General features: G+C 46.2%; 1 protein-coding gene across 4 annotated transcripts; it reads left to right on the forward strand.

The window, feature by feature from the left end:
* The first annotated feature begins 6,782 nt into the window (after nucleotides 1-6,782).
* On the forward strand, nucleotides 6,783-44,189 carry LHX3 (LIM homeobox 3). Of its 4 annotated transcripts, XM_039506705.1 has the most exons (7): nucleotides 6,783-7,164; nucleotides 18,965-19,136; nucleotides 20,950-21,152; nucleotides 24,128-24,279; nucleotides 25,244-25,415; nucleotides 42,112-42,192; nucleotides 43,906-44,189. In XM_039506705.1, the coding sequence occupies exons 1-7, from the start codon at nucleotides 7,095-7,097 to the stop codon at nucleotides 43,968-43,970; spliced, it is 915 nt and encodes a 304-aa protein (XP_039362639.1). In that variant the 5' UTR covers nucleotides 6,783-7,094; the 3' UTR covers nucleotides 43,971-44,189. The 4 variants fall into 4 exon arrangements, with proteins under 4 accessions (XP_039362639.1, XP_039362637.1, XP_039362636.1 ...); XM_039506703.1 differs by lacking the exons at nucleotides 42,112-42,192; nucleotides 43,906-44,189 and adding an exon at nucleotides 27,630-28,444 and having other exon boundaries at nucleotides 6,810-7,164; XM_039506702.1 differs by lacking the exons at nucleotides 6,783-7,164; nucleotides 42,112-42,192; nucleotides 43,906-44,189 and adding exons at nucleotides 12,326-12,419; nucleotides 27,630-28,444.
* Nucleotides 44,190-71,897: the final 27,708 nt, after the last annotated feature.

Genomic DNA, 71,897 nt, shown 5'->3' on the forward strand with positions numbered 1-71,897 from the left:
CAACCCCCTTGGGGCAAAGATTGCAATAGAGCATTGGGCAAGGAGGGAACTAAGCTGAAACGAAACAAGATTAAAGTTGGGGAAGTGCAGCAAAGAAGTTTGGAAACAGACAGAGAGTAACAAAGTGAAACTAAAGCTTAACTAGTTCAAGTATGTTGGTGACTGGGTCATGGAATAGGCACACTTGGGTGTGAGTTACTGCCCAGACTGGAGAGTATTGGAAGAGGATAGAATAACATCTCAGGTGTTGTGTATGAAAAGCATATGCCACTGAAGGCCCCACTGCATAGAACAAAGGTGCACCCCACAATGCAGTATGTTGAGAAGTATGAACCTACAGGCTATTGCCCAATGCTGAGAGGTGTTTGAGATAAGATGTCTTCACCCCATAAGAGAAATTTCACAAAGAGACAGATTTTGAAATGAAAATATTAGGGTGGAAGTCAAAATCCATGGGGTGGCTGACTACATCCAGGAAGTGCAACTTTGCTGCTTCACACCCACAGGGAGAATGAACGAAGGGGACCAGGTGAAGAGAGCAGGGCAGGTGAGGGTGGTAGGAAAAATACCCTTAGGAAAACCAAGGAAGAGATGGATGGATTGCACCCAAGAAGATGGTAAGCAGGTGGCCCTCAGTGCCGCCTCGGATAGATGAAGCTGGTGGGCGCTTACACAACAACCTGACCTCAATCAATGGGATAAGTGACAAGAAGAGAAAAACATGAGGGACTTCAGTGGAACCTTAAAAAACCTTGGTGGAGGGGGAGCCAGATGGGGGATGAAATCTAACTGTTCCTTCCAATATGCATTACCTGGCATCTGTCAGTTTGAAGTGTTCATAGACTGGGTTCTAAAAACAATGACTCACTCAAAGCCCGGGTTGTATTACAGCAGTGCCTAGAGGCCTCGAACAAGATCAGGGCCCTATTGTGCTAGGCACTATTCAAACATGGAATGAAAGAGTCCCTGCCCTGAAAAGCATCCACACTAAAGAGACAGACAAAGGGGAGTAGGGTAAGCAGCGGCGAAGCCCCTTGCCCAGGGTTAGTGGCAGAGATGAGGATAGAACTTATGTTGGCTGGTTCCCACTCCAAAGCCTTAGTCACTAGCCCATTGTGAAAAACGTAAAACTCTGCTTAGTGTGCAGTGGTAATCAAAGCAAGTAATGTTTAGGGTATAAGCAACCTCCATCAGCCCCACACCTGGCCTCTTGACAGACAGAGACCAGGCTGAAGGGAGGGGGAAAAGATGGACAAAATTCCAGTGCAAAGGAGCCCAGAGAGAGAAAGAGAGAGAGACTGAAGAAACTTCTGCCTCTGAGGCAGAAAATTGGAGAGCCACGTCTGTGCATTCCAGCAGGTGCACGTGCAGAGGGTGCTGACAGAACGACTGCCTGGAGCCCACGAGGAAAAAGGATCTCTTTTCTACAACCAAGACTTGAAAAGAAAACCAGCAGTTACCAAACCCAAAGCCAAAATTACTGGTAAAAGAAACAAACCTGGGACTCACTGCCCCAGGATATCACTGGGGGCAAGAAAGGATCAGACACTGATATGGGCAAGGAAAGCAGCCACAATTTCACTAAATAGCCTTGAGTGTGGCTCCTCACATGCAACTCCCCCTTCCCTCCACCCCTTCACTGTTTCTGCTCACACCTTGCGCCTTTTCTTACCCTGCACCTTGGGGACTTAAGGAGCAGGTATGCTGGGCCTTTACTCACAAACTCAGCTAAGAGCCCTGGATGGATGCCCGGTTGGTAGAAATCCACTTTTATTTGAGCAGGCAGCCTCCTTGTGTGCCTTGCAGGGTTAGCTGCACAAAGATGGGCAGGATGGAGGCCTTATCACCCAAATGTATGTCAAGGGCCATCCTTGGAGCCCTCCGATTTCTGCCCTGGCCACAAGAGAAGCACAGAACATGGATCATTTCAATCTTGTGAAGCTATTTCCCTGCTCTTGGAGCCAGGCAGTAATTTAATCAGCAAACATTTCCACCCACAAGAGTGACGGCTGGACTTGAAGCATCTTTTCTGCTCAGCTCCTCACCTGCCTCGTTACTAAGCATTAATTTACTTACCAGGCTTCTGATTTACTAAACAGCTAATGTACTTTAGCTGTCCAGGTTGTGTTCTGTAAACGGTGACATGCTGTACCACCACTGAGGATTGGGTTCCTTCCACCTGATAGCAGCAGCGCAGTCACCCACTCGGCTCTAAATCTTCTAGCCACGCTGAAAAGGCAGCGAGCCTCGCACCTGCCCAGCTGAGTGTGCTCTCTAATGACTGACAGCCCAGTACTCAAAGCCCTAATAAACATTTGAGACTGTTAGTGGAGGAGACAGCTGGAGTCAAAGTCAATGCAACCCTGACTGACTTTTGCAAGGGGGTGGGAAGGGGAGGAAAATTAATCTTCCTTAAGGTTGGGGGCTTCCCGGATTTGGTATTTACCTGTGATTGTCCCAGGCACAAAAGCAGCTTGTTACATTTTTTAAAAATAATCTGATGTTTTAGTATTTTTCTTGAAGAAAAAAACCAGCAAACAAATGCAATGGAGATGTTCAAATTAAATCCACCCGCGTGATTCCTGGCCTCAAGACAAAGGCAAACATACAAGTCAATTCGCTTTATGTTTCTGTTAGCTGTAATTTACCAGTGAATGATTACGCTAGGGTTGCCTTTACAGAGGTGCTGGAAGGAGAGGTGCTGCTGCAGCCTCAGGCTTCCTTGAAGTGGTTTTCATCATACCCAGGTTTACAGTTTGGTTCAATGGCTCTCAGCACCCCTGTGCCTTTATCTGACCAATGTCGTGCCAGCCTCCCCACTGGCTGGAGAAACACCTTCTCCTGGCTAGTCCTGGGGATCACCCTTGGAGCTTGCCGCTCTCCGATGCCCCCAACACACACAGGCGGTTACCCGCTGCATCTGTTCATGACTCATTCATGTGGCTGGAGCACTACTTGAGCCGAGCTCTCAACCAGGGAATATTAACTCTGGCTGCTGGGGAAAAACCCTGACCATGAGTTTTTCACCCAATTAGCCTCTTTTCACTGCAAATCTAAACGGACCTGTCTAGTCCATAACCTGTTTTCCGTAGGAAACATAGTCACTATTTATTAGTTTATATAGCCAGGTGGTGGTGGTGGGGGGGAGTTAATTGGAGAAATTTGAGTCCTGCAAAGAGGAAGGCTGGACGGGCTGTTTAAAATGGAAAGTTGCCTACAGAAAAGCAGGCTGCAAACAAAGCGGGTGTCTGGTTTCATAATTAATAATGAATGCGACAGGCCGGGGAAGGGTTTTATCCGCTGACATATACCCGGGGCGCTACGTCACTGGCGGAGCTTTACCTGGGGAAAAGTGGAAGCGCCTCCCTGCAAAACAAGCCCCCTCCTGCTTGAACCTGCAAAAAGCCACGTGCCTCAGGGACGGGGCTCGCCGGAAGCGCTTTGCATCGGCCAGTGCAGATCGGTCAAACCCCAAACTTGGCGGGAAAGGATCCGTTTAAATTAATATTTCGAAGTGGTCAGAACACCCCGGTGTGACCCTTCCAACCAACCAGGGTCAGTTCTTCAGGTCAGGGTGACTTGTCCTTCTTTACTAGCCATTGACAAATTCCGAAACCCGCCTTTGAACAGCTGGAAGAGAAGCTAAACGAGTTGCCATTTGAAGGCCCCGCTTTGACGCACCTGCTCTGCTCCGATTTCATTGCCCGCACGTGAACGGTTTCAAGATTTCGTTTTTTTTCTTTTCTTCACGATTTGGGAAAAAATAAACGGCCAAAAATGCTCCCAGCTGTTTTTAAACCAGCGGCCAGGCCCTTCCCGAGAGCTGGGGGATTCCTGGGGCATCAGGACAAATGCTGAGAAGTCCCTAACCAGCCTCTTTCTCTTTAAAAAAAACGTTCCCGTTTGGTTGGTTTGGTTGTTTGGTGAGGAAAAGCAACACCCGCCGGAAAATGCCCTCTGCCCATTAGCCCTTGGGGAAAAAACTAGTAATTGTCGCTAGATCTGAGCAGAGCAGGGGGAGCTTCCGCTGGAATCTACCCCGCCGCCTGGAACTAACCCCAGGGCCCAGCGCTGTGCCAGCCGCGCTCTCATTCTCTGGGGTGTGTCTGCACCGAGCAGACCTGGCTGGCTGGGGGGCTTTTCCCAGGGCAGCGCCCCCCCCTCACTCAGGGACTGGCGCCCCCTCCCCCAGGCGTTTGATCCCTGAGAACAAATGTACCCACCCCCTGGGCCTTGCTAACCGTGAGCAACTTGTGTGCGATGGAACCTGGCACCCAGCGGAGCCGCTCCCGTAGTCAAGGCGAATTCAGTTCGGTCCCTGTCTCGCTTCTATTTCATCCCCCCCCCAGCTAATTAAAGCGGAACACTGAGGGGGGGGGGGGTTGCTGTGGCTGACAGGGCTCAGTGGGCGGGTTACAGCAACAGGGAAACCGGCTGCTGTGTCCCAGAGGATGAACTCGGTGGCTTTTTATGGTGGATTTTCGCGACCCGTTGGATAGTCGGCACCTTCCCGCGACTATAGAGCGGGACACAGAATCTGTGACCAGCCCCGGTCATGGCGCAGCTGGGGAGCGGGCTGGGGTCTCCTGCAACGCTTCTTTCCTCCTTCCAGCTGCCCGGCAGGTCTCAAGCCCTCACCCAGCTCCCGACCTGATGTTTTCACCCCCCCCCCCTTCCCCGCCTAGGGGCATGAAGGAGAAACGAGATTCCTCACGCGGGGGCATCGCAGCGTGGGTCATCCTCGCGGACATACTTCGTGGGGGGAATCTCTGGTGTCGGCCCCTCTCTTGTCCCCGGGTGTGACTTTGGGGAAGCAACACGAACATCTGTGCTCGCAGGCTGCCTGCCGTAAGCCGCTGTTATTAATTTGTAAGCCTCTCAAAGAGGCGGTAAAGGGATTCATCCAGCTTAACTGGCTCACAGTAACAACCATAATTATCAGCCCCTGATGCGGGGGGAAAGACACACACACACACACACACACACACCCGTGCTTGTGCTTGAGTTAAACACGACGGCCCAAGCGGAGAGGTGTGAAACACACCACGCCAGGTGCCTGGGAACCCAGGGCCGATTCCCGAAGAGAAGAGCACAGGGCTGTGGGGGGACGAGGGGGGTGTCCATCGGTCCTGACCAGGCTCAGAGGACAGACGAGCCTGTGACCTATATCCGACCGCGGGGAGAACAGAGTGACCCAGCTCCAGGCAGATGCTGGAAAACCAAACAAAAAAACCCTGGAGTGAGCCCCGAGGGTCTCCTCGGCCAGAGCCAGCAAAGGGCGAGTCCCCGGGGCTAGGGAATCACCAGACCCGTTTGCCCTGGGGCAGGTTTGCCTCGGACTGTTCGCAAAGTCCCCCCCACCCCGATCTGTCCCCAGGTGCCTACGCCTCTGCCGGCCTTGCGGGACTCTGCGGCCACCCGTGGGCACTTTCCTTCCCGGGTCCCGCGGACGCCACAGAGTCGTGTCTGCACTTTTCTTTTCCAGGCCTCCGCTGGAAATTAAGCTAATTAAAGGCCCCCAGCTCGAAAGGCCGGAGGGGGACTCAGGCGGGCCGGGCGCGAATCTTCACACCGACCCTTGGCTAAATCAGCGTCTCAAAGCGCATTAGCGCCCCAAATTCATTAACTAATTAGAAAAACAAACCATCAACCTTTAACCAGCAAAGCTCCCGAGACGCGGGGCAAGGGGGGAGGGATTCCAGCTTCCGAAAGGGAAGGTTCTGCCAGGGAAATGGAAAAACCAACTTTCCTTGGGGGAGGGGCAGAGATTTTCGAATCCACCTTCGGGAAACTAACGATTCGTTTGTTTGTTTTGGAAATCGCAACTGGTCTGCGCTACCTAACGCGAAGCTGAATTTCCTCCCGGCTTATAGATTCCCCCCGGCAAAGCCAGGGAGGGTCAGAAATCGGGAAACGCCTGAAGAGTGGGAGAAAACATCTCGGATTTCTGGAGCCCCGTCAACAAACAACGAGCATTTGCACTCGTTCCCCGCGCTACTTTTTGGCCTCGATGGTTATTGATCGCTCTTTCCTGACTGAATGTGGCTATTACCTTTGTCAAGGGATTATTTAGCCTCTTAATTTACAAGAAATATTTGCTTTTAAGCAGTTTTCCTTTTTTAAAAAGCATCTTTGATGTGTAGCTCTGCCCTGGCCCTGCAGCTACCTCCTGGTGTAGTTAGTGAAACGGGAGGAAATTGCAGCCGCGCAGGTTTGAAGTTCCAAGGTGTATTTTTAAAATGCAGCAAACGAGGTTTTTTTTTAAAACAAACCAAACAACGCTTTGTAGTTATGTGGCCCAGCGTTTCTGTTCGGGGAATGATTTATTTCAGGCGCACATGGGTGAAAATACAATAGATTCCCTCGGGTCGCACAGGGTATTTCTCGGGTAGGAAACAGTTAGGAAAACCAGCCCCCAACCCCTTTAAAACAAATGCTCCGATGCTGACATCTGACAACCAGCCCCCACCACAAACCCAGAGGAAGGAATCGCTCCTGCACCGTGTGCGTATGAGCCGAGCAGGGGCGGAAACACCCGCAACTCGGCCCATTAATGGCCTGATGGACCGAGGGAGACTTTTGTGGCGGGACAAAGGAAACGCGTCTTAACGAAAAGGGAGCTCTGCATAAAGACAATGAGCCGGCGCTGGGGTCCGCCCAGCCCCATTGTGCGGGCTGAAAGCTGGACACGTGTATGGGTATGTCTGGGGGGCGGGGGGGAGACCACACGCCAGGCTGGCTGGGCGTCCTGTGTCAGCACCATGGAGAGCTCCCCCTCTTTGGCAGTCACTCCCTGGGCTTTGTTATGCTAAGCAGCACACCGGTGGCAACGGAGGGTCAACTGACGCCAGCCACTGCGCGGGTGGGAAGCCAGCGCTGCGCCGGGCCCCCTTCCCCGAAGCCACTAGATTAAAAGGTTGCAGCATCTCCTAAAGTGCGGGGAGGTGACCGCCCGGCGCAGCGCTCCCCGCAGGGCTCCCGCAGCTCGGTGCGGAGCGGTGAGAGGGAGTTGTTTTCTTTCTGCCCAGGCGATCCGAGTCCACCACGTTCTCCTGAAGTTCGCCCGGGTCGGTCCTTCCTCGCCCGGCCCCGAGATGCTGCTGGAAAGAGTCCGAGCTAGTTCCGAGAAGGCAGCTGAGATCTGCCCCTTCAGCCGGACCCCAGGTAAGAGTCTCTCTCTCTCTTTCTTCCCAATACTGGACAGCAGAAACTTCCCTCCCCCGGGCTGTTCAACTGTCCGTGACACTGGCGTGGAGGTCAGGAATTCCCACCCCACTCCGCAGTGAAATGGGTCGCCTGGACCAGCAATGTCACCTTGTTCTCAGGAGGTTCTAGTTAAGATAAATTGCAGGGGGGGGGTGTCTCCGTTTGAACTATCAGAGTGCTGGGGGGGGGGGGAGAAACCCCTTTATGTGTAACCAGGAAAGCAGGTGTTTGTAACGTGTGGCTCGCAGATCTCTAGAGTGGCTACACCAAACAGTCAGTGGCTTTCGGGGCTCGGGTCCCAGGCGCCTGGCTGCTTTAGGCTGGTAATATTTGGTATGGCTTTTACATCACCAAGTGGCAGGACCATTTGGCAGATTTCCCCTTGCCTAGAGCTGTGTTCCCACGTGTTGCAGTCCGAGGTGGGGAGGGAATAGATCCATTGCAGGCGGCATCTCCTGCTGGCTTTCTGCAAACAGCGTTTAAAAAGGAAACAAAACGAAAAGAAAAGAAAACGTGCGCTGGGGGGGGGGAGGGGGGAGCCTCGCTCGCCGTGTGGGGCTTTGCCTGCCACAGACGCCGGGAATGGCTAATGAGCGGTATTGTTAGTGGCTGGCTGGACAGCTGTAGAGCGCGTGTCTGAGCTGGGCTGTCCCAGCTCCTCCATCACTCACTGCTGTCAGCTGCCAGAGCCCCGCAGCCGCCCACCCGCTCCGAGCCCCAGGCTCTTCCATAGGGACGCGCAGGTGAGCTACCGGTGCCCGCTGCTCCGGCAGGTCAGCGCGGTCCCCAGAGCAACCCACCGGCCCTGCGTGCGGGGGCTATTTCCGGGGACACTTTCACCCCAAAGTACCGCGCTGCCGAGAAAGAGCCGCGTGTTAAGGAAAACTCGATTTCCGAGCACACCTCGCTTTGCTAACGCGGCTTTTCAGCCGCACGTGGTGACCCAGCCGATGCGGTTACTCAGGTGGCAGCTCCGCCCTGGGATGGCTCGAATCTCGATGAACTAGGAAGACAAAACCCCTTATTCTGCTGGAGTGAGAGAAATCAGCCACATTGGCCTTTCCATGAACTAGCCTGAACAAGCAGCGCGGGGTTCGAGGCAGCCGGATGCGGGGTGTTATTATCCATCTCTTAGCTGGGGGAGACGTTAATAGAATAAGGGAGCAGCTAAAATGGTAAAACACGCTGCTAAACTCTGTCCAGTCGGTCTCTCCTGTCCCCTCCGCACACCCGCAGCCGATTTGACATTCAATCTATTTCCCTTATTTATCTATTCGGTTAAACACCGTCTCACCCTTTCATAAATACCCAGCCCAGCTCTGCCGCGACTCGGCTCCAGCCGTGTCCCTTTCAATGGGTTATCGCTCGCCCGGGCGCCGAGACGGAAATCTAGCAGAACCCCGACCGCTTAGCCCGTTAACGTGCACATTGGAGCCGAGTTTTAACAAAGGGGTTTGGAGATTTGTTCTGGCCCGTTTCTGTCGGAAGAAGGTTCCTCAGTGGAAGTGGAATTCGAAGGGGAATCTTGTCAGGCCTAAGGGTTGAGGGGTTTTAAATGTAGACACTTCAATGCGGCCCTATCCCGCGCATGTTTAGACATATCAAGAGGAAAACCTGCCCGACTGGAGAGTAAATAATCCAGGGAAATCCACTTGATTTTTGCCGATTTCTCATCTGTTCATTTGGGTGATTAACTCTCCGACTCGGGGGAATCGCTCTAGTTTTGTAACCTTTTAAACTCCTTCTTCCACTGAGTCTAACGGGTATTTGACTGATGGCTGCAATGTCCTTCCGGAGCAGTCACTGTGCTGGGTGGGTAGGGGCTGAAAGGGGAGCGCGGCTGACATCCAGCAGGAATGTCCATGGTTCAAAGGAGCGGACTAAAATCTCGATATTACTTTCGTTTCTGCTTTCAGGTAATACACCCGCCACCCTGGACTCTTTAATCTGTTTCAATAAGGGGAAAAATAATCTGGAATTTTAATCCTAAAAAATGTACTTCCTATACGGTACTTTCTTAATTAGGGGTGGGAAAAATCCCAGCTGCCCCGGAGAATGGCGATGTTAAGAAGCCATCGCTGCAAACGCTCTTTGCTGGGGCTTTATTAACAGAGAAGCCCTGTTAGACAAGAAATAAAATGGGGGTTTCCTGTATAAACAGTGACAAATATTGTAGCGTTTCAGGAGTGCATCCAGACTAAACCGCTAGCGGGTTAAAACAGCATTTGCACCCCTGCCGCACAGCCTGCAGCCTGCAAAGCCACTCGATTGGGTTTGGTTATTTGGTGTAAATCGAGCGGGTATGGCTGAGCTACAGCATTCATCGGTGCCGTGTGAGTGTGCGGCCGGGAGCCCAGTTCCTCGCCGAGCGGCCAGTCTGTTACCCCCGGGGAAGAGCAATGGAATTCCCGGGCTGGGGCTTTGTCGGATGCTAGAGACCCCGGGCAAAAACCCCTGATCCTTCCCTTCCAGATTAACCCATAAACCAGGAGCACACGATGCCCCCCTCACGAGACAATTCCAGAGCCCTGCACTTGTGGGAGATGCTAGTGCAAGGCAAGATCCTAACAACAAAAAGTGCAGCCCTCATCCCGCCCAGGTAAACCCCACGCCTGGCAGCCAGAAAGCCCAGCGAATGCAGTTCCCGAGCCTGCAGTTACCGAAGGGGAAATGCTGCTAATGCAATACCAGATGCTCCAGACCTAACAGTCTGCCCCTTCCAGCACAGCTAAACCCACATGCCTTGGCTCCAGGGTGGTTAGTATCATTCCAGACCAGTCTCCCTAGTTTAGGCATGAAAGGAATAACAACACACTCCTTTGTGTGGGTGCGAATTGGGCTTTAAGAAGCTGGGTGGATGCAAAAGCAGATCACACCCACCCACCCCTTATACCCCTGCTCTTTGATAAAAAGCTAAGCCTACCTAGAGCCATAGATTGTACCACTCCTCGGGCATAAGTGTTTCTCATTTGATACCATTAGTGTCGCCCGGCTCCTTCAGAGAAGGCGATCAATAGGACATAAAATTATTATTAAAGCTTAAAAGTTGGAAATAACAGTGAGGCATCGCACACCTTTCACCAAAATGCGTTTCATATCCTCGGAAAATGCAGGCAAATGGGGCATTGATTTTGAATTCATCTGCAGGGTACGGCAGGAGCACTACGCTTGATTTCCCCAGACACCTTTTGCCTCTAAAGATCAGTGTCAATAAAATTTATCAGGGTGTTGCCGCACTTAACATTTTATTGAGCTGCCGAGTAAACAGTTGTCTTAAAAAAAAACAAGAGTGGGGGCACTGGCCACCCTTATGAGAACGGCTCCCTCTGTTCCCCAGGCCAGGGCAATGTGAGACGGGCTTGGCCGAGTCCTGGGGTCCCGTGACACGGTGGGAAGGGGGAGGAGAAAGACACAGGTTTCTCGAGCCATTCTGCCCACAGCTGCTCCCAACATTCCAAGCGTGGCAGCCGGCCACCCTGCAAGCTCCGAGTCAAGGGAGCTGGTCCATGCAACTCCCGAGGAGCTTGGTTTGCCGCGGAAGCCAATGGCAGCCTGTCCCAAAAGCGCAAGGAGCCCCCAGCATGAAAGGGCTCCGCTTTAAAGGGGGGAATAGGAGTTTTCGGGGAGTAAGGGGAAAGAGATGCATAGAAATAATTCTAAAAATCAGATTCCTATTGACTCATCCCCCCATCCCCACTTGTCTCTCAGAGACCAGCGTGGTCCAGAAGAAGAGGCGATTTCATTCTCCCAATAGATCTTTTGTCATTTTGCAGGTAGCTCCTACGAACTAATGATCTGGCCCATTTCCCTTCAACCTTGGGACTTGTCCGCCCCGCCTTGCCTGCCTGGGCAAAACCCTCTTCCTTAAAGAGAGAGGTGGGAAGGGCGGCGGGGTGCTCGCGGGTAAGCAGCTTGCTCAATATTTTGGCATTATTGGGGGCAGCCTCTTTACATCCCGACCCTGCCCTTGGTTCCAGGGCTGGTGCGCAGAGTCAAGCCCAGGTTGGAGCGCGTGTGGATCCGGTTTTCCTAACCAGCTGCATGGAAGCGAAGAGCGCGGGAGCCCACGTGCTCCCGCGTGGGCTCAGCAGCAGTGTCCATGCGCTGTGCTGGGGTATCCCTTCCTGGGGGAGATGTGAGCTTTCCGAGCGGCCAGGTAGGCACTGAGCTCTGCCCCCCACCCCATCAAACAATGCGCTTCCCTTTAGAAATATCTTCCACGTGTGGACACAATGGGACAGGAGAGGAACGCAGGGGGATGTCACTAGTGTATTTGCTAAATGAGCGGCGGGTAAATAAATAAAAAAGCAACGCATTTTCCTGGGGGGAGGTGAGTTAATTTGATACTTCCAGATTCGATGGGACCCCCCTCCCCAAATCCCAGCTTCGCCTGGAGAGTAGGCCCCCGGCTTTGCGCTCGCTATTTATTCGGTGAGGAAGGTGATGGCTGTTGCGCTAACAAGCTGCAGGAGGCTGTAAATTGCTTTCTGGGAAATAGACTCGACTAATCTCAGCGCTGCTCCCCCTTCTCCATTTGCTCCCCGCTTCCTGCTTACGCCTGGCCTCCTTCTGCCCGCAGCCCCCCTGAGACAACCACCTCAGGGCCCAGCAAAGCAGGCGTCAGCTAAAACAGTCCCTGGGGAGCCCCACTGAAGTATTTTCAGCGGCGATCAGGCCCTATTCATTATTTGCCCCCTGCACACATAAAAATGACGAATGGTTCCCTTTGCCTCCGCCGGCCCCTGGAGCCCGGTTGAGGCCTGCAGCCTCCCACTAGCTGGCGGTGATGATATTCCATCCTCCTTTGCATGGGGTGAACTTTAAGTCAGCAGGGTTACTCCTCAGCCCGGCTTGCTCCTGCGTGCAACTCCCTCTTCTGCACTGCGAGCGCACGACACCTCCAGCGGGGTGTGGGTGGGTGTTGTGTGGACCCTGGATGGACTTGGAGGGTTCCGTGCGGAACAGGCATATGGTCCGCGGCTTCAGGCTTGCTTGGGGAGGACAGGGAGCGCCGGAGAGGGGAGAGGGCGGGCAGACACGGGCCACGTTTGCCTCCGAGACCCCGGAGTGGGCGGCAGCGCCCCATTTGTGCAGAGTTTGTGGCGGAAGGCGATGCAAGATGGATGCTCTTAAGGAACTGAGCGCGGGCAAGGACTGCTCCAATACAGAGATGCTCCTCGCTTTGCTGGCACAGAACGAGGATGTGCGCAAAGGTACAGGGCGTTTCGGGGGCTGGGGGTGGGGGATCCGGCTTCTCAGTGGGTTTGCAGACAGGTGATGGTTCTAGGGGATCTTCGAACAGGTGCAGCTGGCAAGATCGCAGAGCACCGCGCAGTGTAGGAAGAGGGGTCAGTGCAAATGCGCACCCCTGGATCTGTACGATCAATGATTGCTAATTATTACCTCGTTTATTTGAATGCACTTTTTTTTTGGCGCCTCTGAACTCCTGACTCAACGGTAGGAGCAGGAGAAATGGAGAGCGGCCCCTCCGCCATTTATTTATTACACATCGAGTTAATTGTACGTCTGTCGTCATAAATCAGGGGAGACTTTTGCTGAAAAACGCAAACCAGCCTAAGGCGAATTAATGGTGGAAAGAACTGCATGAAAATATCATTTATCTGTAGTCCCGGGCGCCCATAAATAATATTTCCGCTGCCCTGGGCCAGCTCCTTGCAAAGGACTCCGGCGCCCTCGGTAGAAATATGTCCCTTGCCTCGACTGATCATCGCTCCGCCCGGCAGGGATCGGTCGGAAACTTCTCGGGGTGCTCTGCAGGGAGAGTTGCATTTAGAGCGGAGCTCTGCAAAATCCAACCCCGGGAGGCAAACGAAATCTTCCCCTGCGAGCTCGCCCCAAACGAGGCGCGACCGGCCCTGCTGTGATCAGTCAGGGGGCTGGGGAATCCGATTGTCCCCCTCCGAATGGGGAGTCCCTGCTCCCTGAAATGGTTTGCTCGGGTCTCTCGGGTGCCCTGTGGTTTCTTATCTCAGTAATGCCCGGGCTTATAGATCAGAGGGCGAGGGATCAGGCAGGGCAGGAGAAGGGACAGGGAGGGGTCCCTGACATATGCTTTAGCTGCTGCTTCTTTATAAAAGCAAGACCGCGTGAGGCCTTCCCTACCGCCCAGAGCCTGCTCTCTTTCCTTGTCTGTTTCACCAGCTATTCGGAGTCACCGCGGCCCCCTCTCCCAGAGCCCAGCGCATCTTTTATGTCTGAACAGGCCCGATCTTCCCTCCTGTCCTTATCTAGGCAAAAATTCCCAGGAAGCTTGACTGAGGGTTTTGCCTGAGAAAAGATTTCAGGATCGGGTCCAAAGTCTTGGGGATCTTGAAATGAACTAGCCCTGAGATGGTGAAGGGTGTTGCAGCTTTGACAGATTTTTCTGCTTGGTTGTTAAATAGCAACTCGCTGGATATTGATATTTCATGCACTTTATTCAAAGTCTTATTGACACCATGAGGGGGAAATTGGGTACCAGTTCCTGGGACACAAGTACAGTGGGTAGAAAGGCGCCACATGAAAAAAAGGGCCTTAAAATAAATCGGAGCAAGAAACCCCAGGTTTACATTTTTATGTATTTATTGTTAAGAAAAAGAGTCAGGTCTCAAGAATGAAACGCGCCTTTCCCAGCAACAGATCAGAAAAGTATTTTGTCCCTAAAGAAATTCATAGTTTATGACACCTGCCTGCCCGGAGCACCGAGAAGACGGTCCTGCATTATTTTTGACCTTGGACTAGATGACCTCCCGAGGGTTCTTCCAACCCTCATCTTCTAGGCTTGCCTAAAAGCGTTGGTTTTAAAGGTATAGCTCGGTTCCCTGGCCGGGAGGCTGCTGGCTGAATAAGTACAAGGCTAAAACGGCTCAGCTTGCAGCTCGTTTGACTAAGGGGGTTGTTCGCACAACCTGTGCAATTCTGTCCCTTTCTCAAAGCGTTTTTTGAAACACCCTTTAAAAGCACCGCAGGGCCCCAATGCCCATTGTGAAGGGAAAACAACACATCTGGTCTTTTCACGTTGCGGGCTAACAGGGTTTCATCCCCCGGGCTAACGAGAGCCAGGGAAAGGGAGGTATTTTTGTGCCACTCATGTTTCCTTGATTTGACCCTCTTCCGAGCTGAAACACACGTTGGCACAGGTGTAGAAAGTTAGATCGCTGGTTATCAGAGGCAAGGGCTGGAGTGTGCAGATGAGACCTGACAAGGCGAGACCTCGGTTTTAATACAGCCCGAGAATAAAGGGGGACACAAAAAGGCAGACACCCCCCCGCCCGCCCCCCTCTACTCCTGCACCCTGCTCAGGTCTAAGCCGGAGGACCCCCGGTTTTCTCTCTCCCGCCGCCGAGGGGAGGATCAGGATAACAGCAGGGCATTAAAGTTTTAGCAGCGGCTCACAATGCAAACAAAAGCTAGATGCCGCTTCCAGCGCAGGGCCGGGGCGTGGGGCGGATAAATAATTGAGCAGGGAGCTTTCTACCTGGGCTTCTTGAACAGCCGGCGGGGCTAGCGCCCAGCCCCCCTCCCCCAGCTCCTTGCCAGGTTCGCCCCGGGGACCTGCCTTGTTCATCGAGAACGAGCGAAAATCGCCTCTTCGTTTTCAAGGCACTTGGGTACCGCTCTGAGGAGGCTTTGCTGGTCCTTCAAATGCCACCCCCAGCTTAGGTCCCAGGTGCCCATCCCGGCAGTGCAGACACAGGATCAGAGCGAATCTAACCGACAAACGAGTCCAGCCAGAAATCCACATGCACCACCACCCCCCCGCCCCCAGCGAAACGCCTCATGTCTTGTTAGACTTCGAACAACCGGCCCAAGAGCCAGCGACAGGGGGGTTGCAAACGCACTTCATTTTCTCACCAAATTCATTCCCCGATGAACGTTTTAATATCCAGCCTGGCTCTTGTCTGAGACTCAAGGAAAAACACGTGCTTCCTAGTAGTCCTGGGTTCTGGGCAATACGCGCAGGGGGACAGGACAATATTGACTCCTGCTCACCGCGATGGGCAGCCCGGCTAGCACCAGGTTCCCCCTGCCCAGGGTGTAGGTCTGTAATGGATCCCACAGGGTGCCATGTGAGCAGCGTCACATGCAATACACCCAGGATATGGCCTACGGGCAGCGTCGGCCACCTGCGAGCACCTGTTTGTGGCGCGCGTCCCTGCTGGAAAGCGACAAACTTTATTCCGCTCTGGCGATGCCCCAGCTTGTTTCTGGCTGCCGGGAACTTGCATCCCGAGGGCAGAACCGTTCCGAAGCAGTAGGGGTCGCTACACCCGGTTGGGGGAGATCTATTAATTATCCTGCTGGTCAGAAGCCAAACGTGTATTTACATTCTCAAGAGGTGACTGTGGAGACCAAACAATTGAATGGCCACGTCTGTCGTGTCAGTGGCTGCCGTGGGGCCCGGTGTCAGAGATCACCTCGCTGGAGGGACCATGACAATATTCGGTTATTGATGGCAAATAAAGCGCAATCTTTGCTCGCCCATTTCTTAAAAAAAAAGGGGGGGGGACGTTTCTCAGAGCCCCTGCATTGAGTCTCGGATAAACACAGACCCCAAGCGCTGGGAAAAAGTCGTTTTAATAAGCGGTGTTTGTACCGTTCCCTGTGTGTATCGCCCAGGCTGATCGCTGACTCCTGTGGCTGGCTCGCAGGCACACAGACAGACTCGTCTCTCTGGAAAAGAGGAAACACTTTGTAGCCAATATCGGCCTGGGCAGGTCAGACTAGAGGGGGGCCAGTTCTGGTCTTAAATCGAAGACTCTACCGAGTACACGCGCATGGTTTATGTATTTGTACTTCGGGATCTATTTGGACCAAGGCCCGGGCAGCTCGGCTTGCAGCGCAGAGGGTCTTTGCTGAGAACAGGTGGCCAGTCTGGGAATGAATTTTATTTCTTTTGACGAAGTACTTCAGCTTCACCAAGAAAGTTAAGACCCGAGATAAACACACAATGAAACGCAAAGCTCAGGACAGGGTCCAGTGTTGGCTGGCTCAGGAATCCCAGGGGTTTTCCTTTATACCGCGGCCTCGCCCGTTTATTCCTAAAAAGTTCAAGCGGCAGCATCCCTCCTGCGTGGACCCTGGAACCTTGCAGCTGGTCACTGGCGCTGAAATTAACCCCGGTGCCCACGTGATCGCACCCCCCTCCCCCAGGCTCTTAAAACTGACACCAATGAAAGAAGCTGAAGTGACCCAGGTCTAAAAATAAACTGATTTAGTGAATTAAATCTCCTCTCTCTCACCCCGCTTAGTCTGCAGCAGCCTTCACCGTTTGAATTGTCAGGCGTGATTTGGAGAGAGATCCAGGGTGGAGGGGGATTCCTGATTGGTTCGGGGGAAGGCTGTGACCAGGAATATTTGACTCAGGCCTAATTATAGAATTGGTAGCAGTGAGGGAGAGGGACGGAAGATGTGTGTAAAGATGGCAAACCCAGGGCTCCCGGGGTCAAAGCCAGTTTAGATTTGTTTTTCTGGGGGGAGGGGGAGGGACGACCTGAAGGGCTACAAAGAATCATAAAAATGGGGGATCTGCTCCCGCATGTAAACCCAGGGAGGATGCTGCACCCCGAAGACACGTTTTAAGGACGTTTCCTCTCTCTGCTGGACTCACAATGCAACGTAAGGTTCTAGTCACTTAATATGTGTGTGTGTGTGTGTGTATACACACCCTGCAAGGCAGGAAATTAATTTCCACGAGGGTTTATATTAATTTAAGAGATTGTATTTTGTCTTAGAAAATCAGATTAGAGGCAAGGAGCAGAAGGAAGCAATATTCCTTGGTTATGAGACGGTGATTTGGGAGTCTTAAGCTTCCCCCCTCATCTCTCCCTCCCCACCCCAGCTTGGGTCCTGGGGGTCAGACAGCAGCACCTTCTGTCTGACCTGAGCGTCCGCCAGCAGCTTGTGCGGAGGAGCTTAGCTGGTGCTGGACAGTTGCTGAGAATATGGGATGCCAACCTTGGAGTCTAACGTTAGCTGGCAAGTTGTTTCTCTCTCCTTGCAATGTCTTTGCTGTATTTTGGGTGGGGGGCGGTGTCAGATGATCAATAATTGTGTGTTTGTTTCACGAGATTTTTGCACATGGCTTGTGTTGCGGGGGGGGGGGCGATATATTAGACAACGCAACGAGCCTGTCAAATTATTGTTGTTACTCTGAATATTTCCCTGGGAATTTATACCAAAAAACCCAACAACAACAGGGAAAAAAACCCAAAACAAAACAAAAAAACCCTCAAAACAAAACAAAAAAAAGCAGAACTTTTTTTTGGCCAATGTAATTTGTACTGGTGGGTTTTGTGGATGGCGGAAATGGTGTTATTCGCTAGGCAGAAACAGAATCAAAATGTAATGACGATAAATCTCTGTTTGCTGCTCCTCCGTTGCAATGCCCGGGAGGGGACCCCTCTAGCCTCGCCCGGCCGGGGCGCCAACAGCTGATTTCGGGCGCGGGAACACTGGTTTTGTTTGTTGATTTGTTGACGCTCCACGGGACTTCCAAAGCTCCCGGCGATGGGGATTCCACCGGGATGGAATCGGGCTCCGGCACGAACTGTTTTGCCTTGAAAATGTTTCTCTTTTCCGACCGGCACCTGCGGTTGTGTTCGGCTCACGCCAAATGCAGCCGGGTTGGGTGGTCGCGCGCGCGTGTCCAGGACCCGGCGAAACCCACCCGGGGCGCGTGTGCGCCCAACCCGCAGATTTGCAATGGAGCGGCGCGTCTCTTCTGCCATCAGCCCGCTTCGGGGGTGCTTTATTTTGAATGATTTTACCGGACCCGGAAGTTATACCTGCAAAATGCGGCTTCTCGAGCAGATCTAAAGCAAGTGCTCATTCTAGGACACCATTAGAAATAATCCGGCGCCTCTTTCCCCCTCCTGAAATAGGAGATCAGAATGAATCCAGCTTCTCAGAGGCATTTGAACCCGATTCTTTTCTGACACGCCCCCCCTAGTATTTATTCTTAAAAGGCACTTTTAGCATCTCTGGGTCTTGAATAATAAATCCCAGAATTTTACACACGGCCCCACACACACGCGTTGCATTTGCCATGTTTAAAACCGGCGTGGGATATCACGTGACCTAATGGGTAGGTTTTCCCGTCTCTATTTTTACTCTGGATGACCTGGGATGTGCTTTTGTCAACAACAGGCGATTGTGATTCATCGTTTCAATGTGGGTTTTTTGTTTTTTTTTTGCCCGGCACGAAATTGTTGCTGTAGTTTCTGGGCCCCGGGATGCTAGAGAGACAAGGTGGGTGAGGTGAAATCTGTTCTTGCACCAGGCCTGAAGAAGAGCTCGGTGCACGCTCCAAAGCTCATTTCCTTCCCAAGCAGAAGTTGGTCCCTGTCTCTCCAACATCAGGCAGTTGCATTGTGGGCTCTGGATCTCCCGTGGCTCTTGCTGTGTAGGCGAATCCCAACCTTCACACGCCGTGAAGTGTCTCCCATAGAAGCATTTTGTGCCTGTGTCCGAGAGCTGAATTCATGCTCGCTACCATGAGCCCGATTCGCAAGCCCGAGCCCGAGAAACCGACCCAGGAAACGTGCCCGTGTCTGTGTGTGGACACAGAACGATTAGTCGGCGCTCCTTCCAGCAACTGGAGTTTAATTCATGCGCAGACGTTACCCCCAGATCTGATCCAATCCTGTTCCAACTGACGCCTTCCCATTGCGAGGGTGGGATCGGGCCCCTAGCTGCTCTAGAACTGAGAAATTAAACCGCATAATTATGTCCTTTATCCCCCTCTCTCCCCTCCCAGAAATCCCTCTCTGTGCAGGCTGCAACCAACACATTGTGGACAGATTCATCCTGAAGGTGCTGGACAGACACTGGCACAGCAAATGCCTGAAATGCAGCGATTGCCAGACCCAGCTGGCTGAGAAATGCTTCAGCAGAGGGGACAGCGTGTATTGCAAAGAGGATTTTTTCAAGTGAGTAAAACCAAACCAAACCAAGCACCCTTGGAGGAAGGGGGGGGGGGCGTGACGTGGTAGAGATTTTAGGGCTAGAACATGGTGGTGGGGAGTGACTAGCCACCGGTAACCATTAATCGTAGCAAGGCCCCATATGGAGGGTGAATGGAGAAGTGGGGTGAGGGGTTGTGGGGCATGGGGGGTATTGTTTTGCTTTCCTAAGGGATGCTTAGAACTGCTCTGCCCGTCCACACATCCCCTGACTACCGCTGGAAGCGGGCTTTCTCCCCTTGGAATATACGGCTTCCTGGGAGATCGTGGTTGCATCTGATAACTATCTGCATGCAGAAAAGAACCGCGCGAATAAAGAGGAAATCAGAGGCTGATTAAAAAAAAAAGTTCAGTAAAGGAGGGGGGAGAGACGGATTTGCCTTTCTGCACCTCACGCCCGCAAAGGGATTTCGGTAAAGTTGATGTGTAAACAGGGGACAGCGGCACCTCCGGCTGACTTGCTTTGCAGCCGCTGCTCAGAGTTCTCCTGGCGGGGGCTCCGAGCAAACAGGCCCCGGGCCTGGCGCTGCGCAACTTGAGCCCAAAGCGGAGTTGTGCCTGGCCAAGAACCTCAGCGATCAGGAGCGAGACTCTCCTTCCGATCGTGACACGCGCGGCTCCGAATATCCCCGCAGCGAAGCTTAAATCGTTCCCCAGAAGACAGGGAGAAACACGCACCAATAGACGGCTAAGGCCTCAGTTTGGGTTTTTACATTTTAATTCAATCGATGATTTCGTGTGTTTGGTAGTAGCAAAAACAGCCCCCCCCCGCCACCCTGTCCCCGGTTTTATCTCGGTTGCAATAAGTAAAACAGGGCTTGCAAGCGTAAGAGTCGCGCGCTATTCCCGAGGTCGGAGCTCATCCAGCATCTGGGACCCCGCTGGGGGTTTTTTCCCCCGGATTTTGCATCCACAGCAAAAAGAAAGCGGGCCCTTTCCTTTGTGACCCTGCAATAGAAACCACCCGCAGTAAAATCAAATACGGAACGAGAGTCGATTCTGGAACCCCCCCCCCAGCTCGATACAGAATTAAACTCCCTGCAGATACTGCCTGCTGGGACCCCACCCACCCGGGGCGTTCAGACCCGCTCCCACGCGCGTTCTACCGAGCCAGCGTGTCCCCCGGGGACCAGGCGCGCCGCGTGTCCGCGCGTGGAACGCGTGGGGGGCGGCGCTGCTCCCTGGGCCCGTATCTTTGTCTTGCTAAAACGCCAACGATCCAGCCCCCGGTTTGAACTTAAACCTGCTGCCCCCCCCCCGAGCGAAGAGCCCCCGGGCCCAGCAAATCCTTTGGTGTGTGAGCCCCTCGCTCGCCTCTCACGCCGCACAAGCTCCACTGGAGCCCAGGCGAGGCGAGGCAATTCGGTGCCACTCACTGGAAGGCAGCTGCCCCCGCCCCAGCTGCAAGGCAGACCCCTCTCGACTGCGGGCAGCAGCCGGGCGGGCTCCAGTTCAGGGGCTGGATTCAGGGACCTCCCTTGCTCCAAGCACCTCCTGAGGCCTCGGAGTGTCCTGCCCACGCTGCATCACCGGCTCCGACAGGGCGTCCTCCCCAGGCAGCCCCTGGGCTTGCGGTGAGCGGGCCAGCCCAGCTGCAGGGCAGGAGTCCGCTGTGACGCGACTCCGGATTCGCTCCGACAGAAAGTGAACACGGTGGGAACCGAGCAAGTCCGACCCCTCCCGTGACGCAGAAACAGCAGCAGCTTCTGCCCAGGGCTTGGGGAATCTTTCTTTGCAGTTCAGTCACTAGCAACTTTCTGTTGGATTTTTTTTTAAATAGGAGGTTTGGGACAAAATGTGCAGCCTGTCAGCAGGGGATCCCCCCGACCCAGGTGGTGAGAAGGGCCCAAGATTTTGTCTACCACCTGCACTGCTTCTCTTGCATCGTGTGTAAAAGGCAGCTGGCCACGGGGGACGAGTTCTACCTCATGGAGGACAGCCGGCTGGTCTGTAAAGGAGACTATGAGACCGCCAAGCAGAGAGGTAACTGGGCCAGTCAGCCTGGGATGGTCCTAGCTAGCAGAGTGCCCCCGGGGAATCTAGGGAGGTGGGAGGTTGCCTCTGGCTACTCACCCACCCACCCAAATTCCTTCCCATACAAGCTGGTAGATCAAGCAAGATTCAGTAACAGAGATGAGGGGAACTCGATAAAACTGAGTGATCTGCAGCTTAGCGTGTCTCCTTCAAAACGTAGCCTCAGGAAGATAAGGGGGTTACACCCTTGCACTGCTCGGAGAGATTTATTTTATTTTCCAAAATATAAAATCAGTGAGAGAACTAAGAACATATGAATGGCCACACTGGGTCAGACCAAAGACCCATCTAGCCCAGTATCCTGTCTTCAGACAGTGGCCAATGCCAGGTCCCCCAGAGGGAATGAACAGAACAGGTAATGAGCAAGTGATCCATCCCGTCACCCATTCCCAGCTTCTGGCAAACAGAGGCAAGGGACACCATCCCCTGGCTAATAGCCGTTGATGGACCTGTCCTCCACGAATTTACCCAGTTCTTTTATTAACCCTGTTATAATCCTGGCCTTCACAACATCCTCTGGCAAGGAGTTCCACAGGTTGACTGTGCATTGTGTGAAAAAAATACTTCCTTTTGGTTGTTTTAAACCTGCTAATTGCATTTGGTGACCCCCTAGTTCTTGTGTTATGAGAACTAGGGAATCACCAAACTATGGGTCATTATTAGCCAATTATTAATTACTTTCATCCGTCTCCCACCTTATAGCAAGTAAACCCTACTTGAGAATGCCCAGCACCGAAATAAATTAAAACCCGTATTTCAGCTTGAAAAGAGTCTGTATTTTTGTATCTGGGCTTAGGATAGTTTTTTTTGGGGGGGGGGAGCATCCCGAGGCAAAACTTCTATTGACTTTATTGAGTTTTGCTTGAGTAAGCACTGCAGGCTGATGCTTTGACACTGAAGCTTTTGTTGCCATTGATTCCAACAGGGGCAGCAAGACGATTGAGAAATTGTTCTTCCAGGGGTCCCCTTCCGAGCCGGGAGCTCTTGGGGTCTCTAAGGACCACACGCTAAAACTATATTTTGATTTTGAAATTCTTACTAAGCACCAACCTGTTCCAAACACATGATCTTCTAAAGTCAGGTGAATTCATAGGATAATCATAGAACACGCCTAAAATCTTACCAGCTTAGTCGTGTTCCAGATTTCCAAGGGGACAGTAATAGCAGCAATTTCAGCCTTCACTGGTTTAAAGGAAGCAACGTTCCATTTTCTGTACAAGCGGTAACTGTCCGTCTGTATATCCCTCCATGCGTCCAAAATGCAAACCCCATTCAAATTCAGACATTTCTAAGTATTAGCTATTTATAGAGCGCATATAATTGCTGAAAGAGAAGAGACAGTGGGAAATTTCACACACACACACACACTATCTCTCTCTCTCTCACACACACACACAGTTTTGAGGTGATTATTAGAGTTTCAGGTGCACACACACACACACACAGAGTTTTGAGGTGGTTATTAGAGTTTCAGGTGCACACACACACAGAGAGTTTTGAGGTGGTTATTAGAGTTTCAGGTGCACACACACACACAGTTTTGAGGTGGTTATTAGAGTTTCAGGTGCACACACACACACACAGAGTTTTGAGGTGGTTATTAGAGTTTCAGGTGCACACACACACACAGTTTTGAGGTGGTTATTAGAGTTTCAGGTGCACACACACACACACACACACACACACACACACAGTTTTGAGGTGGTTATTAGAGTTTCAGGTGCAACTTTAGAACAGATGTTTGCTGATGCCCTAGTCAAGCAGTTTGGCAGAGATCTGGGGGGCACAAAGCAACGTTAAAATTCCCCCCTTTATAAGTATATTTGAGCCTAATTGTGAACAATTTGGTTCTAGAATAACAAGCGGGGTTATTTAGCTACAGAGTTAACGCTTCAGCGGTGTGTTCTATACACACATCACAGGCTGAGGGCCCAAGATAATGTGATCCCAACTAATGTGTCAGACCCCAAGGTCCCTACACTCGACTAGCAGATTAACCCGTTGGATCTTTTCCAGATTGCCCCAGGCAGGCTGGGTGTCTTCTGTGAGCCACTGATGTCCTGGGTCTCTCACGCACCCCCAGCAGGGGGGTTCAATGAACGGCACCGCGGTTACTTACAGGGATTTAATCCGATGACTGGAATTTGGGATTTCAGGGGGAATATATTGCCCCTGTGTTCGGGTCGGCGCCCCTTAGCGGCGCCCGCTGCTCTGGGCGTTATGACAATCAGGTCACACGCAATTCTGCACGGTGAACTCCAGCGCCACTTTGGGTTTGCGCACCCCGGACACACACTCCCCAAGCTCGCCGCTGGGGGGCCCTATTCATATTCTGCGAACAGTAGCGGGTCTGGAGGTGAAGGAAGCAGAACAGTGAAAAATCACCAGTGGGAATAATTCTCCGGCGGGGAGCGGCCCACAGTGGAGCCTTGTGAAATTCGACTCTCACTTTCAGAACGTGCGTCCAGTGTCTAGTCAAAGGCCCAGTATTTGTGCCCCAGTGAAGACGGGCGGAGTTGCTGTTGAGGGGATATTTCATAGCCCTGCTCAGGCCAAAACCAACCAAACAACACAAAGCAACACAAAGCGGCGCGCGCACCTCTTAATTTAACTTCTCCTGGGAGACAAAGTAACACAGGAGAGTAACTGTCACCCCATGAAACCAGAGCGATTTTCGTTCTCATCCGATACATTGTGCTCGTCCCTTAAATGCTCGCAAAGGGAGCGCAGGTTTGTTTTCCCCTGGACCCCCCCGCCCCAGTCCAGTTCCAGACTAGTTGGAACGCGACCAAAGCCAACCCGGGCGTGACACCCCAGTTCCAGGTTTTCACTCCTTGTCCTGGGCCGTTCTTCAGGCGACCGTGACTCAGACGGGGCTCTCTGCGTGGGCAATAACGCGCTTTATTTCTTGCCAACGTTTGCAGAGGCGGAGTCCACGGCAAAAAGACCCCGAACCACGATCACAGCCAAGCAGCTGGAAACCCTGAAAAACGCTTATAACAATTCCCCCAAACCGGCCAGGCACGTGAGAGAGCAGCTGTCCTCAGAGACCGGGCTGGACATGAGAGTCGTACAGGTGAGATGGGGCAGCGGGAGCATCCCACACAGGGGTCCCTGCCCCCTTGGAAAGCCAAGGGAGTCCACCCCCCCACCCAATAAATCGCTCTTCTTTGTAAGGCTTCCTTCTATATACAGGTATTGGCTCAACAATCCGTGTTAGTTGGTCAGACTGGTTAAAGAAAAGGGTCTTTTTTGTTATTAAACATCTATCTTGTGGTGGCCATCTCTGTACAGACCCGGAGTAATGGCCAGTGCTTGTGCTTTCAGAATGGTTTCAACACACACACACACACAGATTTGCCAGAGCATATTTGCTACAGCTGGGTAAAATGCTCCAAATTTGGATTTTTATAATGTTGGTCAAAATTTGAAATGTTGATCAGAAAACTGGGGGTAAAAAAAAATCACAATTTTCGCAGATCCATGCCTTCCACCCCCTTCCCTCTTGTTTTCTTAAAAAGACCAGCTCTAAAACTGGCAAAAAATATTCACATTTTGCAACGTTAACAACAAAAACATCAACATTTTGAATTTTGACAAAGAAAAACAAACCTTGAAATAATTGTTCAGTGAAAGTTTCACAATTTCCTCCCATTTTGGGGGCAGATCTAATATTTGTACCTGATCTCTGTGCTTCTATCTAGTCAAAAGGCTCTGGTCCCCCAATGCACCCTACTCACAGGGGCTTCCCTTGATTTCAGTGGGACTCTGTGCAGGTGCAGTGGTACTTGCATGTGGAATGAATAGCTCGAAAAGCCGATTGAAAGTTTTTGGCCTATGAAGAGTTTTATCCATTGAAAAAAGGCTTTTCATTGAAAACCAAATTTTTATATGAAAAAAATCATTTGATGCAAATATTAAAATTGTTGTCATGCCTCTCTCTCCCCCCTCCCCTTTCCCTCTCTCCTGCCAATACTTTTCTCTAGAAAACTAGAAACTTCTCAAGTTGTTCCTTTAACCTCCTTTGTTTCGTTGGGCAGGTATGGTTCCAGAACAGAAGGGCTAAGGAAAAAAGACTAAAGAAAGATGCTGGGAGGCAGAGATGGGGCCAGTACTTTAGGAATATGAAAAGATCCCGGGGGAATTCAAAATCTGACAAGGACAGTATCCAGGAGGAAGGCCCAGATAGCGATGCTGAGGTCTCCTTTACAGGTAAGAGGAAGAAGGTGCATGTTCTGGTTGGCACTACTGGTATGCTGCGGCGATCACAGGAGTGTAATTCAAGGCTTGAGCGAGATTTCAGGGTGCGTAGGCTTCATGCTAAACCCCTGGACAGGGGTCAATTTCACCCCAAGCGCATTTTTCACCCATCCTTCTTCCAAGCAAAGCTGTTGGTTTTGCATCACAGTTTCATGTCATTCTTTAAATACCATTTGCTTGCTAAGCATTTCCTGCCATAAAATAATCAAAGAAAACAAATGCCCAATACAGGTGAATTAAACTGGGAACATAAACACAAATACGTGTCAGCAAGAACTGGAGCAACCCATGACTGAGTCTGCATTCTGCTAAGTAACTTATCTCCACTGTGACTGCAGTGAGTGATTTAGAACTCCTCAGGGCAGGAGACAATTTGGACTCAATTGCATTTGAGAAACTAAAGGTGGAAGCTATTTTTTTTTAAATGGTGTCACATTGGAAACCATCAAAGGAAAAACATGAAGAATGTCACTCCGGATTTGTCCGGGCAAGTGACCTCTGACATTAAAGGAACACGTTTCTTTGAGGAACTTTATAAATGACAAAGATTTAAAAGCAAAAAAGTCCAGAACGATTGATCAGAATGTTTATATTGCAAATATTGATAGGAGAGTCTCTGAAACCCATTGGATTGTTTCTGGGGTGGTCATATTCCATGAGTTATGTTCTGGAAGTGTTTTTATTTCAACAATTTTTGGGAGGTGGGGATTATTCCACTGAATTATATTGGGGGTATTTTTTATTTTATCTCCTTGTTTTGGGCTGTTGCTGTCATAGGATTTCAAGCTTCTTTGGAGGAGAGATGTCACTCTGTCATCTGTATTGACAGACCTTCCCTCCAACTTTGATGCAATAGAGCACTTAACCACATGCTTAACTTTAAGCAAGAGTAGTTGCCCTCGACTTCAAAAGTGTTATCCAGCTGTTCAGTGCTTGCTCAGTATCATGGACACCTCGTCTTCATGGCATTACTTAGCACAGCAATCAGTTAAGGGCTCCTTCCTGTGATCAGGTACCTTCTGCCAATATAAGGTACCAATAGGGGCCTGTTACCGTAGAGTTCAAGAACCTTGCAATGCCAAAAGTAGTTTTGAGCCAAAAGCATCAAGACTTTCCATTTTGAAAATATTGAAACGTGAGGTTTTTGACATTTTCAAAATGTTTTTTCCAATTTTTCAAAATAAAATTTTGTTAAGTCAATGTAATTTTGTGAAAAATTTTGGTTTTTGTCAAAACAGCGTTTTCCAATGGAAAACTCTTTAGATAAAAAATGTTCGCTCAGCTTAATGTAGAAATCTATTAAAAAAATTTCAGCTTGTCTATTGATTCCCTAACACTGTATTACATTTTCATGCCTGGTCCCACATGAGCTTATGCAGCATCATTATTTTATATGAATATCCCATTACACAGTAACGAAAAGTATTAAACACAACAATTGATAAGTTTAAGATATGCACCAGGTTGATATCCTAGATAAGAGAGTCAGTCTCAGTTTTTATGAAGGGTCCAAGAAATGCAAATATAATTTTGCTGGTAACTAGAAAATATTTTTTCATTTTCAAAAATGTTTTAAGTGATCCAAATACACCCCATTAACCTATTTCTGATCACCGAAAAAACACTGCAATTTTAATTCCTTTTCCTAAGGAATGGATGGATTTCCTTTAGATCATTCCCTTCTAGCAGTGAGTATCATGGTAGCTCCTGAAATGATAGTGAAAATAGAGATAAATATAATGAATGAGGCCATAATAATAATTAATAAAAGGAACACAGAATAGAAAGAGGCAGATCAAGAGCCTAGACTCACTTCTCCCTTAAAGGATGTTTTTTAAAAATAAGGTTATTTTTTAGTATCTACATGTTTTTAAAAGTCCAAGTGAATTAGACTCCCGCCCCCATGATAAAAAAAATCCCATTGTCTTGCTGAGATCCAGCCATAGGTAAAAAACAGAAGTAATAAGGAACTGAGAAATGACAAGACCAACATAGCATTGAAAAGCTGTGCAAAACATGCAAGTCCTCTTTCTCTCTCGCCATACACGCCCATCTAATCTATCCATCCATCCATGGGTTTTAGAGTTCCACAGCATTCAAGGTTTCTGATCAGATTGTCTCCAGCTAGTTTGCTTTCCCAATAAATCAAGCCCGTTTCCCTTTCAGATGAGCCCTCTATGTCAGAAATGAGTCACTCCAATGGGATTTACAGCAACCTAAATGAAGCTTCTCCTGCTCTGGGGAGACAAGCTGGGACCAACGGGAGCTTCTCTTTGGAACACAGTGGCATTCCCGCTCAGGACCAGTACCACGACCTCAGATCCAACAGCCCCTACGGGATACCCCAATCACCAGCTTCTTTGCAGGCGTTATCAGGCCACCAGCCTTTAATCTCAAGCTTGGTTTATCCAGACAACGGTTTAGGCATCATAGCTCAAGGTGGACAAGGTGTGCCCCAGCCAATGAGAGTCTTAGGTGGGAATGGACCCAGTTCCGATCTCTCCACAGGGAGCAGTGGAGGGTATCCAGACTTCCCTGCTAGCCCTGCCTCTTGGTTAGATGAAGTTGATCATGCTCAGTTTTGATACAGGACCCACCACACTGTGGGGAAAAGACTTCAGGCTACTAAGCATCATCTACTGTTGAGACTAAAATATGGGGCAAAAAATGACTTCTGAGGAAAAAGTAAGATAGTTACACGGAGAAAGAAAAGCAAATGTGCTCAAGAGGCTGGCCAGCCCTGGGTTAGCCAAAGACAATTGACCAAGGATTCACGTCAGAGTGGCTGGCTTAAGGAAAGTCCAAGTGACACTGCTCATTGTGTCTACAGAAAACTAACTGAACATCAAGACTCGTGCTTTGCAGAGCTGAGAACGTATTTTGTTTTCTGTTGTCAGTTCATTCTCCAAAGCAATGACTTGCTTCGTCACTTACTTAGCCCTCAAGCTTTTTTAAAAATAAAGATCTCATCCATTGTAAAAGCAGCGGCAATGTCTATATTTCTACAGGAGAAATGTGAACAATGAATAATCTCTTCACAAATTCATGGTAGAAAACCGTGTACCTATTTCTCTGTTCTTCCAACAGGTTAAAAAAAAGCAGTAACAGAGTAAGGCTTTTTTTTCATTTTTGAATTTCTATTAGCTTTTCTAAATTTAAATGGTCTTTAATAAGCCAATCATTTATTAATAATCACATTTTCCTTTATACTATGAGGACCATACGTTAACTTTGCTTTTCACCTTTTTAATTCGTAGATTGCTAGCTTTATTCTTTCCACATAAACATTAAACTGTGAATAGATGTATTTATTATCAAATAACCACTGTTTTCCAACGGGGTCAAGAAAACTCTTGATCCAAGAATATTGGTCTTTCTGGATTGTTAAATTAATGTTTTTCTTTACTGATTCCTCTATGACAACTTTATTGCAAATCTTTTCAAAGTTGCACCTAATGTCTTGTTGCCAAATACCGTCTCAACATTTTGTTAGGCTTGGTTTAGTTACGACTGTTCTTCATATGTTGTTGGGGAGGCATCCCAATGCACATACTTATGTTCACCACCACTACACTTTCTCCATTCTATGCATTTGTGTATTTCACAGCAGATATAGTGAAAACTGATTGTGAAGAAAGGCAAAACAATATGTATACTGTTACCTGTAAAATTGAATATTGAATTAACTGTAGATTGTGTATGTCCAGTGTCTTATTTATATTCTCTCTCTCTGATGATCAAATACTTTATGCCTTCAAATAAATTTGTCAGTTAAAGTTTAAATAAGTCTTTTGCTAAATTCACACTAAAAGCACCAATCTGGTTAAATATCATCTTTAAAATACATTAAAAAGCCCCTGAAGACTTGAGGCCCTGATTCAGCAAAACACTTAAACACATTCTTCACTTTAAGCACATGAGAAGTCCCATTAAGTTCAAAAGTGCTTTGCTGAACTGAGGCTAAAAAAAGATGGTCTCCCTGGTAACCTTTGGGAGCTATGAGCAATATTGTTAAATGATTGCATAGTCTTCGATAACTTAGGATTATTTCGTAGCACTTGAGATACGGGAAGAAATACCCAATAATGCAGATGGTTTGTGGTTTCCAGTTAGTCTGTGGCAACACATTCTGCATCTTGAGACTGTCAAGTCCATGCATTAAACAACGGAGGCCACAGGAGCATGTTTAATGGCGTGAACTGAAAAAAGGGGAAGGAGAGTTAACCTGTTTTTCCCTCTCCTAGGCCACAGTTTTCAAATGTAGCTGACTCAATGCGGATCAAGGCACCTTTTATTTAGGTTTCTACATAAATATTTAAGGCCCAAAGGGGGAGATTTCCAAAGGGAATTTGAGTGCCCTTCTCCCATTGGACGTCAGTGAGAACTGGGTGCCTAACTGCCCTTAGTGCCATTGACAATCTCCTCCATAGTGGTCAGACTGGAATGCCCACGTTTAGGCATCCATGTCTGCCTGTAGCAAGTCAATAAGACTTGCTGTTTAGAGATGCTGCAGAGATTGTCTTCAGCAAGTGCTGTATGCTCAGCCCTCTAAGGATCAGACCCCGCATCCGGCAAAGCACCTGAGCACACGCTTACCTTCATGCTTGAGAGGAATCCCATTGACATCACAAGCTTTTAAGTGCTTTTCTGAACAGGGTTGGGCAACTGCCCAGGGGGCTAAGGTCCCAGTCCTGCCTAAATGTGTACACATGCCTAACTTTACTCATGGAGAGTAGTTGCACTGACTTCAGTGTGCAAGTCACCAGAGGATCAGGGCTCATGTGCCTCACGTTAGGTGACTACATCTGAAAAAAAATCTAGGCCTTAATTTTTATCTGAGATCAGCTGTTTAAATGTATCAGAGGGGTAGCCGTGTTAGTCTGGATCTGTAAAAGCAGCAAAGAGTCCTGTGGCACCTTATAGTCTAACAGACGTATTGGAGCATGAGCTTTCATGCATCCGACGAAGTGGGTATTCACCGATGAAAGCTCATGCTTCAATACGTCTGTTAGTCTATAAGGTGCCACAGGACTCTCTGCTGTTTAAATGTACACGTTCCTGTTACTAGCATATGGGTGAGTATTTTCTTCTGGGCTCTCTGGCCTTTCAGTAGGAGCAGCATTGTTGAATGATGAGTTAAGACAAAAGTATGAATGTTAAAATGTTCTGTTCAAAGCGATTTACTCCTGGCCTAGCAGTACACATTTCTTTCACTTGGGGGTGGGAACAATGGCTATTCAGAAAGTGGGCATCTTTTATCAATACGTACCGGTAATACTCAGGACTCTGGCAAACGACTTCTCTTGAATTCGACACCTCACACTGGAGTCAGTTCTACACTCACAGTAGTTGCAGGCTTGGGGCTTTTGGGAATCAAATTAAAGAAAGGAGGATAATAACTGCATGTGTTTCTGGAGTCAGAAAAGCTCCTTGGTTCTATTCTCTGTGCAAGAGGCATCAGCTAATGGTTTCAACATGATCTGGGCACCAAGTTTTCCTGAAGTCTAATTCTGACTGACAAAGAGTCCCCCTGTGAACATAACTGCTTTTCCTCAGTCTCCCCATCTGTAAAATGGGACTAGTACTCATTTCCCTCGCAGGGATGTTGCAAGGGTTAGTTAACGTTAGTAAAACAGTTTGGAGATAAAAAAAATCCCAAATGTGATTAGCAAAACCTTTGTGTATCCTGCCTGCTGGGGAAGTGGGGGACGGGATGCTGCAGCACAGGCCAGCCCTAGATTGAATGGGTGCCCTCACATCAATTCTACAAAGAAAGTACCTGAGGATGCGTCCACCATGAAGTCTCCTTCATGACCAATGCATAAAGGAAAGGGAAGCATACGTAGTGACACCCCTCGGGGCACATGCAGATAGAAGTACTAGGCTGGACCAGTTATAGGTGTATATCTGCCTTAGATACTTATGTGCCACCCATTACTGGTGTATCCTCCCAACACTTCAGTGAGAGCAGGGCAGTGTTATTATCTCCATTGTACAGATGGGGAACTGAGGCACAGAGAGGCTAAGTGAGTTGCCCAAAGTCACACAGGAAGTCTGTGGCAGAGCAGAAACTTGAACCCAGGTCTCAGGCCAGCACACTGACCCCTGGATCATCTATCCTCATTCTACAGAGCCCTATACCTACAAATGCATTTGGAAGTGCAGGGTTAAAGACAGCAGCACATTTTAACCTTCCTTTTAAAATCGCATGCAACTCGTTAAGACTTGCCTACCAACAGGGGGTTGGATTCTGCAGTCATAACTCAGACACTGGGCCATAAACAGGCATAACCCCACTGACGGCCGTGTGCCGGTGAGCTCCCGTCCTGAAGCCCTTACTCAAGCAAGACACTCAAGCTAGACTTCAGCACTCCGAGGCCCGGATGCAAAGTCCATTGACGTGAACAGAATGACAGGCTAGATGTTGTAAAACAGGGTCTTCCAGCCATCACTAACACGACAGATAGGAAATCTACCATGATGCAAATATTTCAGGGATTTCTTGGTTTCCCTGACAGGTAGCACTTCAACTCTTTAAGGATTTTACTTCCATTGTGAAATCGGCAGGGGCAGCCAGGACACAATTCCATTCCTCAGGAAAAGTTTCAAGGTTTCAAAACTTGTTTTCATTTGAATGTGGATGGAAACAACACCTTTATTTTTTATGAAAAAACACCCACCCACATGCGCACACACTCTCTCGCAGGATAGCCGATAGCTTGGTGGCTAGAACCTACACGTGGGATATGGGAGACTCAGCTTCAGGTCTCTGCTCTGGATCAAGAGCACTGTAACTACCAGGCTATTGAGTTACAGATCTGACATCTCCTGTTGGTGCTGAGCTACTTTGTATAAATAATTAAATGTTCATTAAGCCAGAGAGAGAAGCAAAAAGTTTGTTGAAAATTTTGACCAGCTCTAGAAATCAGTTCTAAGAGCCACCTCTGATAGGCAACCTACTATCATAAAATTCTACTGTAAAGTAGGCTTAAGTTTTTCAGTTCACTTTAGAGTAAATGTATCGACCAGGAGACAGGAAGTATTTTCAATGGGGAAAACCTTATTTTAAAAGTATCAGAGGGGTCGCCGTGTTAGCCTGGATCTGTAAAAAGCAGCAAAGAGTCCTGTGGCACCTTATAGACCAACAGACATATTTGAGCATGAGCTTTCGTGGGTGAATACCCACTTTGTCAGACGCAATACCCAGTTTTTTAAAAGATATCACACACTCATCTCTGTGGCCTTATCCTGTGCTTCTTGCACAACCTGGAGTCACTGGGTGTGTAAAATCTGTTCCCCCTCCCTTTCAAAATCTAAAGTCACATTTTCTGCTCCAAGATCTATGAAGGAAATGCACTTGTGCTATTAAAAATTATAAACAGTCTTACTGTTAAACATTTTCTGGTTAGTTCCTAAACTGAAGTCAGCTGAGGTCTGTAATCTATTTATTCCAGCTGAAAGAGCTGGAACGGCATGACCCTGTGTCTCCAAGGAGCAGGTGGGTAACCTGATGCACGTGGAAAATTACTGAAGAAAACTGGTGACTGATGTGTCAGAAATGCTGCTAATCCCCCCCAGATCTCCCATCAGGTAGTTTCTAAGGGAGGTAAATCTTGACAACCCAACCAAATGTAAACAAAGCAACAGAAACAGTTCCATGTGGACATGCAGATTCTGCGGGAAACAATAGGCAAGAGCATAGGTGCTGGAACTAGGGGTGCTGCCACACACTCTGGTTTGAAGTGGTTTCCATCATGTACAGCGTTTACAGGTTTGGGTTCAATGACCCTCAGTACCCCCGCTATACAAATTGTCCCAGCAACCCTGGGCAGGGCGTTGGTTTCATGTCACACAATGCAGACCTCTAGGTGAACTCCAGAGCTCATCACCCAGATTTGTACCCCTAGAGTTTCTTCTCTAAGGGCTGGATTTCAGGAACATTCATTCCTCTTTATAGTTGGAATACGCATATAGGCTACACCCTGTTCTCCCCTGCACCCTGTGAACATTTAGACACCATTCCATTGTGCAAGGCGGGGCCAAATTTGGGAATCTGTGCAGGAAGTGCATTGTGTGGCATGGCCTGCCCTCCCATGGGACCATCGCAAGGGGATGTAGGGAGAGAGCCATCCCAGGGATGCTCTGATCCTCCACCCAGTGTGTGGGGGCTACTTTAACAGCGAGGCTAAAGAACCCCCACAAATCAGCACTTCGGCCACTCGTTGCCCTGGACAAAATCCCTGTGGCAATGGCCAACCCTAGTGCCTCCATTGCCCTGGACAGGCACTAGGGTTGGCCATTGCCACAGGGATTTTGTCCATAGGGCCCAGCCCTGCTGGATTTACTCATCACTAGCAAGAGAGGAGACCAGGGCAGTTCGGTCTGAGAAAGCAGCACAGGATGGGACCTATTGTTTGGATTTTAATATAATCCCCAAATTCTGGAGATGAATGTATTCTGCATGCAGCACACACGCACACATACACACATATACATTTGTATGCATATTAATATTATATAAAGAGGAGGAAGTATGGTCCTATCTATCTGTCTATACAGGACCATACATCCTCCCCTCTAGATAATATGAATTTTGCATACAAACACATGTCTATGTATATGTGTGCGTGCATTATATACAGAACACATTCCTCTCCGTATAAATAGATATTCTTCATTTTTATAATGTTTTTTAATCCTTTGTTTTTCTCTGAAGAATCCCTTGTGCCTTTTGCTAGCTTGTTAATCAGTTGAATGAACGATGGCCTCCATTTCAATATATAAGTAAACTCTGCGGATCACCACTCTGCCATTCTGTTCTTTTCCTTACATGCGTGGATATTGACCTGGATGGGATTTCTCTGCCTGCCGGGAAAGCAACATTTTAGCCTGCACAGAGAGAGAGAGAGAGTGAGAGTGAGTGTGAATGTGTGTGTGTGTATATACGGGTGGGAGCATGGATAACACACTGGATTAGGATACAGGAAGACCTGTGTCTGTCACTGACCTGTGTTAATCAGCATTTTGTGATCTATGGATGAAAAGTACTTTATAAGAGTCAAGTATAGCTATTATATATAGAATACATGTACATCTTTCTGTGTACATATTACACACACACACACACACAGAGTTGTGTAGAAATAGTGTAGAAATATCTATTCTGTCCCACCATGAAATAGTTCATTTAAGAACTTGAACCATGCAAACCTCACAGAACGTACTAGTTAAATGGTCCTTTATTGGATTCTAACCAGAAAGGCATTTAGACTGTTTATCAACAGTCTTGTTTTAATTTTCTTTTTAAAATGGAACCACTTTTAAAGGAACAGAAAAATGAAGTCCAAATTAGCCTGGCTTGGCACTTTTATAGGAATGATTCTGATGGTGGCATACATCACTGAGCTGGCAAGCCAGGAATACGAAAGCATAATCTTTAAATTAACTCAGAGTCTCTGAAAATAATGGGTTTGCTAGTAAGGGTAGCTAACACAATAATGTGGAACAGGGATCTGGCAATTTTTTGGCATCACTGGTGGTTTGAACAATTTGATGTGTTTGTGGCATTAAAAATCTTTGCTCTCTCTCTCTAAAGCTTCACCCTGCAGCAATGATAAACTAAAAAGACATTTTGGAGAAAATACATTTGAGAACTAACAAATTGCCCCCTTAATCATGGCTAACCCGGGATGTTTTCTCACACTTAAATTAAATGGATTCTCCTTCCCGTGCAGCTTCAGCAAAAAAGGATTTGCCTCAGACAGTGAAGATGGTGAGCTCATGTGAAATTCAAGATGGACAGTTCACCAAACGTTATAGAAAATACTCTGTATTTTAACTGGCAGTTCTTGTGCTGACTTGTAATACGGAGCCCACAATATAGATAAACTTTTATCTAAGCAGTTATTTTTCTCCTGGGGGCTAGAGAGTTCCCCATCTCTAAGGGGAGGTTAAAACCACTTGCTGCTGTCACCAGACCGAAAACACTAATACAAATGACCACACCTGCCCATGCCATGGTCTCTTCCAGCTTGTACTGAGAAGCTTGTAAAAGTCTCCCAGTCAGCTGGAAGGGAGTAAATCATTCCTGACAGTTACATCTCTACAGAGCAGTTAGAATTAATGTAACAATTTGGTGCTTAATGAAGCAGCAACGTGCTGGGCTGCAGAGAATGGCTGGGACCTGCTGCAGTCATGTTATAATCCCCATGGGCCCCAAATGGGGGAGATTTAATCAGATGGTGACTTGTTGGGTTGAGAGAATTGCCATGTGGAAAGAAACCCAGCAGAGAGTGTGTAGGGAAAAAAACAACAACAAACAGGCCCCAACTAAGCCTGAAACAATCTCAATGGGCCAGATCATTGATTTCAGTGGGAGTTCAGTTTACAAAGATCAATGGCATAATATGGTGTTTCTGAGACTATGGTGAGGTGTGTCAACCTAGAGAGATAGAATAGTCCAGTGGATGAAAACATATTTTAATTACACAGCCCCCTTTGAATAGGCCGATAGCCTGAATGCAGTACAGATTAGATCCCCGACTGGTGCAAATCAGCAACACTCCATTGACTTCTTTGGGATTTCTGAACTTGGAAGACCCACAAGATCAGATCCTTGCTTTCTGAAACCCTTTATTTTGGGGTTATCCCCACTTTGCGGATGTCTTATTTGTTGCACACTCTTTGGGTGTTTATTATTATTGATTTTAATCATCGATTGTGCTACCGTTGTGCTTCATGCGGGACAAACCTATTATCATTTTATTGTCTGTACTGCAGCAGCGCCTAAGTGTCCCAGTTACAGACCAGGGCATCATACAAACACAGACAGTCACTTACAGTAGGTCTTCAAACATAATCATAGAACACTTCACAGCTGATTGCAGTCTGTATAGACTAGCGGTGTGTGTGCACCGTACGATCGGTTACAGAAGGTGTTTGTACCAAAGCAGTTCTAATATATGAGGAATCAGCATAATTCACATGAAAAATACTTTGTGAAAATAAATTAAATTCAATTAAATTAAATTTCATAAGTGTGTGGGTGGGCTATATATATATCTGTGGAACAATGTGTTTTGAGAATGAAAGACAACCTGATCCGGTGCCAAGCACTAGAGAGTCTCTGATTGTCACAGGAGTTGCCGGTACTCAGCACCTCTCCAGATAAGGTCTTGTAAACATACTGAATGTTTTAGGCAGGGAAAAAATACAGATGGGTTTAGAGACAATCCTCTGTTTCCCATGCATACAAATATGTTTCCAATGTGCTGCCGTTTGCAGCAGCTTGGTTGCTTTAAAAATAAATCATGCAGCACATTATATTTTTCCCAATGAAACTGCAGCACAAAACAACATCCCCTCACTTGCAAAAACATGAATGCGGTGTGTGTGTGTGTGTGTGTGTGTACAAAACAAAAAGTGTTTGGTTGCAAAGCCTCGTGGTCATCAGCTTTAAGGTCCTGACAGGTTTATAAAGTGCTAAGTGTCCCTGTGGGACCCTAGAACTGTTCACAGATAAGATCAAGCTTGCCATATCCAGCTGGTATACAAGGCAGAGGGACGTTTAAATTAATTCAGGAATCACTTCTGTTTTTCTGATGGAGGATATCATCTTCAATCTATGAAAATTGCACATCAAGAGAATACTTATTAAAACAGGGCTTAGGGCACACAGGGACTGATTCTCCTCACTTATACTGGTGCAAATCAGGAGTGAATCCATGGAAGGTAGAGTCACATTGCAACGAGGTAAAAGTGGTATAAATTATAGGAAAATCAGGCCCATAGTCTTGTAAACCACATTAAAGACTTTTCCCTGCTCTCAGTGTAGTCAAGAGGAAAAGGATCAGGCTCCTGTTAAGATCAATTATATTACGGTATCCCAAAAGGACTAAATCAGGACCCATTGGGCTAGGTGCTGTACAAACACAGATGAAGAGACAGTCCCTATCCTGGTGAGCTGAATATGTTAAATTGTTAAAATACAGAGCAGATAGGCCTGGTCTACACTGGGAGAGGGGGAATCGATCTCAGTTACACAACTTCAGCTATGTGAATAACGTAGCTGAAGTCGACGTACTTAGATCGACTTACCACAGTGTCTTCATCGCTGTGAGTCAACTGCTGCTGCTCTCCCGTCGACTCTGCCTGCGCCTTTCGTGGCGGTGGAGTACAGGAGTCGACAGGAGTGCGCTGGGGGATCGATTTATCGCATCTAGTCTAGTTGCAATAAATCGATCCCCACTGGATCAATCGCTGCCCGCCGAGCCAGCAGGTAGTGTAGACATACCCTTAGGCTCCAAAGGCAGGGTAACATTTTCAAAAGCATCTAAGTAAGTCCCATTGACTTTCAATGAGACATAGGCTCCTAAATTGCATTTGAAAGTGTGACCCTTAGTCTATTCACATTGATTTTAATCCAGTTTTAAATGCAACCATCCAAGCATCCAACAAGAAATCTGGTGGTCCAAAAGCATACATTTAAAGAGATGAACTTTGTGACACAGTTCCATAAATAACAAATTTGGGGGACATTGTGGAGTCCTGCTCTAACACATTAAACTTATGAGTCTTGATCCTGCAATTCTTATGCACACAAAACTCCCACTGAAACCAGTCAACAGCTGGTTTTTATAAAGACTTACCATGAACTGAAAGCACTTTACAGATACAGGGTTGTTTTCTAATTAAGTGCAGGTGCCTAAAGTTTGCTATCTAAAGCCACATCTCACAGTCCGGATACAAGTTTTGGTGCTTATCTTCAGGTGATCACATATTAGGACCATTTATAAAAGGTTCACTTTACTCAGTGCATCTATCTCTGGGGTGGCCCCACACCAGCGATGTCAAATATCTAGAAGCTTGTGGGGCCTGATTTTTAAAATTCTGCCCCCAGTTATGTGCATAATGAATTGCAGAATTATCACAAATTCACAACAGGACTCACAGTTCAGTTGTGTGTTTAACTGGCCATGAGTTCATGCCAATATCCAACCAGTGTGTGTAAATACCCAGTGAGTGGATGTTCATTTGGTACTTAATGGTGCATACATGTAGTTTTGAAAATCAGACTGTTTGGGGTCCAAACTACTTGAGTGTGGTTTTAAAATGAATTCATGAGGTGCTGTAAGAACTGGAACTACATGCTGGTATTGGGGTATTTACCTGCATCTGTAATACAAATAAGATTACTGAATGTTGCTTACTCTGTGCATGAATTAGATTGAAAAAGACACACTCCGTATTTTTTCATGTGGTGGCTGACACCTTAAATAACAAGCCCCATTCTGCACCAAAGATCCCAGAGCACTTTTCCTAAGACCATTCACCTTCCTGCCCTTGACCTTGTATGTATTCGGCAAAGCACTTTGGGATCATTAGAGAAGTCGAAGGCAACATTATTGTTTAACTGCCAAGGCAGATAACTGAGTTTCTGATTTGTATTTATCCATGGAATTTATTTTTGGTAAATTAACATCACGATAAAAACCTCACTACATCATAGTCCAAGACTGGGACCATGCTAAGGTAGACTCAAGCGTATTCCCTCATCTGCCCAACGGAGCAGGGATTCAGTAAGAGACACATATATCTCAATGTGAACTAGCTGGGGGCTTTAGTGAGATTTCCATTCTAATTAAACTCTCTGGGTAGGCATCTCCCTCCGCCCCACATTCATACGGACATTTTTCACTTCTTTCCTGCTGAGGATTCCCCTTTTGCTCACCACTCAACTCTGGCAGGTGAGGTAAACGGTAAATTAAACTGACAAGATTGTGAGGGTTATCCGGGCCTGCTCACCAACACACCACCGCAAATAGAGGAAATCGCCAGTTAATGAAGACATCTGATATCCTGCCAATCTTCATTTCCTGCAGCCTGGTGAAGATGGCCCCATCAGCCGCAGCTGAATAGGTGGGATTTGGGTGCACCTTTTCCCAGGTTGCTGTTACTTACTGGCAGCTGGCCTCCCTTACGCAACAAGGGCCTTATCTTACACGAGTGGAAAGACTCCCATTGAATTCAATGGGCTTTGGATCAGCCCCCAGGAGCAGATACTGATGAACATGAGTGTATGTTATAGAAACTGGGGCCAGAGGAGCGGAGGGTGGGGCTTTTCCAAGACAAGAATGCGGGGATGAATTTTCTCAAATTATAAGGAGTATGTTGATTTGACCTCTGCAGAACTTGATGCTTTGACTGCTCCAGGAGTTTGTCTTAACAGTTTATTTGGTTTCAATCTGTGCGAGGCTTACATCCAAGCTAATGATTTTAGGTTCCAATGAACAAAAAATCTTGGCATGACCCATGGTGGGAACAGATTTGTTTCCAGCTGGTTGAGTTTTTGTTTGTTTGTTTTATTGCAAAGCCATGTGAAATTGAATTCTTTCTGCTTGATTTTGACAGAAAACCACAATTTGATCCAAGGTTGTGTTCAAAACTGAGCCAGGTTCATTCAGAAGGTGCAAGATTTTCAGCAAGCATGTGGTCAAATCCTGCTCATGTTTCCCCCAGAAATAGTCCCAGTGACATCCCAACAGTAATGTGTGTACTTACAGGACATTATTCAGCTGATAGAAGTCTCTGTGGGCTGTAGGCAGTTGCAGACAAGGCATGGTCCCTGGTAAACATGGGAGACAAAGCTGGAACTTGAGCTGTGTGGAAAGACATATGTGTCTGTGCCAATAGTTTTTTTTTTCCTTTTAAATAAACACCTCTTATTTAAGTAGGTCAGAGACTTCATATATCATGACACCAAAGGGACTACTTGTGTGAGTGAGCTGAGCGGCATGGAGCTCTATGTCCAACTTTCAAATTGTAATAAAATCTGAAATCAGATGACTTCCAAATGTGTTCGATTTATGGCTAATTGAGCAGAACAGGGTTATGTGCAATGAGAAGACTAAAGAGTGCTTTGGCCACAAAATGGGGGAAGGAGAAACAGACAGTAAGATAGTGGAGCTTTTGCAACTGACCAATTAACTTAAATAAAACTCAACTGAATCCTTCCGTGACTTGCTTGGCTGCAAACATGGTGTACAGTTCTGATCCAAAGCCAAGAGGCGGTTTTGGCTAAACTAGGGAGGATTTAGAAAGCAGACCTTCCTGATTGGAGAAAAAGCTTCCAGCTGGTTGAGTTTATCATTTTGAATTGGCTCCATATTTAATGGGGCTTTTTGCGACTCATTTAGAAGGATTGGAGCCAGGGTCTGCTACCGTTCTCTGCCACCAGAAGCACTTAATGCAGCCTTATCATTTTCATTTTCTGAACATAACCGGCTCACTGTGGCCTGTTTCTAATGGGAGGCTGCCATGATCTCCCAAATTAATTACTGTGGATGCTCCTAATGATTCTAGTTAAAACATCCCCTTGTTATGCTACGCACAGGGACTTGGCTCTTGGGGATAACCGGTGGGTGATGAAGCTGTGGATGTGGGGAAGTTAGAAGTTATTCTGGTTTTAATTTGTACTAATCCAATTATCATCACACATTTAGAAATAAAGAATTGTTCCCCCAAGCGCTTTTCTGGCTCATTTATTTACATGTGGATTAAAATGCAGGACACTAATTGTGCTCCTGGAATGCTGATATTCGCCATTCCACAGCAAATAGTACGACAGTATAATAATGATACTATGTCCCATATACATCCCAAGACTGAGACTTATCTTGTTTGCCTTCAAAGAAGTCATTCTTTCCAGCTTTTTTCTTATAGTTTTAAGCATCTTATCTTAAAGGGACATTGGGATTATTATATGCATTTTCTCCCAAAGATATAATGCTCTTTTTTTTCTATTATAAAAGGGGAAAAAATGAATGGCCTGCATTTACGTACAACCCTACGTAAACAAACCAATATGCACAGCTCAGTGCTCCTAAACAACCCTACAATAAACAAACCAGTGTGTGCAGGGTTATATCCCATGAGCAAAGTTATAACTAGGCTAGGAAGGATCCGATGTTTTTTGGTAAATGTTGGAAAACGTCAATTTCACCATACACACAAACCAAAGAAAAAATATTACCATAGATGATGATAATTTACAAATAGTCGAAGAAAGAAAAATGTTCCTTGAGCCATAGTGGAGTTTGATTTACTTTGTGTATTTTGACATGTGATATTGATGATTTGTCTTCTAAGTGGTATAAAGCTTTAACTTTTTGAATCTCAGTGGCTATTGTCATTAAATCATTATTGTCTGACCCACCTATTGTCTGACTCCTTTATAATTTCCCATAGCTGAACATTTAAACGGACAATGTTTTCTTTTTAAGCTTTTTATTTTTATCTGTTGAAATTATTGGAAAAAAAAATCAAATTCTTCCAAGCCTATATCTAACCACCCACCGTACCCAGCCACTTGTTTAAAAGGAACCCTACAAAAATAACAAGCCACCTCACCCAGCCCAGGGTCCATAAGCAACCCTAAAATAAAAGAGCCATATGTGTGTATGGACACCTGGGGCAATATTTCAGTGAAAACACATTTCAGTTTCAAACCTTTAAGCGTTAAATGTAATGAACAAGAGTGAAGGGCAGAGTGGGGGAAAACAGCTTTGCACCAGAGCTTGAACTGTATCTATCTGAAGTGTCAAAAGCATCCGAATACCTGGAAACTTGAAAGTTCTCTGTTTTCCTCTAGGACTAGTATGTGGCCAGGGTCCCCACAACGATTTGACAATGAGTCCCATTCAGCTGAACAGAACGGCTCTCTCCCTAAAAGGTAAGCACATGTCTGTGTCTTTGTGGCATAGGTGCAGAGTAGTGTGAGCTTCCCCAACACACACACATACGTACTGCACGCACGTGCCTCAACCCTGAGCAAGAGGGATCCCTTTATAGTGCTCAATGGAGGCCCCAACTAATGAAAGGTTCCATTAATAATCCTGAGTTCCTGGTCCTCAATCCCAGTAGGCTTAGTTTGTATAAATAGATCCCTGCCTAATAGCACCGCCAGCAAAGGGAGACAGTACAGGGGTATTGGCGAAACCCATGGAGTGGACTCTGTGTACCATGTCTGCAGTATTATGTGTGGCTTTATCATACAGATTCTTGAAGCTGTCGAGGTCCCTCCCAGCCCCAGAATCAGCCTGAGCAGAAAGCAGTTGGAATCTGATCTCTTTTGGGGCTATGCAGAAAGGCACAATGCTTGCCATTAATATTATACTAAGCCAAATGCAGATCACATTTCAACACATGGAGTCTAGCGGCAGCCTTGTGTTTTTATTACTGTGATATAATGAGCCAAAAGCGGGGGAGGGGATGCGCCGTGTAAATGAAGGTAGAATTTGGCTCTGCAACTGGAATTTCTTTAGAAAATCTGTTGACGATTCATGAGCCAGAATGGAATCCAACTGGGTCTCCTGTAGCTGTGCAGGACAACAGAAGGCCCAGAGGAAGTCCAGAGAAGAACAAAAATGACTAAAGATCTAGAAAACATGACCTATGAGGGAAGACTGAAAAAAATTGGGTTTGTTTAGTCTGGAGAAGAGACGACAGAGGGGACATGATAATAGTTTTCAAGTACGTAAGAGGTTGTTACAAAGAGGGAGAAAAATTATTCTCCTTAACCTCTGAGGATAGGACAAGAAGCAGCAGCAAGGGAGGTTTAGGTTGGATATTAGGAAAAACTTCTTGTCAGAGTGGTTAAGTACTGGAATAAATTGCCCAGGGAGGTTGTGGAATCTCCATCATTGTCTACCCTGCTCTTAAAAATTGCCAAACAGCTGTCAGGGATAGTCTAGATAGTGCTTAGTCCTGCCATGAGTGCAGGGGACTGGACAAGATGACCTCTCAAGGTCCCTTCCAGTCCTATGATTCTATGAAGTGACCTACTAACACCTTTTCCCTATAATCAGCAGAAATTACTCTGAATGGCATGCCGTGGGGGGCCAGATTCTTAGCTGAGAATGGGGAGACTATAGTAGCCCCCTTAATGGAGCTGGACCAATGCCAGCCCTGGTCCCACCATAGATTAGAGCAGCAGGGAGAGCTGCTCTAAATTGTGCCTGCTGATTATGGCCCCGAGGAGCCATCTACCATCCAGGGAATGACAGAGTGCAGTGCACTCTCGCCATACAGTCTTCCCCTGACCATGTTTCTCCCTACCCTCCAACATGGCAAGGGACGGGCACTGGAAGGCTAGAACAGGAGTTGGTTATGACAGATCTACATCCGCTAGGAGTTCCTAGTTCTTTTCTATGCTTGGAGCAATGGGAGTGGGAGTGGCTAGGAGAACCTGACATAATATAAGCATAATATATATGTATTATATGATACCTATATGTGTATATTATGGTACCCTTCTACAACTCTCCATTCTATCAATACATTGGCAGTGTTTATGCACCACAGAGTAACAGGCAGTTGTGTAAATATGCCAGAGGCTTTATTAATATTTTTCTAACTTTATTTTTCATCTTCCACTGACTGATAGCTCCAGAACTTGAGGCTGCTGTCAGCTCTGAAAAGCAAAGGCAGAGACGCAAATGGTCAAGATAGAATATGTTCATGGTAAAAAATAACCGTAGATTCCATTAGCTCCTTTTTGGGGAGTTGTGTCACCTAACACAGATCATCGAGTCAAGCTAATGAGAACTCTCCGCATGAAGTCACCGCTCTGCCATTAATTAAAACCCCTTTGCGTGAAAAGATGAAGAAGAATTGAGGAAGAGCTTTGATGCAGTTACATTTTCCAGAGATGTTGCTGAGTATCCATTACGAGCAGTGAAAGCCTTGTCAACATTTTTCCAAGGAAGAATGAAAATGTAAATAACTTTAAAATTATTCAATGTCACTGTGGTATGGAAAAAGGTCATACTGCTGGATATCATTCATCTCTTTGCCGATTTAAAGAGCTTTTTTCCTATTACATTTTCTTAAATTAATGTTTTTTTAACATTACCCAAAGTAATGCTAACAATTATGGGGTTTAAGGAATTGATCATTATCCGGGCTAGGATTTAGATCTGAAAAGATTTGTTTTGGTTTTTTTTAAATGCCTTTTGATTTTTGCTTTACTACTTGTCAAAAAATATGTATATGATCTAATTAAAAGACAAAAAGTCCAACTACATTTCCAAGCACCGTTTAAAAGCGGAAGGTGATTTGGGAAGGAGCTGAGATTGGAGATTCAAAGTTGATGTAAGTCAGGTTAAGCATGAGTGCAAATGTTTGACGGACCAGGGCCCTAGTGTACAGGGTATTTACTCAGAGGAACCAATTTGGGGCAGAATTCCTGTCCATTTTCTTGATTTTTTTGTTGTTTTTTAATCAGGGTGTGAAAAACTGAAAATGGAAAGTGGCACATTATTTAATAGGGTAAAATTCACCCCAGTGCCAGGGGTCAACACAAGACCTTTGAAACCTCATTTAACCCATCTCAATGGAGTTTAGAGGGGACTCGGGAGTGAACATGGCTTTGTGCTCATCCTGCGCAGGGCTGACTTTCACCAAGAACATTAAATATAATAGACTATAATGCTGCTCTGCAAATACTGGCTTATAGGCAGAAAGAATTTACCAGTTCATAGGCTCAGTGGAGTCCACATCTTCTAGAAGCACAATGCAATGGCTCGGAATCCTTCCGGGTGGCCCAGGGTGGGGGATTATTAATAATTCTGTTAATATTAAATCTAGCAAATAGATGTGCCAGGTGCTTTACTGGCGTGTGGGAGACAAGGTTCCTGCTCTAAAGCACAAAAAGAAGTGAGAGAGATAGGGAGGAGTTAGGCCTTGAAAACAAGAACCAAGACTTTCAATCCGGACTTTGGCTTGTCACTCTCCCCTTGAAAGGCTTTTTTACACACCTGGGGGGCGGGAAATGTCTCCTGCCAAGGGCAAAGATCTGGATGAGGGACTCAGTATCTTTCAAACACAGGTTTGAAAGAGTGATAAGTTTTAATTGGTCCTGACTCTCCCCCTGCATCAGAGCAGAACTCCTGGCAACACAGAGGTCAGTTCTTACAGTTGGATCCAGCCATATTGCAGGGCACAATCCTTGCCTGAGTTAATTTGTATTCCAATTGTTTGTGGTCATGAAGGAAAATTTGGATTTTTAATTAGCCTTTATCTGTTTTGCATAGAAGAGGATTCAGCATTTCAATAATCCAAAACCTCAGCCCCAACATCAATTTGGAAAAAGGAGCTCTGTTTTTATCAGGAATGCTTGGCGTAGTGAAACATGCTTGCGTTTGTCATCTCCACGCCCCCTGCTACATCAAGTATAAGGTAGTGTAGTGGGGAATGCCACAGCTGGTGCTTTGCATGTAATTTTCACCCTCTTGTTAATGACCTTGCAGGGATTAGCATGGCCTTCTCCATATGCCAGTAGATTATGTCTGTTGGCAGCTGGTAGTGCTGGAGCAAAATGGGATAGTTTTCATTAGGAGTGCTTGACATTCGGTTGCCCTGGATGTCGTCAATCCTAAACTGTCAGGGCCTTTGAATAAAGCAGCGTACAGATGTGATTTATTAAATGGGCTGCTGGTTTGTTGAAAATGTGGCATTTTCAAGTCAGCAAGGTCTGGCAGAAGAAGTGTAAAGGGGAGCCTCCGAATGACAGTCTCACCCCTTAAACACACCAGATCTGTCCAACAATGTCGGATAGACATACAGCTCTGAAAGGAACGAATGGGGACTTTGTCTGAGAGATACAAATTGTGCAATGAACATGTTAAAATATAAAACATTGTGTGAAGTAGCTGCAATGACTGTGTGTATACACACTCGTGTGTGTATGTGTGTACACACAGTGCAGCGCTTCTCTAGCAAGTACTTGTGTGTGTATAGTTTAGGGCTGGTGACATGGTGATAATCCCACGGTGGGTTTGGTTATTCCTGCGGCTGGGATCTGGATGAATCCTGAAGCTTTTGCCTCAGAGTCTTGGGGACATTTTAAAAAGGTCCCAAATATACATCTTGGTTACATTAGCCAAAACAGCTCTTCTCTCACACTGAAAATATAAGTCTCCTAGGAAACATATGCTTATTGAGAAATAATAACTGTGACCCACAGCCTTCCCCACAGATCCATTAACTGGGAGGGGAGGAAGAGGGTGCTGCATGGGTCAGGGGTTCACATTGCGGGGGGGTGGGGGTAGAGGGAAGGATGGATACGATATCGTCCTGCCCCCTAGCCCAGTGAAGGTTAAGCAGGCGAGATAATACACCCAGAAGCTGTCATGAAGTCAGAGGTTCCCAGGGCAGCTGCAGCCATGGGTAGTCTTGTTGCCAGGGAGATGGGTTGAGGAGCGTGGCATCATGGGCCAGAGGCAGTGAAGAGGCAAGGCTGGGGGTCGAGGGGATATGCCAGTCCTGTGGTGGGGAGGCAAACCCTGCCCCCTGCCACAGAATGAGTGGGTCAGACTCCATGAGGGGATCTCAAAGAGATTTCCTTCTCCCGGCCCCGCCACTGAGTTCTGCTGTGGGCTGGGGAGAGGGAGGGGATGATCCCAGCCCCCACAAGTAGATTCTCTGTATTTTACAAAGTTATTAATTCTCCGCTAATCCTGTTTGAACGTAATCAGTTTAAAGGTGATAGGCTCCAAATCTATGTCACTCTTTCTATATGTTACAGCACAACAAAAACCTCCAGTGCCTTTCCCTCTTGAAAAATAAAGGTCCCCCCCCATGCTCACAAGCACCCTCCAGTAACAAGCCAGCCTGCTGAATGACAGGGAGCTGAGCCATAGAGTCCAGTGGACTTTGGATTGACACCCATATGGCTGAGGGGGAAAATGGAGCCCCTACGGTTCCAGTGCGCAGCTGTGGGGCAAAACCAAGAAAAACGTGTTTTAAATACTTCCTGCTGGGCCCGATCCTCACCTACATTAAGGCCACAGTGCAAGGCTCTGGCAGCATGAAGGGATGGGAAAATGAGCGTCAAGTACATTTGCACCACCTTTGAGACCCTGCTTCATTGCCAGAGTAGCATGAAGTGGCCCTCATGTACACATGAATCTGGGCCATTAAATAGATCTTATGGCCTGCATATGTAGCTCTGACTTCTGTGAGTAATCCTGATTGACTTCAATAGGGTTACTTATGTGAGTAAATACTGGGTTCTTAATGGCCTTCTAAACAATACGCAGCAGAGTAACTTCTATGCAAACTAACTATTCATATTTAATGGCACCTATTGCAAGTTCAGTAACCACCAATTAATTTTTTAAAACATGCCAGTGAAGGATTTACAGCTATGTAATATAGTAGGTATGATTAATCCTCAATGAATATGTTCCTTATAATCAATTGGTAATTATTTCACATGCAATACTCTCATTAAATCAAAATTAATTATATGTGTGGGGACTTTGATTTAAAGTGTTAATGTAACATTAAGTGAATTTTGTTCATCATTTATTGCAGTATAAAAACTGAGCATTTATAACAAAGCCACACAGCCAGAACAGTGCTGGCGTGTGATACCAAACAGGCACTGCCAAAAATGGGAAACTCAGAAACCCCACTCAAGTTTTAATCAAGTTGATTTATTGGTCTGTGAAATTCTGAAGATATCCATAAACACCCTCTATGGGCAAAGCTCCTCCTGCATGCACCAGTGCTTGACCAAGCCTTATATTCTGATTACCTGCACAAAATCAGACACTCGCAGCAAATCGCACTGCTGTGCGCATTACACATACACAGATTCCCAGCAGGCCACCTGCCTAGCCCAGCTTTCAGTAAGGTCAGCAAGGTCAAGATTTCTGATAGTTTTGTGGGCTTCTTAAGAGAAACTTGTCATGATCCCATGTGTCCTAGTGATCTAGCACAGGGGTTCTCAAACTGGGGGTCGGGACCTCTCAGGGGGTCGCGAGGTATTACATGGGGGGTCGTGAACTGCCAGCCTCCACTCCAAACCCTGCTTTGCCGCCAGCATTTGTAATGATGTTAAATATATAAAAAAGCATTTTTTAATTTATAAGGGGGGGTTACACTCAGAGGCTTGCTATGGGAAAGGTGTCACCAGGACAAAAGTTTGAGAACCACTGATCTAGTGGGAAGAGGAGATTTAGAAGGAGAAAAGGGGAGGAATGAGGAAGATCAAGAAAGAAGCCAAAAAGAGGAGAATGCAAAAAGTAATGGGAGGCAGATTTGGCCCTGATTTATCTCTGTTTACTTCAGTGGAGTTACACAAGAGATGAATGTGACCCAATATGTTCAGTCTTAGAAATAGAACGGCAGCCTCAAATTTAGATGCAGAATGAATGTGGATGGATCTTGGAAAGAAGGTTAATGAGCAATGCTGGCTTTTTAAAAATGTAATCCAATCATTAAAAGTGTGCCTGCCCTCCAGCATGGATAAATCCTCTAGCCACTACCGTAATATACACAGTTAATAACGTTAGTAAGAATCCTAGCAAGACAGCTTTAGGCTCTAAGTAGCTGTGGAGTTTTTGGTCTATAGAGGTTTGAGAAAATTCTTCTTACAAGATTTGTACCATTTCATAACTTATGTATGTTCAGTTACAGGACTATTCAAAAGCCAGTTCAGACTGGCTCTAGGTTGGATGTAGCAGTGGCTGTCACCACCTGATGGCTGTTCAGTTAACTGAATTCACAAGTCACTGTCCAATTACAAGTGTCGGCATAAAAGTACACCACCGTGGCATCTGTACTGACAAGCCCACTTGCTGGAAGTCTTAGAGAGACCAAGGACGGAAGGGGCTACGTGGTTTAAAGTTAAACAACCCTCAATTTCTTGAGATGGTCCTTCCCAGTCAGGGGTGAGGCACGCTGATAGAGCAGTGCAGGGACGGGGAGTGGGGAGGGGGGAGGCTGCACTTTTACTGCCAATCCTTTTCCTGTTCTGTGGCTTGCCTGACAACAGTCACCAGGTTTGTCAATCTGAGATCGTCTCTGAATTAGATCTCTAAATATTTTGGCCGTATGGTCAGAATAGGGCCCTTTTGACAGTTTTATGAGGAAAATTAGATTTTTCTCCAATAAGAAACACATTGCAAGAAATCCCAGGAACCAAAATCATGCAAATATGACCGTTAAATGCTATGAAAATGACCTGTTTCACAAATGGCCATGCTGTTACCTGGACCAGATTCTCTCCCCCTGAGCTGGCTTCTTTGTACCAAAGGAGCTGGAATGTGGCCCCACTTGGCCAGATGAGAATTCCCCTGGTAGAAGAGGATGTCTAAAATCAATCTACCTGGCTTCTACACTAACTCCTTCCCAAGTCAGGAGTGCCTTGGGGACCTGAAGTAGAAGCAGCTGCGCTCCACAAATTCTCAGCTGGTTTATGATCCTCTGGGCTGCTATAACTTGAAACTGGCACAGATCAGACCTCCCAGCACACCTGCTTCTGCACACAGTAGATCTCAGGGCAAGAGAAAATCTGGCAAGGTAATTCTTGATCTTACTGCTTACATCTTGGGCTTGCTATGGATTTTCTGGACATGTGAATGTTTCTCCTTTCTCCTCTTAAGGATGTGCTGAGAAGGAAATTTCTCTATGCCTGGAATCAGGGTTGAAGCACGGTTGTTGTTTTTTAAAAAAAATGAAATGTACAACAGTTTTGTTTCAAGACTTTCCCAGCATAAGTCCTAGGACTCCTAGTACAGTGAATGAACAAAAATGTAGGGAAACGGGAGGGTTTAAAAAGTTAATTAGGTGGCTTCCTTTATTCAAACTTCTTTCATTAAACTAAGTGTCCTATTAGTTTAAATAAGGAGGATATTTATATATACACCTATAGATTTATATATATACCTATACTGGTATTTGCAATTGCAATAAGACAATGAATAACCTTGATAGGGAAGTTTTATTGCTTGCTTTCCCCTCTTTCATTTTGTGCTTCCCGTTAGAAATAGCTTGTTCTAAAGTTAGTTAATTATTTAGACTACTGAGCTAAGCCTTGCTGAAAACATTCACCTGACAACAGAAGTTTAAATTAGAAAGAAAACTGACATGAAAACAGCTTTGAAACATATTGGTTGTCACAGCCTGTTAAATATATGATATGATTCTTGGCATGTTTGATATTCGTAGTACTACGGCTACCATCTCATGTAATATGACATCAGCCCCAAATAGAAATATTAGCAGGTCGACAAGATAGCTCCTACCCAAGAAAAAAATGGAAAGGAAAAATGATGCTCATGATCACAGTTTTTAAGCTACAGTACACAAAGAGCATTTGAAACTTACTACGCAGTCCGTAACAAACTGGGACAGTGTGTTTTCTGAGAGCAGTAGTTATGGTGAGTAGGGTAGACCCACTTTAGATCTTAACAGGAAGGAGAGAACCATTTGGATTATTAGAGGGTGTAAGTGACCAGAACCCTCAACTCCTCTAAATATCTGATTCATGACCCCTGACAATCGACACCCGTTACTGCGGCGAGACTTGAGAATACAGACATCATTATAAAACAACAATAAACTGGCATGCAGCTCGTCACATCCACAGATCTAAAAGCAGGGATGCTGAACATTGCTATCCCCAATTTACAGAGACTAAGATACCCAGAGCTGAGATGATTTGCCAAAGATTACCCTACAGGCTAGAGAAAAGCCAGGATTAGAACCCTACTTGCTTGGCTCCTACTCCAGGGCTCAGTCCACTGATCCATGCTGCTTTCTCTTTAACAAATGTTTCCCACTACTGATATTTCTGAAAAAATGATGGGGCTGGGGTTAAGAACATAAGAACGGCCGTACCGGGTCAGACCAAAGGTCCGTCTAGCCCAGTATCTGTCTACCGACAGTGGCCAATGCCAGGTGCCCCAGAGGGAGTGAACCTAACAGGCAATGAAGATTGGTTGGAAGATGAAATTAGGCTCAAACCATTACATTGACTCTGGATACCACAATTTCATACATTTTACGGCTAGAAGGGACCATTACTGTAATCTAGCTGGATTTTCTGTATAATTCAGGCCGTATAATTTTCCCAGTGATTCCTGCATCACCCCCAATATCTTGTGGCTGACTTAGAGCACATCCATTAGAAAGATGTCCAAACTCAATATAAACACTTGAGATGATGAGGGAACTAGATCTGGCTCCTGAACTTGCGAACCAGAATGGATGTAATTTTAACGGGGCTGTTCTAATGGGGAAAGCTACCCACGTGGTAAGTGTTTTCAGGATCAATCCTTTGTGGTCCGACCGCTCCAGTTATCTCTGTAATGGGCCAACCAAACCCCCAATCAAAGTTTGGGAAAGTTCAGCTCCAGGTCTGAATTGTGAGCCAGAAAGTCAGAGACAAAACAGAGGGATGGGCCTGTTTAAGATCAATTTGTGTTGGCCTTTCTTACCACCTACCAAGATTTAGCCTCATGTCTCCTGACTCCCAGTCCCCTGCTGAGCCATTAGATCACGTGACTTCCCACATTCGCGTTGATAGCTAGTAACAGTGTACTCAGACTGTACAGTAGATCTATCCTCCCCCTGTACCTGTCCCCTTTGCAGTCGGTCTAAGCACAGTAACACAACACAGCACTGGATTTAACAGCTTGTCTCAGGTCTACTGAATGGTGCCAAGCTTTGGCTGCCATGCCTTTTCTGGGGTGGGGGCATCTGGCAGTTGGGCTGTACCCCCTCCTGCCGTCTTTTGTCACCTCCACGTCTGTGCTAGTTCTGCAGTGCTCTATGGGGTCACAACCTTCTTTTTCTTTTTGCTAGCTCCTCCTGGGACAGCATTTTGTCCTTTGACTTATGTCACTGTGGAACTGGCCTCCTTTGGCAGCCTTTAGAAATAAAGCTCCAAACAATTATTTTCCCCAAGGACCCTGTGCATGACGCTTATGTTGCAACATTTAAAGGCATCCAGTTATTTTTATTTTTTTTTTTGCATGGAGCATTCTGTGCTGTAAGGGCTTGATGCTATTCTCAGTTAAAACAATGGTACTGGACCAGGAACTGGTGGTGTACTAGAGAAAAAGCCTGACAATCAAATAATAGAGTCTCTGTCCTAATGAACTTACAGTTTAAGGGCAGGATCCAAATTCCATGGAAACCAATGGAAAGACTTCTTCTTACTACAGTGGGCTTTGAATCAGGCTCTAAAGGTACACTCTAAAGTTCTGCTGATTAACAAGAGTATTTTTTATTTTTATTTTTCTAGTTGATGCTGTTGTCTCTGTTTCATGGAATCTTTAACAGTAGCCTCGTACTTAAGCTTAATCATTAATGAGCTGAGAAACACCTTTGTGAATGTTCAGAATCAGTGGTTGAAAGAGTTCTTGCCAAACAAGCGGAAAATGAATCAGAGGACGGTAGCATGATTCCTGAATTTTTAAAAAATAATTAAGGTGCATGTCTGTAACCAGAAGACACTAAAAAGCAATTGCATTAAATCAAGAAATACATTTGATTTTATGGATTGTTTATGGAGATCTTTCTTTTATTAATTCTTTATCCTTTAATATTATAAGGGATTTGTGTCCACAATAAATAATGCTAAGTTAAATTACATCCTCTTTGGCTTAAAATTTTAATATTCCTATTGCCCATCTCCATAAAGAAATTGTATTATATGTACAGCTGTAGTCATAACCCTAATGGAATTACTATTCAAGTGCAGACAAGATTAGTATGAACACCGAGAAACTACCCGTCTATCAGGGGAAAAGGTAAAAGTTCAGAGTTCAGCTTGCATCAAATTATTTATCTCCCTAATAACTTAATAGATTGAATATATTACTTGTCAGTGACCTTGATGTACAACAATAAAGGCCCTTTAGTTATGTCAGAAAATATATGAGACTATAATAAGTAGTACTTATGTAGTGGAATAAAAACGAATTCTTTATGATAATGAAGACTCTTCCCACAAGGACATCACAAGGACATGTTGCCATGTAAATATAAACACAATGTAATAATCAACTGCAACCAGGTTGTGGTTTCTATCCTGGAATCCGTGAATTCATTCTAAGGGCCCAATCCTCCTACAGACACGCACACACGTGAGTGTTTTTGCTCATGAAAGTAGCCCATTTCCATTCAACAAGACGGCTTGCATGAGTAAAGGTACTCAGGTGTACAGGGGCGGGATTAACCCTTTCGCCATTTGCTCAATCACATGCTGCGTCCCAGCAAAACAGATCCACGTCTACAAGTGCTGCATCCACTTCTACAAGCCCTTACTCAGAAGAGTCCCTTCCACATACAAATAGCCCCACTGACCCTGTGCTGTATTTTTGGTTATTTCCACTCTGGATCTACTGGCATTTAAAATAATCATTTCAATAAGTGTTTAAGATCAAATGTAATACTGTAAAGAGGCATGTTGTAAAGAGATTTTAAAAATAGGCAGGTAATTTCCCTGAGTGCATCCGTCTCTTAGTAGTGCAACAATGCTACTATTTCTCTGTATTTTAATGTCTGTTTTTCAAGGCTTCACATTACCTATAAAAAAACCCAGCCCCAAAGGATATTGTTCTTTATTAATGCCTGTGATTATGGACTTTCTTTTCTCTCTCAGCATGCAGAGCATCACCATTAATAAACTCAAATGGAGTAAGGCTCTCCTCTTTAATAGACCATTGTAATCACATATGTGACGTTTCACTCAGTGCAGCGGGGGAGGGAAGACAAAAAATAGGTACTTATTTTATTAAGCTAACATTTTCCAATTAACGTATGCTATGTGCAACCCCGCTGAGTATTAACCGAGCGGAGTAAAAGCAAAGTGGTTATTGAACTGTCTGGCTCTCCCTTGTGTGATGAGAATGGTTCTTTTAATTTGCTGGGAATAAAGCGGGTGCTAGGTAGTGTTTGGATTCGAAGGAATCCAGTGTTTCGAAGCTGACAGGCATTTTTGAAAATGACCCGGCACTTTCAAGATGTCTTTGATGTCCCTCTCTCACCTGCATAATCCTATCTCGTCTCCCGTTGGCAATCCTAGTCTTGTGTCAAAATGAACCTACAGCCCCCCTCTTTGAAAATCCAGGTCCCATGTCAACATGCTGAGGCTATGCCTGCAGGCTACCCAAGCTTTCGGAATGCCTCCCCTAGCCATCAGGTTCATTGTCACCTTCCTACTCCCCTCAACCACTTATCCCAGCAGCCTCATGTTTTTGATTGTATTTATGGCCACTTAATCTGTGCTAGCAGCCAGGATCAAATATATCTCCAAGTATTGATCAGTTTTAGGCTGATAGAAGTTCAAGCTCATGAGGTCTTGGTCTTTGACCCTCAAATAGGATATGAATCTCAATCCAATAGACTGATATTCACACACAGCGGTTGCCCAGAGCTGCAGACTGCAAGGGAAAAAAAATCAATGAAGAGTGCTAATGATTCACAATTTATAGAGCAGCTGCCATTTTAATATTAGAATAAATGTTATATTGCAAAGGGATGGGAACATAGGTGGTGGCATGGAAAATATTTCTTTAGAGTCTTTTCTGCTCGAAAATGATGCACACAGAATTTTATTAAGTGTAATTTATTGGCCTCATTTAGACGTATAATTTAAAACTCCTTATGAAAAAGATATTAACTAGAGTGCCTGGGGTAAAGAAGTGGCAAGGACAGTACGGGCTGTCAGAGCACTACAGCCATGTGCTGGCTGGGAGCAGGAAGAAATATCATAATACAGACGATTGTAAACTCCTTGAGGGCAAGGACAGTCTTTTTGCTTAAACATCAACACAGCACGATGGGGCCCTGGTGTGACTGGAGCCCTTAGGCACTGGTGTAATCCACATCATACTATCCAGTATACATGGAGTACATTACAATTAAATGGTATATGATGTAGGAGGAGAGGATTATAATGCAGAATTCTGCTCCAATGTCTTGTAATGGGATATAGAATTCTTAAGGCTAAAGACTGGAGACATGCTGGGGGATGCATTTCAAACCCTGGGGCAATAAGTTGTCTCTATACTTAAAATTGAAATCAGCTTAAGTTTTATTACACCTTTAAAAAAGCCAATTGGGTTATGGTTTCCTTTTGCTGAGGTCTCTATACATAGCTCACATGGAATGTGACTCTTCTAACCAATAACAGAGAAGCAGGAGTAACAGCAGCAGCCATCTTGGATGAATGGAAGCGAAACCTGCCCTTGACGACTGCAGTTGCTGTCGCTGAGATTTACCTGGAAATGTAGTTTTAAGTCTCTGTGGGTCCCCCTGGAGCCTTGGCATTGGTCAAGGGTGAGTTTTATCTTCCTTGGCTTAGTTTTCTGCCACATAATTTGTAACTTACCGCAAAACCAGTTCAATTCACACTGTGGTCTCTCATCTGACTGGATTGCCTTGAGCAAGCCAACAGTCTAATAATTATATGCTTTATATAGCACCTTTTCACCTGAAAGATCCCGCATACATTACAAACCCTGGCCCTGAGTCAGAAAGACACTTGAGGATGTTCTCAAGTGTCTTCCGGAAAAGGGATAGATCTAAGCGCATATTTAACTTTAAGGATGTGCTTAACCATCCTTCCTGAATAGAGCTACTTGCATGAATCAGGACCTTAAAAACAATACTGAAATGCAGCCACCTCTGGGGTAGAGAGTGGCAACCAGCTAGCATCCTGCACTCTGCATAACAGTGGTAGACGGGGCAGTTTTGATCAAGGACCCTTCTGAAATGTGGTATGGGAGTTTTAATGTCTATGCAGAAGAGACGGGATGACAGTTTATCAACAGTATTTTGAAGGCTGAAAGACTGAATCAGCCCTACTAGGATTTGAACCTTTGGTATAGGAATTTAAGAACTTGGGTTTAAAACAACTAAGCCATCCAGCTTTCAAATATACCTATGGATCTTCCTTCTTGGGTCTCAAACCACTTCCTAAAACACATGGTAGCACAGTGTAGCTGGCAAGGTTCTTGTACACAACAATACTTATTCCTACATGGATGCAAAGCATAAAAGACTATATACACATGAAAATCTAGTCCTTTAGAACAGACATGAAGAAATGGAAACACTGCATTGAAAATACCATTTTGATGCTTTCCTTTTGGCTGCCTTTACATATAGTTTTTATAGAAATGAAAATAACTTAAATACTTCATCTGCTGAGAGCTCATAATTCTCTATCCCTCATAGAATATCTTTCAAATATCTCATAACCTGGAGCCTATTGACAAACTGTATGAAAAATAATAGCCCTTTCAGTTGCAAAAGCAAAATCCAATTTATTGATTGTGATAGTCTAAATGATAGCATTTCTATTGAACAGACTGTATTGCCCAACCAGGATAAAGTTTATTTAACTCAGGGCATAAATTGCCCCTTGCATAAAGTCATAAAGCCAAAATGCACTTAATCCTTTTCCCATTTTGGTTACATCTACAACCGTGAGCAAAATACTTTACAGAGGAACATGCAATAGAGACTTACTTAATGAAATTAAATCCTGGATTTATGGGGAAGAATTCCTAGAGTTTTGTAAACATACATTTCTTTAATCTGATAAGATACAGCAAAGGTTTATACATATTAATATCCAGTGTAGTAATCAATAGGTGCTTTGAAATCTCCAGATTAGAAGTGCTAGGTGTAATTATGGTCATATTGTGTTTCATGGCACTGGAAGCCTCCATCCATCTCTGAGCTGAAAGAGACGGGGTGCAGATTGAGAGGAGGCAGCTGGAAACCCACCTGAGTCTGAGCTGCGAACTATTCCTTGGTGAGCAGTCTATCAAAATTCAGCTGTGTTGACCTTCCAGACATGCTACCGTCCCATCTGCTTTTGTAGGCAGGGGTTGGAGGAGGGGGAAGGCTGCGTGGGGAGGTTGCCAGAGCGATTTGGCAGGGTTTGATCATTTTGAAGATCCTACCCATATAGTTTGGATCCATCCCTCTCTAGCTATTTATACCACGCTCATCCCCGTGGTATCCGAGTGCACTACAGACCAAGTTCCAGATGTTGACCTGAACTCCCCCAAGGGCCTCTCTTCAGACTGTAAGCTCTTTGGGGGCAGGAGCCATCTTTTCTTTATGTCCAGCACATAGAACGGTGGGGCTCCGATACCTGATTGGGGCCTCCAGGTGCCACGGTAATACAAACAAACCAACAACAACAGGGTTCAGAGTCGGTTCCCGGTTCTGTTATGGAGAAGTGAGAGCTGTGACATTTAGGGTAGTTTGGTTCTGGGGTTCTAAGTTTGGGCTCATCGCTTTCTGGTGCTCTTGGTAGTTTTCCTCCTTTCTCCCACTCTTCTCTTGATTGTCTCCCCAGCTTTGGCCAAAGGGACTCTTTCCAACTCAAAATCACAGAGCCCTCCCCCTATCAACTGTTCCTATTTTAAAATGCCACTCTCTGTTCCCACTGTTTCATCCATTTTATCATTTAAATCATAAACATTAAACTAGTGGCCTAAAAGGTCCCAACTGTGTCTTTTTACATAATGAAATTAGAAGGAGTTGTATGTTGCTACCATCCATAACCTTATTGCACACTTTACATAAAATTCAGATTGGGGTGGCTCTGCATGCATGCATACATATTTTACATTTTCAGCTTTATTAAAGAAATGAGCAGAGTGCTGGAAAGGTTGCATTGCCTGGTCGGGCAATTCAGATCCTGTGGGCTATAAATCTAAAAGCCTATGATTTGTTATTCTTTGCTCACAATAAATTAAGCCTTTGTTGATGGAAAGGCTGGCTGCATCCATTCCAGCTTAGGTCACTGTGTTTGGACAGATATGTGGGCTGGAAGTGCAGAGACGTGGGCCTGTACTGGGTCCAGCAAACCAGAAGGAATAGCCTCCATTTTGTCAGGCCACTGGAGCTGAGTTGGAAGCCATAGCCAGTTGCATGACAGCTAGATTTCAAAGCTGGGTAACTGAGTACAGCTGATCATTTAAAGATACAGGCTGATTGCATTTTAAAGACATTTGACGTACTTCCCTGGAGTTTATCCCAGTGGTGGAGCAAAGGTTCAACCAATAGAGGAGAAACCAGTGAGTGCAGGTGCAAGGGAACTTGGGTTTATAGCAATTGCCAAAGGGATGCTGGAAACTGTACTGGCTAGTTCCAGGTTATTTATGGGGGCAGAACTGGCCGGGTCAGTGGGAAGTAAAATGTACTGGAAGCATGTGGAAAAGGGAGACTTCAGACAGCAATGCACACAGCATAACAAACGATTGTCCCGGCCATTTACTGTGAGTTTGTACAGTGCCTAGAACAGGACCCTGACCTGGTTGAGGGCTGTAGGTTCTATGGCAATACAAATATTGTCAAGTAACAAATAATAAGTGTGACGGGGCAGGACAGCCCCGCACTGGTACAGCAGGGGTTAACCCTTCTCTACTAGCAGAGGAAGCCACGCCCAGGAAGTTCTGCTGGGCATGCTCCAACAGAGACCAGAGTAGCCTGCAGTCTGCTGGCTCAGTCTGGGCTGCCCACCGGAGGAAGACACAGACGTCAGCTCCTGCCAGAGAGAGCCCAGGAGCTCAGACAGCAGCCAGCCGGGCGGCCGACCGACCGGGAGGGGCGGGGGGGGGCGCGACTGACGGACAGACAGGGGCGCTCCAGCATACGCGTCCGGCTGACAGGGGTGGGAAGTGACCAGGGGGCAGTGACTGACAGCCTTAAAAGCTGCAGTACCGCTAGTGTTGCGGACGGATCCCGCCCGGCGGGCGGCCCGGCGAGAAAAACAGGGCCTGGGGCTGGGGGAGGGGGGGGGGAGGGGCCAGGGCCCCCCCCACCACCTCCCCCGACCCCCCTACCCCACCCCCACCCCCCCCGCTAGCGCGCCCCACCCCACCCGGGAGGCCGGCGCTCCGGCCGCTGGCCGCGCCCCCCACCCGCGCCCCGCCGCGAGGCCGCGCGCTAGCCTCCGCCCCGCCGCCCGGCGCCGCTCCGGCGGCCGGGTGCCCCCCACCCCCCACCCCGGTGGCGCGCGGCGCCCCGGCCATTATGCGCGGCCCGCCCGCGCCCCCCTCCCGCCGACTCGCGCTTGGGCGCTCGCCCGCCCGGCTTCCGGCCGCGCGCGCTATGCGCGCGGCGCGGCGCGCGCGCGCCGCGCGCCCGCGGGCGCCGCCGCAGCGGCGCGCCCGCGCCGCGCCCGCCGCCGCGCGCCCGGCCGCCCGCGCCCGCCGCCGCTAAGGCGCCGCCGCCCGGCCGCGCGGCGCGCTCCGCGCGCGGCCGCGCGCCGCTGGGCGCGGGCCGCGGCGCGCCCCTCTGCGCGCTCGCGCGCTACGGCGCCCGCTGCCTGCCCGGACTCGCCGCCGCGCCAGGCCGCCTAACGTCGCCAGGCTGCGCCCCAGACGCGGGGGGGGCCCCCTGCGCCCGCTGCGCCGGGCCCACAGGCCCCCGCAGGCAGGGGGCGGACAATAATAAATGTTCTTAAGAAGTGATTATGGACACATTACTCTAGCTTAGTCTGTAGGATAAATGCCTAGGAAATATAATTTTAATCATTCAAAGATTATAATATATCATTTAATGACACATTATTTTAAGGAAAAGTGAAAGTCTATTGGCCTTGACACCAGCAATGAATTTGGTCCAGTTTTACAGAGAGAGAAGTACAGGGGGTTTGGGTCAAATAGTAATTTTTTTTCCAAAAAATAATTTCAGGGTGACCAAAATTATTTGTGAATGTGGATCAAATGTGTTAAGTAGTTTTGGACAAATAAAAATGAAAAGAAAGTCAAAATGGCTAGTTTCAATATTTCTGAAAGTAAACTGTCTGAGTTTTTGTTTCAAACAATTTCATTTCAACATTTATCTAGATTTGTTTCTTTTTAAAAAAAACAAATGGAAAAAAACTCACCTGGAAACAAAACAAAAAAGTGGAGGGAAAATTAAAACAAAAAAATTGTTGTTGTTTTATTTTTTTTGTTTGTTTCAGTGAGAAAAATAAAAAACTGTAAATTTTGGTTCAAAAATTAACCATCCCCCCCAGATATTTTGGCTCAGCCATCAAACTCGAAAAATCAACTAGTCCTCAGCTCTAATAGTGCCCCATTAAAAATAAAGTTAACAATCTATCATGGCTAAAAAACAAAATTTCCTCTCCTCATCTTGGTAAAAACTGTGCAATCAGGAGGATAATATCCTTGCCTCTAATAAGGCAGTGGCTGTTTTACTGAAATATCATCTTGTCGAAACAGTCTCAAGTGCAGCTGCAAAATAATCATTCTGCAAAGTTGAACCCCAGAACGACACCTGGGCTCTTCGTACTGCAAATGTATTTTGGACCCAAAACTCTTCTTTCCCAAAACTGTGATTATTAGTGCATAATAAACCAGGCTGATTAGAGCAATTGTAACAATACAGAGGAAGTGGAGAGTTGTCTGCAAGCAGCAGCAGAAGTCACAATAAAGCATCTGAGGTGATTTTTTTTTTCTAAATTGTAACAAAATCAAATTTGGAAGAGGTTCAACTGTAATACAAAACAATCTTTCCTCTCCTTAGCAGGCTGCAAAAGTAACCAACATACATAAAGCCAAAGAAATCAACTGATGAATTTGCCCAAAGATACCTCCCAAAGATATATTATTTGGAAGCAAAATAATGCAGGTAATTACAATGATAATTACGTAAGTACGCTAAAGTAATTTAGTAGCTAATATTCCAACATCAGCATACTTATTAGTGCATCACAAAAAAGTCATGAGTTAACCAAACATAACATATGTCTGATATTGTATAAACAAGCTATTTATGGGTTGATCGTGGCTTTATTTCAGGGCTAGTGCTTGTACATTTTCATATGCTGTAGCAAAAAGAATTCAATATATATATATATATTTTTAAATCAAACACATTCTTCCTCTGAGCACAACCTGGCAGTGACAATGAAATGTATATTTCTTTACCCCTAAGATGGCAACTAATTAAAGAAGATCAGAAGGGTATAATAGTTTTAGTGGTAGGAATTCTCTTGTTCATTATTAGGAAGATAAATTCCCCATGCATTGTGAGAGCCCCTCAACTTGCTATGTACTAGTAAGACGACAGTGATCAGCATGAAGGCAAAAGGTAAAACTCCTTGCTGAGCAGAATTCATTCTGCACAGGTATTATGCTGATGCATCAAATACTTCCAAAAGTGCACAGGGCATATTTGCTGATTGCAAGGATATATCATGTAACTCCCACAATTGCGCTGTTGAGAATCCACTTTTTTGCATGTGGCTACTTTCACTTTATTAAATCCCTGTATACATCAAATTCTCACTTCCATAGCTGTTTTGCAAAGCAGTATCTTGAATGAACTGTGCACCATGCTTGGTGATTCTGCAAGTCTAATGATCCAAAAATGTCCTTCAGCAAATTGTCAGTCTTCTCCTTAAAGATACAAAGGATGGGTCGGTGGTTACAGCACAGGGCTAGGAATCCCAGGGCCTGATCCTGGCTCCCCTTGAGGTCAAAGGGACCTCTTCCATTAACTGAGAAGGATTGGGACTCAGAAGAGCTGGGTTCTGTTGCCAGCTCCACCACAGTCTCTGTGTGACCTTCAGCTTAGTGATTGCCTTATTTTGGGTGCCTAACTTGCGGCACCTTGGACCTGATTTTCAGAGATGCTGAGCGGTTACAGCAAGGGCTGGTTGAAAGTTTACTATTGAAACTGTTGTTCAGGTATACTTCCATGATGAATCTGCTCCCCTTGCCAAGAAGTGAGGCCAGGGTGCATCATGGGAGATATAGTCTGACCAGGGAGACTCACCTAGAGAGTAGAATGGGAGCATGAGGCACCCAAACTACAACTCCCATTAGGCACCTTTGTGGCATTTCTGAACCTAAATATTTAAGGCTTTGGCCAAAATAATTTGACTCCCCCCAACTCTCTCCCCACAAAGTTGACATTTTCCATGAGGAAAAATCATTTTCCAACCAGTTGTGCTCAGAGCACCTATTGACCTCAACTGGAGTTGTGAATTCTCAGCAACTCTGCAAATCAGGCCCTGGTATCTCGAGTTGAACACCCAGAAAATGAGGCACCTGCAATTAGAAGACATCCTTGAAGCTTTCTGGGTCTCATTCTCTTCAGCGATAAAATGGAGATACTGCCACTATGGGCTGTGCTGAAATGTAATTTCTACCTTACTTGGAAGGTGCTAGAGATGTGTAAAGTATTATTGCTAGTGTATTATGATGTGATTGCCTTATGCTTTTCTATTGTGCACTCTAACACTTGAAGTTATTTAAGTACCACTAAAAGAGCTCAGTGACAGTGTTAATTTGAACACAGTAAAACATAAGCAGCTTAGGTTTAATGTTTTCTGTTATAATTCTGAAATATAAGAGTGGGAAGTGCCGTGGCTGTTATCCAACTCTGACTCAGAGTTGAGTAAATAAAATACATTTTGTTAAAGCGAAGATCATTCCAGATTAATATTAAAGCTAGAAAGCATCTACCCTAGAGAGCTGAAATAGTTCTGCCAAAATGGCAGTACTGTCAAGGGTTAAACTGGAGTAGCTCAAACCTGCGTTTCTTTTGCAAGCAGAAGTCGAGGAAAATCCTGAATATAAAATCAGATGTTTCCCATCAGAGTAAATCAGAGAAAAAACAGAGTAATGATACTTGCCTCCTTTGTAAAGTATTTTGAGGTTGTGGATGAAAGGTGATAAAGAAGAGCCAAGGTATTAGTAATATCGTTCTCCTGTGTCTTATCTAGTTAGGGCAAGACTGTGATGCCTTTACTCTCACTGAATAGTTCCTTACACCTTGACTACTAGTGGAATGAGGAACTACTTGAGGTGAGAGAAGGTATCACAATCTGGCTCTTATATTGTAAACTCTTCAGGGCAGGGACTGTCTCTTACTATGTATATGAACAGCACCCAGCACAGCTGGGCCCTGGTTTCGTTTAGGGACTCTAGGTGTAAATGTGAAATGACTCCTAATATTTGAAAGGTTAAATTGATTCCCACCTAAACCAATGCTAAAATGAGGGGAAAAAAACAAATTAAACTCTGTCAAACCCAAAAAGGTTGCAAATTGGAAAGACTAACAGATTCACAGATCACAGCCTGATTGTGTGTCTTGTGAGAACATTTCACACCAATAAGGAAAAAACATCTCTCCTCCTCGTGTAGTTGGAATGACAAGAAATAATGATGGGATCATTAGGGGTTATTTGCAAGATCTCCCCGAGACAGGATCAAGAAAGAGGATGGTAACAAGGCAGGCAAAACTGATGTGTCCAAAATGACATGTAAACTACTGTCAAGGCTGCACAGGTGAGTAGGGTGCTGAACTGGAATCAAACCCGTGGTTTCTTTCCCAACTCTGCCACTGCCCCGTGGCAAGTTACTTCAACTCTGTGCCTCCGTCTCCAAACCTGCTCTCTTTCTGCCTTGTCTACATAGATTGTAAGCTCTTTACTATGTATTTGTAGAGTGCCTGGCACAATGGGTTGGTGGCCTCTAGGTGCTAATGTTATGCAAATAATAAATAATATTAGAGCCTCTTTGGAAGTTAAGGGACAGATCAATGGACTGAAGTGTGATAAATCTTAGCAATCAAGGAAGGGAGACAGAGAAGGCTCCATAAATCTATCAACCTCCAAGCTTGACGTTAGTAGTGTAGAGTACATAGTCAACATTGTACATGAATCTGCAAAGATTTACTTCCAGTCAGGACGGCTCCACCAAAGGGAGGTTGAGCTTTATAAATGTGGTCCCTGCTTAGGCACGCGGTTCTTACTTTTGTTTTAAAAAACTAAAATATAGATATGGACAGGGCAGAAGTTATAAGGTAGGTTGCCCTCTTCTGCTCTGAGACTTCAGGAAACAACCGATTAAAAACCACTGGCAGACTGAAAATGCTGGAGTGTGTGAGGCTTCAGGGTCCTGAGTATTGATTAAAGAAGGTGCTTTTGGATTTAGAGTCAAGCTGCTAAATAGTGGGAACTGGTTTTTTCTACCAGTTCTTTCCTTTCCTTCTGGTTGCTCAGAGCCTTTAATAAGACTGACATCATAATCCTACACACGTATGTAATGTCTTATATCTTCAAAGAGCTGTAAGGACATTAATCCTCGCCCTTCATTCTGAGGTAGGGACTATTACCCACTACAAATGGGGAAATGGAGGCAGGTAGCAGTGATGTGATTTGTCCAAACCACACAGTCACTTGCAGACTGGGAACTAAAATGTAAAAGGCCCTGGACTCTTGGTCCTACATTCATTCTAGGCAATGCACCTTTTCTGGACAATAGCCCAATTGTTTCAAAGGGATTCTGATTCCAGAAAGTTGTGCTGTATACTCATTCCCCGCTTACGGTCTGAAGCGCCACTCAGTCCGGGTGTGAAAATTCTAGCTGGCAAGGATTTGTCTCATTCTCACACATTTGTTTCCCTTCCTTTCCTCTTGCAATGAGCATCCTGACCAGAACAAACTTGGGGAAAAGTATGTGCTGATGTATACTTGAGACTAGGTCTGATGCAGTGATCAGTGCAGCTAAGTGGGCCTTATACAGCTTCACTGAGGCTAATCCCTGCTGGAAGTAATGCAACTCTAGTGATTGGTTGGAACAATGGTCTGGTGTTCGGGTGCTAACCTGTGCCGTGGAATATCCAGGTTCAAAGTCCCTGCCCTACCACAGGCTTTTGGTGTGACCTTGGGCTAATCATTTAGGCTCAGAGCCTCAAAGGTATTTCTGTGCCTAAATCCGACTGATTTCTGTGCCTCAGTTCCCTATCAGCAAAATGAGGGTAATAACACCTCCCTACCTCACAGAGGAAAAATACATTAAAGTTTGAGCGTGTTATGCCCAATGAATCTGTTAGTCTTTAAGGTGCCTCCGGACTCCTCGTTGTTTCTGTGGATACAGATTAACACGGCTGCCCCTCTGATTAAAGTTTGAGTTACACTCAGATACTATGGTATGAGAGGCCATATAAGCACCATATATAGACTGGTAGCAACTGAACTGAACTGAGGTACTCCCAAGCACAGATGAAGTGTGAAAGCATCTCAAATTGATAAGGATCTTTCTAAAGGCCTTAACCAATGGTGCCCCATTGTGACTGTAGGATACAGACAAATGCGAGTTCTCTAGGGAAAGAGTGAGTTCACAACCCTGATCTGAACCCCATGCTAAAGGCCTAAGCTAATGCCCGTTCTTTGTAGGATGCTAATTATCCAGACAGGTGTGATCCTGTCTGCCACAGCAGATGTTACTGTTAACATTGCAAGAAGAATGGGGAAAAACAAAGACGAGGAAAATGGGAAACCTGAGATGCTACCTGCAAAATGCTTGCATACATTATTGTATCCCCAGTTTGAGGGAAACCTTCCCTGACCTTCGCTAACTGCATACCAGAGGTATTAGCATTTAAGCACTTGACAAACTCTTCCAAACACTGGCCTGAAGTATAGACGAATTGCTTTTGCTGAACAGCGATTATAATTCCCCCTGCAGATCCAGATTTTGACAAGTAAATCTCATATTTTAAACACAGGATTAAAAAATTTTATTACTACAGTGGGGATTAAGTAGAAAAGCCTCAAAATGTAAATCTGCAAAGTCAGAAACACAGGAAAATAAAGTGAAATCTATTGTTCAAAATAACTCACATTTAACCTCTTGTCACCTGGCACGGAAGCAGATCACAATCAGTATTGGCCCTAGTTATAATCAACCAGCATTTCTTGTTTTAAACTTTCACGGGGTATCAGGCTTGGAATTTTTCCTTGTTGTTTTTGAAATCCCTCCAGTTCTAGCTGTGGCTGTTTTGCCACATCTCGGAAATAACAGCAGCATTGAATGGCATCTGAACAAGAAATCCAAGCCAGCCAAGCCCTTTCGCAGCATTAATTTTGTCTGATTGCTGTGCCCTTCATTTCCTTGGCTCGTTCTTTTTGAAAACAAGCCACGTTATTAAAAATTTTCACTGAAGAAGAATGGTAAATATAACAGTTCATCAATGACACTTACACAGAGACGACGTTCCAAGACCAAGAGCTTGTGCTAAGGGGGGAAATCCTGGCCTCAGTTAAGTAAGTGGGTGTCTTGGCCTTAACCTCAGTGGGGTTGGGACTTCACCCAAGCAGCGATGCCAATTGAGATATTTATTGGGGGAGCAAATTCTGGTCCCCAGGCCCTGGACAGAGGGGCCAGATTTGAGCGTTGTTGCGACCGCACAGCCAAGCACCGTCCACACCACTCGGGCAGCAGCTGTGTACTGACTTAGTATGGGATTACTGCTTAAAAGTGGACAGGCCACGGGCCTCCTGGCTGCGCAGCCTATGGAACTTTGAGCAAGTGCAAAATCCTTGGGGGGGGGGGAAGGGGGGTGTTTGCCCTAATTGGTGCTTAATTATGAACCTGGGCTAAAACTAATAAAACGGAAGGATGATCTTGTGAATAAAGCCCAGGCCTGGAAGTCAGGAAGCCTGGGTTTCTATTCCCAGTGGGACCATGTTCAGGAGGGGATTGGAAATCCTCAGATGAAAGCTGCTATGGAATTGGAAATAATAATTCTTACTTGCCAATTTGGACCAAGATATAATTTGCCACCCTGAGACACCCCAAGTTTGAAAACTGGACTCAGCATGCAGTGTATCTTCACTCAATGCAAATCCCTCTAATGCCAATTGAAAACCATGGTATGTTTGAGCACCAAGTGGTGAGCATTACCATTGCAGCTGAACCAGTATAAGACACGTGCGTCTAGTGGAAATCAGACCTCATTTTTCATGAATAGGGATATTACTTCATCTGTATTCTGCCTCCCGCGCCTCCAATATATTTTTGGTCTTCCTCTGAATTATCAGATATTAGCCACTGCTGGAGTCAGAATGGATACAGGATATAGAGCAGTGGTGGGCAACTGCATGTGGCCCATCAGGGTAATCTGATTCTGGGCCGTGAGACATTTTGCTGACATTGACTGTCCGCAGGATGGTCCCCCACAGCTCCAGTGGCTACAGTTCACCATTCCCGGCCAATGGGAGCTGCGGGAAGCAGCGGGCTGCAGGGACATGCTGGCCCTCACCTGCACAAACTACTCTTTGTACTCCACAAATCGTCATCAGCAGAGAACCCCTGGAAAATGTGGACCATTTTCCGTACCTTGGCAGCCACCTCTCCCAAACAGCCAGCACTGACACAGAAATTGAATACAGGATCCGCTGTGCCAGCACATCCTTTGAAAGATCACTCTGAGTCTTCAATGATAGGGACCCGCAAACAGGTACCAAGATCTTGGTTTACAAGGCAGTCATCATCCCCACCCTTCTCTATGGGTGTGAAACCTGGGTAACCTACAGACGACAACTCAAGGGGCTGGAGTGGTTCCAGCAGCGCTGCCTCAGGAGGATTCCCAGGATCAGCTGGGAAGACCAGCGCACTAACCTCAACGTTCTCTCTGCAGCCAATGTCAACAATATAGAAGCGCAGGTCATGAAACACTAACTCTGCTGGACAGGCCACTGTGTACGTATGCCTGACACTCGCCTCCTGAAGCAAGTGCTCTTCTTCTCTCCATTAAGTCAGGGAAGAAGGGCTCGCGGAGGGCAGTGGAAGCATTTCAAAGATGTACTGAAAGAACACCTTAAAAAGGGAGGCAGCAACCCAACAAACTGGGAGGACTCGGCGCAGAATAGAACACAGTGGTGCCACGCCATACACCAAGCCACAGCTCACTTTGAGGAGAACAGACGCGCTCATGAGACAGAGAAGTTACAAAGGAGGAAAGAAAGGACACAACAGTCCAGCCAACAACTATGTCTCCTCCAAGATTACACCTGTCACTTCTGTGGGAAAATCTTCAGGGCAAGAATTGGGCTCCTCAGCCACTTAAAAACCCACCAATGAACCCCCTTGGCAGACATCATCCTCGCATCGAGGGATACTCGAAGAAGAGTATTTTGCCCCAGACTTTACTGAAAATTAATGAACATCTAATATGCAATTAGCTATTGACTCCTCTTACTTGAGGAATCTAGTAAGGAACCTAGTAAAACCACAAACACAATCTTAAATTGAGTGGCTCTGAATTCCTTAATCTCAGCTGATGCAGACAGTGGAGATCAGAGGCCTTTTTATGGTGTTCTTTCCAAATTAGTATTTTCTGCCTCACTCGTGAGTGCGTAATGAGTCTTTGACTTGTTTTTAGGATTAGCAGTGAAATGGCTGATAAATGCAAGTCTTCAGAGATTCTCCTGCTTTGCTTAAGGGAGGTAAATCTATCTAATCATAGGTTAATTACCAGCTATTTTTGTACTACCAGCACATTCTTAAAAAACAAATCAATGTCTAATAAGCGATTTGTGTGCATCCAATAATTAAATCCCTAATACAAAGCACTCACCAACTTCCCCAGTGCTGAAATGGGCAGGAGGATGCTATTTTATTATAGTGTCAACACAGGCCCGGGTTTCTTTTACTCAGGCAGGTGATTCTTGCTTGTGGAAGTGAGATTATACCTCTGCATGCTTATTTAAACACCCGCTACGGGACGGTGCTAGGTGCTAGCACCCTGAACTGAGATGCAGAGCTATTTTGCAGACTCACCTAATAGTTTGGGTCCTATTTCTCCAACCCAGGAGCATAAAAAGTCTTGGATTGTCTCACTAAGGCAAAAGCCACTAGATTTAGGGGAAGAGACCTTGCAGGGACTAGAGAAAGTTTAGACTCAGGCTTATGTTTGATTGTCCTCGAGTAACTTTAGCCCTTCCAAGGGCTCTTGATATGGCCCTTGTTAACTTTTAAACGGCCTTCTTTTCTAATTACATTTAAATCGACGGTGCACTCCAGCCTGGCTTGCAATCTATTGTTTATTTTCCCTGTCGACATAAGTCAATATAGCGATGCTGCAAAGCGACAGGTGTCATTAAAAATAACTTTTCTTTCTTCCACATAATTGATCTATGCTTCTGCTTGCTTATGTGTCTTCATTCCACAATGTAAGTATGAAGCTCAGGATCGGAGTAATGAAATGCCCCTGGACTTTGCAATGCAGGAAACAGAGGCCTGATTTCTCAGCACCTACCAATCCAACTCAGGTCAATGGGAATTGTGAATGCTCAGAACTTTTGAAATGCAGGCACCACCTTCTTATATTTAAATTACAGAGAACAACTTTTCAGTATCCAGGCTATCAGACACCGTGCACATGGACCTGGTATAAGAACCTAAGTAGGCTAGGCTAACATAACTGTTTCTTCAATTTCTTTCAGTGATGGCTTCTCAGGCAGGATTGGCTTTGCCTTTGGTAAGGAGTCAGACAGGAATGGCCTTCAGATTGGCTATAAATGGCACCTTTGCCTGGCAGTGTTACTCACTTACGTTCCACTCACTTGATTCACACCCCAGACCAGGAGACCCTACCTTTGTGGCTATTTCTGAATGAAAGGGAGCAGGCTTGAGACCCAGGATGTGCTTTTAAAGAAAACAACAAAAATGCAAAAAAGTTTATTTTTAAATGAATGCAATTTTGCCTCATCCAAGTGTGACTTTAAAACCTGAAATAAATATAAAACATGTGGCCTCTGGTTGCTGCTCCGGATTGGCTCAAAAACAGAACCGCCAGATGGAAAAGAGGCAACAACAATTTACTCCCGTTCCGAAGGAAAAATTTAAAAAGCTGTTAAACTGCTCAGGTTTGTATGTTAGGCATGAAGCAGGCAGATGTAATTTAATCCCCCTGCCTCAATTCTGTTTGCCCTGCAAAGTCCAATTCCCCCACAGGAAGGCCTGTCTCCCAGTGTCGGAGCCCATTGTGAAGGGAACACACACATCAGGACAAGTAATTAGTTTCAGAGATTCTATTACTCAGAGACTTTGGCAATTCCGGGAAGACTCGTTCGCTGTGTGTGCACAGCATTGTTATAGGGCTACAGGCTCTGCTACGCTGGATCAGACTATTGGCCCAGCAAGGCTGGTGTCCTACAGGTGCTTCAGATGGCATAAAACCCCACACAGCAACTCGCCAGCTCCGCAGTGCTGCAGATGGGGCTGGGTGGCAATTCCTCCAACAATCGATAGCCATCTGAAGCATGAAGCACCGCTAGCTAACCGCTACCTTAGCTGGCTTAGCTACAAGACAGGCTCCAGATGCAAAATTCAGACCCAGCCACAGATTTCATAGTTCAGGAGGGTTTGAATGCAGGGTTTTGTTTCAGCTCATCACATAGACGCAGACGCCATCTGCAAATTTCAGCCACAGAGCCACGCTTGGATTCCAAACTCCCTTCACTCTGGGGGAGGTTGGGGGTAGGGGGACTGACTCAGACCCATCTGTTGGGCAACTCTTCATAACCCTTTTCAAAATCCAGCCAGATAGGCAGCTCTAGGACTCCGCAGGTTGATGTCACGCAATGGGGGGCAGGGGGGGGGTTGCTCTTATTCTAAAAGTAGCTACTGATCATTTCATCAACTGACCCCTTGTTCTCATATTATGGAAAAATCGAACCTGGAAGGCAGTACCCTGACTTAGCTCACAGTCTTTTTATTTTAATTAAAGACACGCAACAAAGAGCTACCTGAAAGGCAAGTAGGTGTTTTCAGGTCTATTTGTCTATGTATCTATATATTGTTGCCCCTTTTGGCCTGAGATTAACCAGTATTCGGGGCCTTGCCAGGTCATTTCTGTTAGGGAGATAAAATGATCCTGTTTATTTACAAAGAATGTTCACAAAATCCTGTTACCCCAATGCAGTAGAAACAAGCAACAGCAGTTTCCTTGCTCAGAAATCCAGCTCTGCCTTTCCAGTGAGTACTGTTCCCCAAAACTACTCTGTCTCCCATCTTCCTCTACACTCAACTTCTCTCATTTTCTGCTGTCTTTCTGCAGCTGTCTCACACGGACACACAGCTGCAACAAAACACCCTGGCCCCCTGTGTTTTGCTATCAGTCCCAGGAAAGCCCCTCAGCTCCCATGGCTTGCATCTGATCAGCCTTGGCATACAGTCCATTGCCTTGGGCAGTGGGTTCCTACTGGTTTCCTGCTCTCACTACATCAAAGGGCATGTAGTTGCTCCTTCCATTTAGGCTGAAAGGTGCTGAGCACACCCACCCGTTTTACTAAGGACTGAGATTGCCTTTTGTCAAACACTTGTTTATGGCAGCCATTAATCTCTTCCAGTGTAACAATGTATACAGCCATTTATATTCCCTAATTTCTGAGTATAATGCAAAACCATTTTGTTCTTTATTTCTAGGAATGGTAAACCTGGGGTTTAGTGTCTGGGCTGATTGCAGAAGTGTCGCTAGAATCGCTTTTATCAGAGGGTGAAAGCATGTAGTGCTGAGGAGGAGCAATGTTTTTGTGGTTACAGCACCGGACTAGGATTCAGGAGAGCTGGATTCAGTTCCTAGCTCTGCTACAGACTTCCTGGGTGAGTCACAATCTCTCTGTGCCTCAGTTCTCCGTCCTTCCTTTCTCCCCCGTTTTAGCTGTTTAGATTGAGAACACTTTGGGGCAGGGAGTGGCTCTTACTAGGAGTTTGTGCAGCGCCTTGCACAACGGGACCCCAGTGTTGGCTGGAAGCCCTAGCTGCTCCTGTAAGACAGACAATTAAGTAGATATGAGAAGACATT

Source organism: Mauremys reevesii, linkage group 19 (genome assembly GCF_016161935.1).
Source record: "Mauremys reevesii isolate NIE-2019 linkage group 19, ASM1616193v1, whole genome shotgun sequence".
Taxonomy (NCBI): Eukaryota; Metazoa; Chordata; order Testudines; family Geoemydidae; genus Mauremys; species Mauremys reevesii.

Bases quoted from the DNA above. Each gene is read 5' to 3' on its own strand.
- LHX3 (XM_039506702.1), top strand. From the start codon at position 12,326: ATGGATGCTCTTAAGGAACTGAGCGCGGGCAAGGACTGCTCCAATACA. The intron at 19,137-20,949 runs GTGAGTAAAACC...TTTTTTAAATAG, and splicing joins TGCAAAGAGGATTTTTTCAA to GAGGTTTGGGACAAAATGTG. The intron at 24,280-25,243 runs GTGAGATGGGGC...TTCGTTGGGCAG, and splicing joins TGGACATGAGAGTCGTACAG to GTATGGTTCCAGAACAGAAG.